General features: G+C 34.2%; 1 protein-coding gene across 1 annotated transcript; it reads left to right on the forward strand.

Moving 5' to 3' along the window:
* Nucleotides 1-6,209: 6,209 nt before the first annotated feature.
* On the forward strand, nucleotides 6,210-29,022 carry NDUFAF4 (NADH:ubiquinone oxidoreductase complex assembly factor 4). Its single transcript, XM_003769303.4, has 3 exons — nucleotides 6,210-6,448; nucleotides 8,324-8,427; nucleotides 26,201-29,022. Exons 1-3 carry the CDS (start codon nucleotides 6,313-6,315, stop codon nucleotides 26,486-26,488), a joined length of 528 nt encoding a protein of 175 aa, XP_003769351.1. The 5' UTR covers nucleotides 6,210-6,312; the 3' UTR covers nucleotides 26,489-29,022.
* The last annotated feature ends 43,067 nt before the right edge of the window (nucleotides 29,023-72,089 follow it).

Consider the following 72,089-nt stretch of genomic DNA (forward strand, 5'->3'; position numbering starts at 1 on the left):
TGACATCAGGGAGGTGATGCCATGACAGGCGAGTGAATTGGATTTAAGTGAGGGAGGCAAGGTTACCTGCCTCACTTTTCCCTCTAGAGTCATTTGGGTTCAGTGGTCAGATACAAATCAAGACAATTGGAGCTGGCTCTGGATAAAATGGGAGACCTTGGCCTTTTTAAGTTGATTCTGAGACCATCAACAGATCTCAAGGAAGGACTGAATTCAAACGCTGATACTGACAAAGGTTCTGCCCAAGTTGCTTAACTTCTCAGTGCTTTAGCTCACTCTTTAAAGACAGTGAATTTCTAGGATAATATTGACCTGCTTGGTTAGAAAGATTTTCTTTATTCAGGAAGTTCTCTAGATCACTAAAATGATTGATTTCAACCTTTTTGTAATCCATGTATCAGAGGTCTCTTGATAAGAAGGTCCCAATCCACTAACAATTTCATACTGAAGACTCTGTTGGGAAACCAGGGACAGTCTCTCTTCTGGACACCTTAATCAGACGTCACCCCCTCCCTAGCTTACAAATAAACTGTGTATAGCAAGAGTCAATAAAACTAGCATCTGAAAATAGTCCACCACAGATAAAATCACAGAAGTCCAAAGTTCAATGATGTTCTGGAGTGAACAATCCCAAATGACACTTACAGCTCCTTTGGAAAGGTTTAATTCAAACATCGAGATACTACAGTCCTCTCAGTCCTAAACTACAATAGCTGTTCTAGTAAAACAAAAGCCAGATGCACTATCCTCTATTGGATATGATAACGCTGGGATGAGGGTATTTAACCTGGGATTCATGGCTTTCAGGGGAGTTCATACTTGGAGAGGGAAAAAATACATCTTTATTTTCACTAACCTTTGGTTTCTTTTGTAATACCATGTGCTTTATGTTGTGCATTTAAATTATATATATATATATATATTTTTTTTTTTTGAGAGAGGATCCATAGACTTCACTACACTGCCAAAAAGATTGATGTCACAGAAAAGGTTGAGAATTCTTGCTTAAACTGGAAGTTGAGTGGATGCCTATCAGTTGGAAAATGACTGAATAAGTTATGGTATATGAATGTTATGGAATATTATTGTTCCATAAGAAACAATAAGCAAGATGATTTCAGACAGGCCTGGAGAGAGACTTGCATGAACTCATGATGCTGAGTGAAGTGAGTATAACCAAGAGAATATTGGACAGAGCAACAGCAATATTATATTATGATCAATTCTGACAGATGTGGCTTGTTTCAGTGAGGTGATTCAGATCAGTTCCAGTGATCTTGTGATGAAGAGAGTCATCTAGATCCAGAGAGAAGACTGTGGGAACTGAATGTGGATTACAACATAGCATTTTTACTCTTTTTGTTATTGTTTGTTTATATTTTGTTTTCTTTCTCATTTTTTTTCCTTTTGGATCTAATTTTTTTTTGTACAGAAGGATAATTGTATAACTTTGTATACATATATTGGATTTAAGATATATTTTTAACATGTTTAACATATATTGGATTGCTTACCATCTAGGGGAGGGGAGAGGAGAAAGAAATTTAGAACACAAGATTTTGCAAGGTCAATGTTGAAAAATTATTAGTGCATATGTTTTGAAAATAAAAAGCTTTAACAATTAATACCAAAAAGAATTCTTGCCTAGGGGGTCCATAGTGAGGGAGACATTGGAGAAGAGTAATTAACTAGTTTGGTCCTTTCAATGTAGTCCCTTGAACTCTGTGTTGTGATCATCTATTTTAGTCTAACAATAAACATTTATTAATACAGCATAGAAACACTGTGATAAGTGCTGAAGATTCAAAGATAAAAAAATCAGTGAGTCCTCTTCTATCAAGTTCTTTATTGGATTATAATACTTCCTAACCTGACAAAGCAACCCACAACACAACCTGGATATTTACTTGAGAATACTGAGTCCTTCTGATCTGACCACTGATAATATCTTTTTTTTTTTTTTTTTTTTATAATGTGGTGCCAGATGAGGAATTCTCTTCTTGCAGCTAACCAGCCTGCTTGTGATTCAACCTTCTCTGTATACATAAAGGATTACTTAGGATCAAGTGAATTTTTTCTTCTCAAGAAATTAACAATGCTCTTCCCAAATTCACTTCTTCCCTTCCCTTCTTTGGACTATACTTTTGCCTTGGATTGCACAGGAATCATTGCTGATGACATCTAATTCAGAGTGACTGAAACACTCCCCACCCATCCGATAGGGTTTCCTTTTCCCAAGGGACTTTCTCACTTTTTTGATTCTGGCACAACATCTAACATGGTGTGGTACATATAAGCAATGTGGCAAGGTTCTATCTGATGAATTCCTCACACTGAGGAACTGATGAGAAATATAGTATAAATACATACCAATTTCTCAGGAAGTGACAAATGATGACTTGGATAAAACAACTAATATAAAAACATCAGTGAAGCCACATAGGACAAGAAAAAAGGAATGAACCAAAATGAGAAATAGCAGGATAGCCCGAGTACTGCCATAGGATCCATAAAACACTGAAAGAATCAATGCCATTGGTTAGATCCTCTTTGGAGGATTTATAGGAGGATACGGACAAAAACTGATTAAGCAAGAAGGTAAAAATGGGCCATGATCTCTATAGATAGAACTGCCTACATTTTTGTGATCATATGATTTCATAATATTTATCAAGTGCTTACCTTGAATCAAAAACTGTCGTGGGTCCCAGTGATCCAAAACTCTCACAAAATGAAACAGCATCAGTTATCAAGAAACTTAGTGCCTACAACTAATTAATTTTGGCAGAACAGAGAAATGTGTTTTAAAGAATTAGCTCTTTGTTTTCATAACATTCTCTGAGAATGGAGTCAGCTAGTTAAATTTTGCTGTTGGAGTGCCTCTACTTTTCCACTTTTATATTCTACCTATATATAAATATATGTATATAAATATATATATAAAACCTATATATAAAAATAAGAGGAAAGTATAAAATATATCTGTGATGATTCTTTGAGGGCCTCTCGAGATCCATGCATACAATTGCCTTTCAACTCTATTTCTACCATTATTTTTATCCTTCCACTCCTACTTCTATTCCTAACTTCGTAGAATTAGAAATTAAAAAACCCAAAAAACACAGGATAAGAATTGCTACTAGAGACATAAATAGGGACAGTCTCCATAGGAAAGATGCATTTAGTAAGTATCTACTATCTGATGACACTACATACTCAAAGGAAACTTTTGTCAACTAAGATTTCATGAAGTACTCACTGCTTACTTGATTATCACTTGATAATCACTGCTCTTCATTAAAAGTCAAAATGATAGAAACCTTGGATCAGTCTGCCACCTTCAGGATATTTTCCCAAATAACTCAAACAGAATGATTCTGGATCCTATAGTTAGTAAAGACTGATGTGAAACAAAGACAATATATGGATTATGGAAATTCATATTTTGGTAGCACTTTTGTTATTATATGAATTCACAATTATTAAACAGTATAACTGAACACTTTTAATTCAAAGTTCTCAAAGGAGGAAGCAAATTAAAACTATTAGTAAAAATCAAAACAAAAATAAATATCATAATTTCTGCTCTAAATATAGCTGATTGAATCCCACATCCTGGAGCTAATCAAATATAGATTTTGTTTCTAGTGGAAAAGCCATCTACAATTTTTAAAAATGCTGCTTCTTCCTTACTATTTTTCTTTTTTTCATTTCACGTTGAGGTGTTTGGGTTTTTTCATGCTTTTTAAGTTTAAAAATCTCTTAATTATTTCATTCAAAGAAGAGAGTATTGTAATGAGATATTAGGTAATTCATCAAATATCATTAAGTTCCTACTGTGGGCACAATGAAAAGCACTGTGTTAGGTTAGAAAAGTTTAAAAAAAAAGGCTTCAACCTTCAAGGAACATAGTCTAGTGGGGAATGAGACACTAACAGTTGTAACATGTAGTATTACACAATATGTATATTAGAGAGATAAAAGAAAATTATAGCAAAATAATATAAATGAGTAAATATTTCCCTAATCCTATATCTACATCCTATTCAAATGAGATATTTGTAAAAAGGGCTTAGCACTTAACATTCTCTATAAGCAGTTATTTCCTTCTGCCTTTTTTTTTTTCAGTATGAGAACTGAAAGTGCAAGGAGAAGGAAAAAAAAAGAGCCTGAGAAAGAGTGAGGAAAGCATAAATAAATAAATAAATAAAGATCTGGAGTTTATATTTTTGAACCTGGTACTGCAAATGTGTAAAAACAAAGCAGGAAAAAAATCAAATTTAAGGTCCTGGAAAAACTCCTTAGGAAGAAAATAGGTACAATTAGGACAAAGGGGTTCAAAAATTACAATCAACCAGATGTATATCTGGAAAGGAAACTGGGAAAGGAGTAAACTAAAGAAATAAAAGAGTGAAGGAGTAGGAGTATTAAATAGAAAATAAATTTTAAAAATTTTATTTTTAATAACAAAAATTGATTTTTTTTCCCAACCCCAAAGAAAAAAAGGATAATACTTAGTATGTTTCAGGTACTGTGCTAAGTGCCTTACCATAATGATCTTACTTGATCGTCATAACATCCTTGGTGCTGTTATTATCTCTATTTTGCAGATGAGGAAACTGAGGGAAACAGAAATGAAGTGGCTTGCCCAGGTTTAAATAATCTGTCTGAGGCTGGATTTGAACTCACAAAAATGAATTTTCTTGACTCGAAGTCCATCATTCTGTCTTCTGCTTCAACTGAAAAGAAAAAGAAAAGCCTTTGTAAAATTTACAAATGTGTCAATTTTTTAAGAGGTCAATTTGGGAATTTATTTTGTCTGAACATATAGAAAGTATATATATATATGTATGTATATATATGTATATGTATATATAATATCCATTAATATCCATATATATAAACTCAGGTCCCTATGAGTTTATACATATGGGTATATGTGTATACATGGCCATTACATATATGCATACACATGGACCCCGCATATGTGTGTATGGTATATATACTAGAAAGCTATATTTATGTATATAGGCTATCTATACCATATAGCATATATTGTGTGTGCTACATATAAACACATAGATATTGAATATATATGTACATATCATATATACATATATGTGTGGTCAAGCAAAACAAATTCTCAAACTTTTCTCTAAAAATGTCCATTAGAATGAAAAATTATGCATCATCAATCAATCAACAAATATTTGTTAAATGTCATTTATTAAATACTATATGTCAGGTTCTGCAATGGGAACTGGAATTACACAGAAAAAGAATTCAACAATTCTTACTCAGGAGGAATTCACAGTGAGCTGAGGGAAAAGAAGAAATCTAGATCTTTCATGGATTTAAAATTCTGCTTTGCCACTCATTCACTACTCTTCTGACCTCAAGAAAATCACTTTCTCAGGGCTTTAGAGACCTTGTACTTTAATGCTTCTTTTCTTAACAGCTGTGGGTAAAAATATAAAAAGTTCTGCACACCAAGCAAGAGTAATTTCTTTCTTTTTTTCATTTTATTTTTAATTATCGAATAAAACAAGCATTTCCATAACATAATACAATAAAAAGTGATGATATACAAAACTGCAAATCTACTATGCACAATTTGCTAGTCTTTTCAAATCTACAAGGCAATTCTCATGTAAATTTCTTTTTTTCTCCTCCATTCCCCCTGCCCCTTCCTTAGAGATGGCTACAATTAGGTAAAAATAAATGTATATTATTCTGTAGCCCCTTCTATTGGTCAGCTCTTTCTCTGGATGCAGACAGTATTTTTCTTCATGCGTCCTTTCAGTTAATTTAAGTATGATGAAAACAAATTTATTTGCTAAAAGTAGCTCTTAAAACACTATTGATGGTTCAGTATACTACGTTCTCTTGGTTCTGATCATTTCTGCCCTTTAAGGTGTTTATATACCATATATATATATATATATATATATATATGGTATATAAATATATACCATAAATATATGGTGTATATATATATGGTATATAAATATATACCATAATATATGGTATATTTATATATATATATATATAAGAAGTTATAACATCTCAGCGTGAGGAAGGAAATCTGACAGTAGGAAGAAAAGGGTTGTCTGCGAGAGGAGGCAATCTGCTTCCCAGTCGCCAGGTGGCGCTGTCAGAAATCCGTTTTTCCCTTTCCGGTCCGCGCAGCCCAGCTTGTCCAAGACCGGCGCATGCGCACTCGGCGCCGTCCGGCCGATTAGAACGTAGTCCACCGGGGGTGTTCCATGTGCCGCCGGCTTCCACAGCGGGACATCATGTTGTGAGAGAGAGATGGGGGCCCGGGTGAGCCGCGTTTTTCGGAACTTCAACCTGGAAAATCGCGCTGAGAGGGAGATCAGCAAGGCGAAGCCGTTTGCTGCCCCCATGCACCCCACCACCAAGTCCCTGATCCTGGAAGAAATCAACCGTGAGTAGTCCCCGAGGGCCTCTGCCCCCTGGAGGACTGGAGGAGGCCTCGGGTCGGCCGGTGCTTGTCCTGTTAGCGCGCTCAGCTTGAGTTCCGTTCCGTTCCGTTCGATAAGTGTTAATTAAGCGCCTACTGTGTGCTAGGCATAAGAGGCAAAAGAGAGCCCCTGCTTTCGGGAAGCTTGCAATGCAGTTGTGGAGGGAGCTTGTAAATAAATATATATTTGCTATGTGCAAAAAAAAAAAAAATAAGAAATAGGCAGAAGAGGATAAGTATTGAGAAGGTTTCCTATAATAGATTGGGTTGAGAGACGTTGTAGTGGACAAGATTTAGAGGCAGAAGTGCCTCAAGGCTATAGTGCCCACCCCTAACTCCTCCTTCAGAGGCCTGAAGAGGTTAAAATAACCAAGGTCACACGGTTAGGAAAAAGTGTCAGAGGAGGGATTCAAACCTTAATTCTGTAGCTTAAAACGGTTCCACGCTGTGGAATCAGCCGGTTTCGATGAACAGGTTTTATTTTTCAGGTCCAAAGACCTGTATTTGTTCCTTTATCATCCTATATTATATAATTTGTTCCTTTATATGTAGCACACACAAATAGTATAATGTTTTTTATGTTTGCATTTTAAAAAGCATTCCAAGAATCAGGCCATCGGCGTGCTAAGAAGAACTTGACGCTAAAAATTAAATTTAAAGTCCTTGTGATCTTGTAAGCGACCTTGAACCGGCTTTTATTTCCTGCTGGTGGAAAAGAATAGGGGATTTGGCTTGTGGAAAGGCCAGATTCTTCTATGAAACTCGGAAATCTTAGATGAAGGAAGTTTAAAACACCAAGGAGAAAGAATTGCGAAAATATCTCATGCCCTAGAGTACTTAGGAAGGTGTAGCCATAATGACATTGAAACTCTGCCCCTTCCCCGCTCCTTTAGTGTTACAAATCCTCCACTAGCAGAATTCCTTGATCTTTAGACATGTGCTGTTTGTCCATTCCCAGTGATGTAAGGTGGTGCATGCTGGGAGATGTAGTTCCCAGATCATGAGCCTGGGGTTTAATAGTGATGCTTTTAATTCCTGTTTCATTGCATAGAATCATGGAATAATAGCTAGGCTTAGGTCATCTTATCGAGGCCCCTTGTTTTGCAGATGAGAAACTGAGGGCTACTAAATTGATCCCACATTCCAGGCCAGCACTTTTGTAGTTATTTAAGTTTCAAGCAGTCAAGCTTGAAAGAGCTTATTGAGAGCTTTATGTACTGCACTAAGTGCTGAGATACAATTATCTAGGACATTTAAATGTGGATAATATGTGAGAAGCCATTCTTAATATGTTATAGTATAGTATGTCATATTATTTGCTACATATTTCTGTAGGATTTAATAGTGATGCTTTTAATTCCTATTTCATTTCATAGAATCATGGAATAATAGCTAGGCTTAGGTCATCTTATCAAGGCCCCTTGTTTTACAGATGAGAAACTGAGGGCTACTAAATTGATCCCACATTCCAAGCCAGCACTTTTGTAGTTATTTAGGTTTTGATAATATAATTATCTAGGACATTTAAATGATTCAAATGTGGATAATATGTGAGAAACCATTCTTAATATGTTATATTATGTCATATTATTTGGTACATATTTCTGTAGGATTTTACAAGTACTGAATACTGAGTCTAAAACACTATTTTGGATTTCAGATTTACTTAAGAATTTTCGTTTTTATTTTACAGTGGAGTGTTTTTTGTTTTTGGTTTTTTTTTTTTTTAATTTGGATAGAGTGGTAATTAAGATGACTTGTACAGTGTTTGAATGAATATATGGCCTACTTTATTTTGGTTTTATTTGAAATTGACGACTCTTTTCCTCTCCTGTTTAGGCCACCCAGAATTAGAGGAAATAGTCAAAAGAAAAGATGACAAACTGCTCACATTGTTAAAAGAAGTTTACGTTGACTCCAAAGATCCTGTTCCACATGTTCGGGTAACTGGCATTTTCTATACATATTGGCACTTTGTTTGCTCCACATTGTTACATTTAGTACCAATTAGATGTAATTCACAGAATTCAACTTTGTCAGATTCTTTTGTACTTGTGGGAAAGTTAGCAAATACTCTCTGGTGGAAGAGAAAGAAAAGCACTTTTCTCTCTTGCTTTTCTTCTCTTTCAGTTTCTTACTGTGTTCAGCAAAAGGAAAAGGTTATGCTTTTATCCCAGAAGTTCTCTTTTCCCCTTTCCTCTCCCCTTTGCCCCAATCAGATTTATGAAAATCAGGTGTTCAGAATTATTTGGAAGGTCACAGTGTATTAAGGAAAGTATATATAAAAATATGTAATATTCATATTTATGAGCATTCATATGTATATGGATACAGATGGTATACATATATCTAACCTTGTTTTCTTCTATGATAATATTCTATTTTTAGCTTTAGTAATGAAGAGAGAACAATAGTGTTACCTCTTAACTAGTCACAATACTTAGAGCAGGGCTTCTTTAAAAATTTTCCACTCACGACCCCTTTTTGCTTGAGAAATTTTTACGTGACTCTTGGTATATAGCTATATAAAGTAGTCATACAAATCAAACATTTACTGATAATAAAATTTTATGGCCCCCACATTCAGTTATAAGACCCCATATGTGAGCACAAATCACAGTTTAAGAAGCTGGGATTTAGAGTATAATTCCTTTTGATTTTTTTTTTTTTTTCAAATGGGAGAAAAAGTAGCACACTGTAATAGACAGAGCAAAGGTTTTGACTTACCCTCGTGGGAGAAGTTTCCTGTACCAATAGGATCACAGATCCAATCCTTATAGGATCCCTAGAAAGATAGGCTTAGAAGTGTGCTCTTTTCTTGTATCCCATTCTGTACCTGCTTTTGCTGCAATTATACCTACCCTTAGGGCTGGTATGTTAAGGCCAGGTATTAATTCATCTCTGTTATTATGTCTTTTTATTATACATGACTTCATTGCATCAATGTATCTCTTTTGTTTTTCAGTGACCTTTCATAACCTTTATGTCTTTTGATCCTCACAGTAGCCTTGTGTATGGCATGGGTGTGTATGGTAGATGGGTAAGCAGGTAGGTAGAACAAATGCTATTAGTTCCATTTTGCAAATGAAGACCTTGAGGGAGTGGCCTGGCCAGGGTTGTAGAGTTGGCATGTAGCAATCCTGAGACTTGTTCCAACATTGTATTCTTGGTCTATTATACTTTCCACTATACTATACAGTGATGGATCTGGAGGCATTGAAAATTAAGAGGTAAGAATGGTACATCCAAGGTCATTTAGACATTATTCCTGATTGATTAGAATGAAGCATGCATGGAAAATTCATATAATTCAGAGAAGTCTTTTTAAGAGAGACAATGTTGTAGAGAAAGCACATTGAACTAGGGGTTAGAAAATCTCAGTTCTAGTCCTATTTCTATAGTTAACTAGTTATATAATCTTAGAAATTTTAGTTTATGTGAGAGCCTCAGTTTCTTTCTCTGAAAAATGGGAGAAAAATACCTATTACCTTCTTCACAAGACTATTATGAAGATCAAATGAGTAAGAAAAATACTTTACAAATCATAAAATATTGCTTTATATTATCATATATGTTATTTTACTTAGAAATTTAGATGGGTCTCTTAATTTTCCTTCTTCTGATGTAGATAGAAATCCCTCTTTGTTTTCCCGTACTGTGTGATTTTTTTTTTTAACCTATGTACTCCCTTTCAGTTCTCCATAAAAAAATCCACTCATATTTTTTAATATTTCTAAGGTACTGATAAAGAATCACACTCTTGTTCTCATTCTTCCTACATGACCAGCCAGCCTTGTTTTCTATCATCTACGTGGTCATTGATGTCTTTTGTGCTTATTCTCATAATATATTACCACTGTTAATGCTGTGTTTGTGCTCTTTGGGTCATCCATAATTTTGATTTTTCTAAGATTTTTATGCTTCAGCCTTTTGAAATACTGCGAAACTATCTATGAAATACCTGGATTTTTGTAGTGGTCAGAAGTTTTATGCTATTGAAAATGCCTTGTATGTCCCTAAATATGATGAAATCCATCTCTTCTAATTAATTAACACTGGGCCCAGACCATTATCTTTTTATAACAGTATATGTTGATTAATGGACTCTCTCCATTTTGGGTTCCTTGCCACTACAAAAAGGGCTGCTACAAACATTTTTGCACATGTGGTTTTTTTTTTTTTTTTTTTAACCTTTTTTATGATCTCTTTGGGATACAAACCCAATAGAGACACTGCTGGATCAAATGGTATTCCCCTTGGGCATAGTTCCATATTGCTCTCCAGAATAGTTGGATCCGTTCACATTTGCACCAGCAGTGTATTAGTGTCCCAGTTTTCCCTCCAACATTCATCATTATCTTTTCCTGCTTGACAGACTTTTAAAGAAAGTATTCTCTGTGCACTATATTTGATTTTTCATCATCAAGAACCCTTTAATTCTGAATTCCTGCTTCATAGTTCTTCCAAATTAGTCTTCTCCAAAGACAGAATTATTTCATGATTGCTAAATCTAATGGCCTTTCCATTATTTGGCTTCATTGTGGCACATCTATCTTGATGCCCTCTTTTCCTTTGATTCTATCACGTATTCTCATGGTTCCCTTCTTATTCATCTGAAACTCTGACTCCACTGCTTACTCAGCTTCTTAAAGTATAGGTATCCCCAAAGACTCTGACCCAGGCCTTCTCTGCTCCTTGGTAACCTCATCCACTCTAATGGATTCAGTTATTAGCTCTGTGTAGAAGATGGCACAGGACAGGTCCCTTTTCTATATTGCCATTTTTCTTAAATCCTTAGGCTCTTATTTCCAAATTCTGGGTTTTTTTTCAAATCACCATAATCTTGATCTTCACATGCCTGAAAAAATCCATCATATTTTCTCCTAACTCTCTACTTTAGATTCTTTTTTTTTTTAACTGACACTAGAGGCAGGATGGCATAGTGACAAGAGAGCTAACCTTGAAACCAGGAAGATCTGAATGAGAAAATCCACATACGACAGCTACTAAGCATCTGACCTGGGCAATTCACTTTAGTGCTCTAGGCAGTTCTCTTAGACATTTTAAATTAGTGAGACTATGCCATCTTGCAATGGCAAAGGAAGTTTCTTTCCTGGAACTCTCTATGCCAGGGAATTCCCAGATCCTGCCTCTATCTCTTACTGATGCCAACATTCAATTGGTAACCTTACTCATGGCTATTTGATTCTTCTTTCTTATTTTTTATAGCCAAAGTCATTTTCTGTTTATACTTGTGAAGTTCTCTCACCTGTCTTTCTATCCAACTGCTAAAACCTTATTTAGGTCCTCATCCTTTATCACTTAGCCGATTATAATTGCCCCCTAATTGGTCTTTGTTCCTTTTATCTTCTCTATGATCCATACTATTACCTTTACTCTTTTTTTTTTTTTTTTTTTTTTTTTTTTTGGTGTGTATGTGTAATGCTAGTTATCTTACTTCTCTACCCAAAAAACTTCAGTGACTTTTCTTGCCTACCAAATAAAGTGGAATCATAGAAAACATTCGATTTGAAGGGACATTAGAAGTCATTTAGTCTAATGGCCTAAAGAGATTAAATAACTAGTCTGAAGTTATTCAGGTGATAGTAAGTAGAGAGCCAATCTAAAATGACCAGATCTTTTGATTAAATGCAACATTCTTTCCATTACAGTGCTTCCAGTCTTGGCTGAATATTCAAGATTCAATCCAGCTCTAACTTATTTGTTTGTCAAACTTTATTATATACTGCTCTCCTTCCTATATTCTGTGTTACATTCACACTGAATTCTACTTTGTTTTCTGTTGTCATTTTTTTCTCATTTCTTTCCCTTTTTTTTTTTTTTTCACAGTCCTCCGAAACCTTGTATCTAATAATTGATATAGATTCTTCTAGTCTTTCTTACTTTGTTGAATTCTCTCTCATCTTTTGAATTCTAATTTAGATGGTACTTCTTCCATGAATCTTTCATTGTTTTTTCCTAGATAAAATGACCTTTCCTTCCTCAAAATTTTCTTATTACTTTGTAGTTATTTTATTCTCTTTTGTGAAATGATTATTTGGATTCTCGCTATCATTTGTTCCATTCAGTAAACATTGATGCCTACTATGACAAATACTGTGCTAGCTGGTTAATATACAAAGTCAAAAATGAAAGTCCCTTCTTTCTTTCCCCCTTTTTTATTCCCACTCCTTATCCTGTCACCCTCAATTTATATAAACAGTATGAACACAGATAAGTAAAATACACAGTAATTTCCATGGATGAAGTGAGAGTACTAATAACTGATAGGATTTAGGATGGGTCTCATGCAAGACATGGCACTGAGCTGAGCACCGAAAGAAGTTGGGAGTGGTCTGAGGTCAAGTGGAGGAGGAGGGTCACCCCCAAAATGGGGAATATCCATTGCAAGAACAAACACCAAGATAGGAGATGGAATGTCAATTAGGAGGAAGAACAGCTGGGTTGTTGTGGGAAAGAGAGTAGTGTCCAGGATGCTTAGAAAGATGGACTGGAGCCCAGTGCCAAAGAGACAAAGTTTACTTATCCTACAAGTTGTTGGAAGTCCCTGAAACTTCTTAAACAAAAAATTGGTCTGGTCAGTATGTTGGTTTGGTAGCCACGTAGAGTATAGATTAGAGAGGGAAGAGAATGGATACACAAAGACCAATTAGGAGGCTTTTGTGGCTATTTAGGCAATAGGTGATGAGGACCAACCTGTGGTTGGTGCCTTTGTGAATGAAAAAATTGGTATGTATCTGGGAGATGTTATGGAAGTAGATTTGACAGGATTTGGAAGCTGATTGGATAATAGAGTGAGAGAGAAGGAAGAGTCCAAGCTGGAACGTGTTGTAGCAGTACCTTTATCAGAAATCAGGATGTTAGGAAAAGGAGAAGATTTTGGAGGGAAAGATAATAAGTACTGTTTTGAGCTCAAAATTATGTCCAAGTAGAGAGGTCCACAGTCCATTACTGATGTAGAACTAGGGATGGCTATATTGTAAACTGCATAAGAACAGACATCCGTGTATTGCCAGTGTTTAACATGATATATTAACATGATATTTTTGGCATGATGTTATAAGAGCAGGCATTTATCTCCATTTTTCCCAGTGCTTAACCTAGTATTTATTAGGCATTTAATATTGACTTATATGAATTGAACTGTTGAATGGAAATTCAGTGGATTATCAATTTCCCTATATGTCAGTCTGGGAAATATGTTTTGCATTCTCTTAATTTTTTTCAAATAATTATCAATTTCATTGAAAGGGCTGCTAGTATTCTAGAGTTTAAGACAAGTACTTTGTGATTTGGGCATAGGAGCTTTTGAAGAACATCAATACTAATAGTAAATTCTCCTATTTGAAATTTTAATAAGATCCTGCACTGATCCAACTGTGCCTCAACCTGGTGTTGAAACCCTTCTAGTTTAGCTTGGCTGGACACTGGAGAGTAGATATGAAGTGCATCACTGGACCCACACTTGAACTCTCTCCAGCTTGGAAGATAGACCTGGAGGTCCACAGGCATAGCCTTCAAGAATGGAAGAATCAGAATAGTAATATTTTGGTGAAGGATAATATAATGGAATCTTTCACTGAAACCCTGTTCTGATGCTTCATTATGATAAGAGGTGATGTTGCTTGTGCAGTACAAATGGTAGGTTTTGCCAAATTAGCAAGGGTTTGAATAAGGGCTAATGATGGACTACATATTAGATTTTGAAGCCTTAGTCTCTCTAAGTCCAAAGGTGCCCATTATTCAATTGACTGAAAGGAGCTAGGTTTTTTGTTTTGTTTTGTTTTATATAGCAACTGTTTTATATAAATTTGTTTTATATAGCAACTGTTGAAAAAAAAACGGCCTAATGAAGTATATGATTATATATATATTTATATATGTGTATATATATATATATATATATATATATATATATATATATATGGTTATGATCTTTATCATAGAGGGTAGCATATCAGCATAATTATGGGATGTTAAAAGTATTAATATAACATAATATTATATGCAAGGTACTGTGGTATGGTGAATAGAAAGCCATTCCTCAGAATCAGTCCTGGATTCAATTTTCACCTCTGATACATGTATCAGATAGGTGTGACCCTGGACAAATCAGCCTCTCTAAGAATGTAAACTACAGAACAGGTATTGATCTGCATTAGTAGAGGAAGATTTCTTACTGAGAATTCCCTACACCAATGAAATTACACATTTGGACCAAAAGAACTTATAAGATTATATACAACATAATAAAGGAAGAGACAAGGTGGAATGTGCTAGGTAAATCAAATCTTTTCTACCACCTCCTCTCAGACTTTGATGGAGATAGTCTAGAACTCTGAGCCCAAGAGAATTAGCAGTAGCAGAGCTCTCCCTCCCCCCCCCTTTCCCCCTCCCCCCCCACTCCCTACCACCTCCTCTCTCTTCAGCCAGGTCCCCTGAGCCACCATCCGGGTATTGAACCCTTATGGAATTGTGACCTGGCAATAATATCTGCAGCTGCTGAGAAGCCAGAAAAAAGTTCTCACTGCTTTAGTGCTTAGTACTATTAAGTGTTTCAACGTCATAAATGGATTTGGTTTCACTGATGAAAACAATACTAATCATTATTACCTTATACACTTTGCCTCAGTCTGAGAATCACTGGGCTTTTATTCTGACTTAAGCCTGAAACCTACAAATGTTGTCTACCCCTATTAGTTAGTGAGTCAGTAAGTCAGCAAACTTTTACAATGCTCCTATTATTTGCCAGGCATCATGCCAAGTATTGGGGATACAAAGAATTCAAAAGACAGTTCCTTCCCTTTAAGGAGCTCCCAGTCTAAAAGGGAAGATAATATAAAAAGTAGTTGAAAATGGATGGAAAGAGGGCACTGAGTGAGGGCATCGTGATGTCTGTAGGAGTGTAGCTAGCTGGAAAGTAATGATGTGATGCCCTTGGTGCTCTCCTTAAATGAGAGGCTGGAGAAACTTGCTGGTGCCCACCCTCTAGGCAGAGGGGCAGGGGCTACTGAGGAGATGGGAGTTTCAGGTTGTGATCTTGCTGGTTGATGAATTACCTTGGATCTTGATGAATTCCCAGAATTCAACCACTGGCGAATGGTGAATATGAAATATAGATAGCAGGAACTGTCACTTTTTAAAAAAAAATAATTATAACTTTTTATTGACAGAACCCATGCCAGGGTAATTTTTTACAACATTATCCCTTGTACTCACTTCTGTTCTGACTTTTCCCCTCCCTCCCTCCACCCCCTTCCCCAGATGGCAAACAGTCCTATACATGTTAAATATGTCACAGTATATCCTGGATACAATAAATGTGTGCAGAACCAAACAGTTCTCTTATACAGGAAGAGTTGGATTCAGAAGGTAAAAATAACCTGGGAAGAAAAATAAAAATGCAAACAGTTTAACATTCATTTCCCAGTGTTCTTTCTTTGGGTGTAGCTGCTTCTGTACATCATTGATCAATTGAAACTGAGTTAGATCTTCTCTTTGTCGAAGAAATCCACTTCTATCAGAAGTGAAAAATAAACTTCATAAGCATAGAAATTTTAATAAATTAATAAAATAAATTTATGTAAAATGAACCAGAAGATTTGATTGGCTAACAAGCAAAGAATTCAAAATATGAAGAAGCAGTCAAAAAAAGTTAACATGATATTACGCTATAAATATAGTAGAGAAAGAGGAAGGTGATAGCCTTGCTTTTTCCTGGTCAAATGACATCTGGAAATTTCTTGCCACTTTTCAGATAGGACTGTGTTTGTTTGTGTTTGTTAGAATGCGAGAGTATGACATCTGAGGATTATTTGGGGGTGAAAGGGAGAGATCCCAAACATCCTGGTTTCATAGGTCCACCTTTTTACTACCAGTGTTCCCATACTTAAACAGTTCACATTTATATCTCATCTTGAGGTATAAGAAGCAGTTGCCTAAAAACTCTGTGAAGTAGGTACTAGTTTGTTAATCTCTGCTGAACTGAAAGAGTCTTGAGGGAGTTCAAATCCTGGCTTTGCTACTTCTACCTCTGACCTAGGACAAGATGTTTTGCCTCTCTGGGCCTAAGTTTCCTCATCTGTAAAATGAAAGTTTTGGACTAGATGGTCTCCAAGGTTCCTTCTAGTCTCTAAGCCCTCTCCAACTATATCTGTCTTCTCTGGGCTTTCATATCCTTAGCTGAAAAGTAAGGGATTCTGATTTGCTGCTCTCTAAGGTTATTTTCAGTTGTAACAAAACTAGTTTTAAGTGAGGTCATAGATGTATCTTGCTGATAATGATAGAAGAGAATCAATAAATTAGGGATTTGTTGAGTCATTTTAGTCATATCCCACTCTTTACTGACCCCATTTTGGGGTTTTTTTGGCAAAGATACTTGAATACTTTTCCATTTTCTTCTATAGCTCATTTTAAAGATGAGGAAACTGAGGCAAATAGGGTTAAGTGATTTGTTCAGGATCACACAGCTGGGATATGAGGTTGGATTTCAATTTATGAAGATAAATTTTTGTAATTCCAAGTCCAGTATTCTATCCATTACGTCATCTAACTGCCCCAAGTTGGAACTATTTTAATGTTATATTTAATCAGGCCTGTGTTTTGTTTATAACATTATAAAAGGTATATGCTATAGACAATTGAATGTTTTTCAGGCTTCTGTTATCTTAAAGTTCTCTAATTAATACATTTCATCATGCTTTGAAATCATTTTCAAAGAATAACTCCCCTGTAGTGTTAATAATAATACATCCATTTAAAGCAATTTCATTGAAATAGAAATAATATGTATACTAAGTTCATACATATTTGGATTCTAATACTAGAAATTTCAGAACATTTATGATTTTGTAATTTACCATAATGAAAATTTAAACATTGAATTAAATATGAATGTTTTTGTAGATAATTGGATTTGATTAAGTAATTTACTCTTAGGCCTTTTTTGTTTCTTCATTCACTTACCTTTTCAGTTGCATTTATGATAATATGCAACAGCAATTGCGATGATTAAAGATTCAAAGAATTTTTAAAGATTTTAGAAAGGACTTCAGAGATCATCAAGCCTAGCACCATCAAGGAAACTTATTTCATCCAGCAAGATTGAATCTGCCTGATAGTCACATCTCATTAATACCATCTGGCACTTTGATTAAACCCTCTGACTAGATGTGCAGGGCCATGGATTTCAGGACCTCTATTTAAGGACTGTGCTCTTGCAGGGTTGTTCCCCCCCTGCCCCATTTCTTACCAGCTTACTTTTGGACTTTGTTAAGTTTAAGATGCTTATATCTCAGAGGAGAAATATCCAGTAATTAGCTAGTATTGTGGAACTATAGCTCTGGGGAGAATCTAGGGTTGAATAGATCGATATGGGAGTTATCTTCCATAGAGGGGATAATAGAATCCATGGCAACTGATGAGCTCTGAGAGAGATTATATTACTAGAGAAGAGGACACAAGATTGAACTTTTTAAACCTATAGTTAGGGGGATGATAGTTTAGCAAAGGGGGAAAATTGAGAAACCATGATATCACATAAACCGAGAGAGGAAGGAAGGGGGGAAGGGAATAAGCATTTATTATGTGCCTATTTATGTCAGACACTGTGCCAATTATTTTACAAATATCTCATTGAGATCATTTTTGGTTTAAATGCCACTTGGCCATCCTTTTGATAGATTGCTCTAATCTTCTTGCTAGTAAAATTTTAGATTTTTGCATCAATGTTCATTAGGGAAATTGGTTTGTAATTTTCTTTCTTTGTTTTTGCTCTTCTTGATTTAAGTATCAGACCGTATTTGTGTTGTAAAAGGAATTTGGTAGGACTCCTTCTTTGCATATATTCCCAAATAGTTTATATATATAGTAGTGGGGTTAATTTTTCTTTAAATGTTGGTAGAATTCACTTGTGAATCCATCTGGCCCTGAGATTGTTTATTGATGACTTGCTCAATTTTTTTTTCCTAAGATAGAGTTAATTTAAGTATTCCATTTCCTTTTTAAAAATTATTCTGGGCAATTTATATAATTTTGTGAATATTCATTTTGCTTATATTGTCAGATTTATTGGTATATCAAAGGGAGCAACATATCTCTTAATAATTACTTTAATTTCCTCTTCATTGGTGGTGAATTTGCCCCTTTCATTTTTGATACTGGTAATTTAGTTTTAAAACTTTCCTTTTGATATCAAACTAACCAATGATTTATCTATTAGGTTTTTCATAAAATCTGCTTCTAGTTTTATTTATTAATTCTTTTTTTCTTTTGTGTGTGTGTGGCAGTGGGAGTTAAGTGACTTGCCCAGGATCACACAGTTAGAAAAGTGTTAAGTGTCAGAGGTGGGATTTGAATTCAAGTCCTCCTAACTCTAGGGTTAGTACTTTATCTACTGGGCCAGTGGTTTTCAAAGTGTGGTGCAGTGAATCCTGGAGGGTCTCTGAAATCCTTTCAGAGCGTCTACAAATTCAAACTTAGTTTTTTTTTTTCTATTTATGATAATTATCTATTATATAAACCATATAAATAAAAACTGTTTGGACATGTTCTTAATAGTTGTTAATATCGTAAAGATACTGAGAAAAAGAGTTTGAGAACCACTGCACTGGGCCATCTATTCATTATCCCTTTTATTTTTAATTTAATAGTTTTCTTATTTACAATTTTATTAGTCTTGCATTTAAATTTCAGGATTTCCATTTTGGGATTAAGTTGGGGGGGTTAAGTTCTTTTTTCTTGCTTTTTTACTTGCATAACCAATTTATTGACCCGTTCTTTCTCTATTTTCTTCTTGTATCTGTTTAGAAACATAAAATTTCCCATATGTACTGCTTTGGCTGCATCTCATAAATTTTGGCAAGTTGTCTCATTGTTGTGGTTTTGTTTAAAGAAATTTTTGTTTCTATGATTTGTCTTTGACCTGCTCATTCTTTAGGATTAGATTATTAAATTTATAATTTTTATTCTATCTTTCCCTGATCCTCTATTGAATATAATTTTTTTGCCTTATGATTTTTTTGCATTTTTTTTTTCTGCATTTGGTTGTGAGGTTTTTTCCTCAGTACATGGTCAGTTTTTTTGTGGAGGTGCCATGTATCACTGACAAGAAGTTATATTTTATATTCCTTTCTATTCCCATTCATTTTTTTCCTTGAAGACTATCATATTTAGCTTTTCCAAAACTTTTTTTACCTCCTTAACTTCCTTTTTGTTTATTTATTTGGTAATAGTTATCTAGTTCTGAGAGGGGAAAGTTAAGGTCCCCCGTAAGTAATTCTTTTGTCTTTTTCCTCCTATAACTCATTTAACTTCTATAAGAATTTGAATGCTATGCCATTTGATACATATATGTTTAGTATTGATATTACTTTAGCAAGATATACTTTCCTTCATTGTCTCTTAATTAGATTTGTTTTGGCTTTTGCTTTTTCTGAGATGATGCTACCTCTACTTTTTTTTTTTTCTTTACATCAGCATATTAAATTCTGCTCCAATTCCTTATCTTTACTTTGTGTCTATCTTTGCTTCACATGTGTTTCTTATAAATAGGATATTGTAAGATTCTGGTTTTTAATCCACTCTGCTCTCTGCTTCTGTTTTAGGGATGGGTATATCCCAATCTTATTTACTGTTATAATAACTAACTGGAATCCCTTTATTCTATTTTCCTGTTTTATCTTTCCTTTTCTCTTTCTCTCCCTTCTATTAGTCAAATCATACTTCTCTTATCCCCATCTTTTCCTACTTCCCTATAAGGTAGTTCTCTATAAGATCTGCACCCAACTGAGTGTATACTCCTTCTTTGAGCCAATGATGAGTAAATTTCAAGCATGCCACCCTCTGTCTTCTCCATTAAAATAGTTCTGCACCCCTTTTATGTGAGATTATCTCATTCTACCTCTCCCTTCCCTCTTCCCCCAGTGCAATCCTCTTTCATACACTTTAATTTTTTTTATATCATCCCATTGTAGTCCACTCACATGTGCATTTTCTGTCTATGTATACTTGTAATTGCTCTAATAGTGGTAGAGTTCTTAAGAGTTAGAAGTATCTTCCCCTATAGGAATATAAACAGTTAAAATCTTATTTGAATCTCTTTATGTTTTCTCTCTACCTTTTTTTATGTTTGAAAATCAGATTTTCTGTTCAGCTCTGATCTTTGATTAAGCATGTTTGAAATTCATTGAATATCTTTTTCTTTTTACCTCTGGATTATACTCAGTTTCTCTGGACAGATGATTCTTGGTTGTAATCCTAGCTCCTTTACCTTTTAGAATATCATATTCCAAATCCTTCAATGCATTAATATAGAAGCTATTAAATCCTGGGTAATCCTCATTGGCTGTTATATTCTGGTTGCTTGCAATGTTTTTTCCTTGTCCTGGGAATTCTGGGATTTGGCTTTAGTGTTTTTAGGAGTTTTCATTTTGAGCTTTCTTTCTGAAAGGAGGTGATTAGTGTATTCTTTCAATTTCTGTTTTATTCTCTAGGTTCTAGAGTCAGAGTAGTTTTCCTTGATAATTTCTTGAATAAGTTTTCTAGGCTCTTTTTTGATCATGGCTTTCAGATAGTCCAATAATTTCCAAATTATCTCTTCTGGATCTGTTTTCCCAGTTAGAAATTTCACATTTTCTTCTTTTTTTCATTTTTTTATTTTGTTTTATTGTTTCTTGATTTCTTACCCAATTCTATTTTTAAAGCATTATTTTCTTCAGTGTACTTTTATACCTTCTTTTCCATTTGGCCAACTTTACTTTTAAGTAGTTTTATTTAGTGAATTTTTGTATGTCTTTTTTCTCTCTTATGTGCTTTCTTTACCATGATTTCTCATGATTCTCTTGCTAATGAAATTTTCCCAGTTTTTCTTCTATCTTTCTTGATTTTTAAAAAATCCTTTTTAAGCTCTTCCAAGTGTTCTTTTTAGACCTGGTCTAACACCAATTCATATTTTTCTTGAAGGCCTCAAATGTAGTTGTTTTGATATTATTGTCCTCTCTTAAGTTTACATCATGATCCTCCTCCCTATCACCATAGTAACTTTCCATAGTCAGGTTCTTTTTGGGTTTTGCTCATTTTCCTGCCTATTTTGTGACTTTTTAATTTATGTTAAAGTTGGACTCTGCTCCTGGAGTAGAGATCATTGTCCCAACGTCTTTGGACTAGCTTTGAAAGCTGCTGACTTGCACCAGCCCTTGAGGCCTAGCTGGTGGCTTGTCCTGGGGATGGGGGGTGGACAAAGTCTCACTGCTGACTTGCATTGGTTACAGGGCCTTGCTTGCACTTGGGAACAGGGCCCTCACTGCTGCTCCAGGGTACATCTTACACTGGGTACCACCTGTGTCTACCTTCCTTCTGCCATTTATTAGAAGTAGTATAGAATGTTATAATTTTATTAGTCAGGAAGATTTGGGTTCCAATCCTACCAGTTTTGGGACCCTGGGAAAATACTTTGGATTTCACTTTCCTCACCTATAAAATGAGGAAGTTAGATTTAATGTTCTTAAAAATCTCTGCCAGCTCAAAATAAATGTTGTTATGAAGATTAAGTGAAAAATGATTTATTAAGTGCTTTCTGTGTGCAAAGTGCTGTGCTAAGGATAGGAACACAAACAGAAACAAGACAGGAGGAGCTCATCTCTTAATGGAAGGAACACAATATATAAAGGAGATTTGGGTTCCCGTGGTCCTTAGGACAGTGTTCTTTGTAATGATGAAAACAGGAACACTTTTTCATGTTGAGTCATTTGAAGGTGCCAAGAACTTTGGTGGGAAAAATTTTCTCTTCCTGGCTTTTAGTAGCTACACACGTATCAAATTACTCCCATTCTTGTCAAAATAGCCTAATAGTTCTTCCTCTTACTTGAAGTCTCATTTCCTACCTCCATGCTTTTGAAAGGGCTGTCTTCTATGCTTGGAATGCTTGCTCCTACTTCTTAGAAGCTTTCACTTCCTTTAGTTTAACATTGACCATACATTCTCAGAGAAGCCTTCCATTTCCTTTCATCCCATCCCAATCTGTTAGTGCTTCCTTTTTTGTCAGAGTATCTTTTCATCTAACTCATCTCAGTACAAAAGAATACCTTTTTGGGAGCAGTGTCTTTTTCATTTTTGTTTGTTCCCCCATTATGAAGCCAGGCACAGTGTCTGACACATAGTAAGCTCTTGGCAAACATTTGTTAAATTGAATTGCATTCCTAAAAGAATATTGTGGTTAAAAATATGTGCTTGTGCAGCAGAGAGAAATTTGATTGAAAAAAACTGTAAAATTTTCCAAATGAAAGCCACCCCACTTCCTCTTCCTATTTATGTCTCAGTCCAACTTATCATCCATCTGCAGTGTCTATCAAAGATGTATATGCTCATAGACAAACTCAGTGAATTTAACTTCAAGTCATAATCTAGGTCAAATGTATTCTTTACCTATAGGGCATTTTCCATGTGGATTGATAAACCTATCATCTGTGAGAGACTAAGCAGTCTCCACATATTTTAGGGATGATATCAGTAGAAAAGTTTAAAAATCACAGTTTTTCAACCTGGCTCATGGAAAAAAAGAGTATTTTTTTCCCCTAAATGTATTTGTTTTATTCTGAACTGAATCACCAAACAAAATTACCATTACCATATACAATATAATAATAGCTAAAATGCACATAGCTCTTTATAGTTAATAAAGAACTTTACATATATTTCAATTGGTCCTTATAACAACTCTATAAAATAGATGTTATTATTTATCTTTTTTATAGATCAAGAAACTAATGCTGAGAAATTAAGTAATTTTTCTAGGGATCTTATAATTAGTAAGTATCTGAGGCTGGATTTGAACTAAGGTTTTCTGGACACCAAGTCCAACATTAATCATTCTGCTGTCCAGCTGCCAGAGAACAAAAAAAGGGAGATTTATGTGATAGTAACTGTCAATCTGTTATGTTCATAATGTTTTTCCTTTTAATTATTAGTGCATGATTCTACATGTTTTTATAATAAAACTCACTTAACTTTGGAACTCTAAGTATCAGTTACATAATAAAGTGAACATTGAACTTTGACAGCTATCCCACACATCTATATTTGCTTCTGGCCTTCTTTCTGAACTCTACTGTGAATTTTTAGAAGATGCTTCCAATGTTTTATGATAGCAGGACTTTTTTTTTAATGAGAGTCTTAAAGATGACATTCATCAGCAGATGAGGGACCTTTGTACAACAAGTAACATCAGTATTTGCCAAGTAGAGAGGGAAGAAGCTAGGTAAATATCAGGGGAGTAAAAAGCAGATTATGATGATTATGATTATCTATAAATATTTCTTTAACTGTTGATGTGAGATAGCTGTCCCAGCTAATGAAAACTGAAGGCATTTGAACCATCTGGCTCGATATTCATGTTCTTCTAGTAAAATAAATTGGAAAACCTAAATAAGTATAAGAATGATTCATGAGGACTGCTTAATAAATGGCTATTGACTGATTCACTGACTGACTTGGGGGGGGGGGCAGATAAGGGATTGGCAGTATTCATTAATTTCATTATATATTGAATTTATGTGTATAAATAAGACCTGAAAGTATTTTGGGCAGTTTTAAAGTTTTCTGCTTAATACACATATATTTTCTCTCTTCCTTCCTCTTCCCTATCTCTCATGGACAACAAAAGAAAACTCTCAACAAATAGGCATAGTCAAGGCAAATTCCCTCATTGGCCATCTCCAAAATGTATGAATTTGTTTTTCCTTATAATGCTGTCCTTATATTTGTTATTCTGGTTTTGCTGACTTTACTCTGTATTACTTCATGTTGTTTTTTCTTAATTTTTCTCTGAAATTGTCCATTTTGTTATTTCTCATGGTGTGGTAATATTCTATTACATTTATAAATTATAACAAGCTCCATTAAGTATAATATCTCTTAAAATATCTCAGTTTTTTGCTACCATAAAGAGAGCTGCTATACCTATTTTTGTACATATCAATTTTTGTTTTTATTTATTACTTTGTTACTTTTATTTATTTAGATCTTATAGTGAATGGTATTACTAGGTCAGAAGTATGCACTGTTTATTTAATTTCTGGTGCCTAGTTTCAAGTTATTTTCCAGAAGGACTGGGCCAACACACAGAATATTAAAGTGCCTATTTTCTTTCAAACTGCAGCATTTGTCATTTTTTGTTATCTTTGCCTAATTGATAGATGTTTGGTAGAACCTCAGAATTGCTTTAATTTGTATTTCTCTAAATAAGACTTTTTTTAAAAATATAATTGTTAATTGCTTTGATTTTTTTTCCTTTGCAAACTGCCTCTTTAAGTCTTTGACCATTCATCAACTGGTCGTTTATTAATATTGATTTTGCTTATTCTTATATATTTGAATCTTATTGTGTAAACTTTTACCCCAGTTACCTATCTCCATTCTAATTTTGATTTTGGTTTTATTTGTTTAAAAAAAAAAACGTTTTTAATTTTATGATCACAATTGACAATTTTTACTTTGTGTTCTTTCACTTGTTTAGTTATAAGTGCTTTTCTAGTCATATATCTGAAAGGTAGTTTATTCCTCTTTTTTCTAATTTGATTATAAGTCATCTTTTATATCTAAGTTATGTATCTTTTAGAAGTTTAATATGATATATAGTATCTAATGTCTGCTTTTTAGTTTTCCCAGAAGTTTTTGTCATATTGTGAATATTGACCCCAGTAAGTGGGATCTTTTCAAACACTCCATTTTTGTTTTTGTTTACTTCTATTTGTTGTATGCATCATCTGTTTCCCTGATCAACCTTTCTATTTTTTTCTACTTGTGTGAAATCATTTTATGATTGCTATTTAATAGTGTGGTTTGGTATCTAACACTGCTAGTCATATATTTCCTGGATATCTTAATAAATAGATTCCAAAATATTTTATATGTTCTATTACTAATTTAAATGAAATTTTTATTTCTAGTATCTCCTGCTTGGTTTTGTTGTGGTAATTTATTTTGATTTAGTTTACATTTTGCAACTTTGCTGAATTTGTTTTGATATGCAGTTTTCTTGTTTGTTTTTTGAATGTAGAACATTCATTGTTTATTGCTGATTCATAATAAAGTTCATTATAAAAAAAAAGGAAGATTTTTAATTCCTGGAAAGAGAGAAGGAGGCACATGGAAAGAAATGATCCTGCTGCAGTAGTGGAACTAGTCAGAATAAATGGTGCTAAGTTAGTTGAAATAATAAAACTACAGACTAATAAAAGCAACATTGGCCCAGGATTTAATATCTTGTAATGAGAATCACGATTTTTGGAATGGGAGAGAAGAAAAAAGAAAGGCATCTGAAGATCAGGAAATAGTTCAGTTCATGGAGCAACTTATTAAATATCTACTATGTGCCAAGTACTGTGCTAGTGCTAACAACACCAAGTTAAAAACAAGCAGTCCCAGTCTTTAAGGAGTTATATTCTGTAGATAAGAACGAAAATAATTGTACATACAAAATATTTTTTACAATATTTCAAGGGATAAAGATATTTTGGGGGGGATAGGAGATAAGGCCTGAAGAAACTGAGATAAAAGACTATTTCAGGCATAGGGGGAACAACTTATATAAAGGCACATAAGTGAGAGATAAAAGACTAGGTATGAGGAGCAGCAAAAAATACAAAAATAGATGATTCTCTTCTTTCCCTAATAAATCTTTCTGTTCTCTCGCCCTAGGTGAAAGATGCCAATATACCTCATCCACCGGAGCTTAGACTTCTAAAAGGCAATCACTTTAACCTCATGACTTCCCAGAACATTCCCAAAGGCAAAATTTCTGTGATAGAGGCTCTCACTCTACTTAACAATCATAAACTTTCTCCTGAAACATGGACTGCAGAAAAAATCGCCCAGGAATATTATCTAGAACTGAAAGATGTTAAATCCCTTCTCATGTTTTTTGTTGCTTTTGATGTAAAGATCTTCCCTGACAATAACAAAAAGAAAGCTATATCTTCGAAATGAAAGAAGCCATCAGAAGCATTTTCTACCATGCCCCCCTACATGTGCCCTTGTCCTATTCGCCTCCTGAATGCATTAAATTATGCTGTCATTTGGTTAAATGATCACAGTTCCCTCTTTGTGACCGAAAACTTTTACCTAATGAGCAGCTAATTGTGTCAGGCTGATGGCTGAGCAGGAAATGTTTTGCTGGTATTTTGTTCTGCTATATTCTATCATGTATATGTCCAAATTAGTGATGAGCTCAACTTTGTGTGTTCCTTAGAAGTGGGAAGGGCAAGCCGTTATTTTTAGACATATCATATGACCACTTCTGAAACGGTCACAGTCCTCTGGGATATAATTGAAAATATCTATTTAAAAATTAAAGGAAAAAAAATGTTTTCCAATTCAGGTGGAAAATACATTCTTTCCTGGGTTGAGGCATTTGACCTTAGAGGAATGATACTTGGAAGAATAATAAGATAGCATTTCCCAGGCCAAGAAAGTAAAAAACCAAGATAAAAATCAAGAAAAAAAGAATATTATGCTTACAAAATTACCTTTTAGGATTGTTCTAGAGGATGGAAGAGAGAAAGAGAGGTTTGAGAATTCTGTTGATTGCATGTTTAACATGAAATGTTTGATTTCTAAATTTGTTAGTGGGGAATCTAAAACCTTTGATAAGTATTAAATCTGGAGTTTGACTAAGGAAAAGATTTTGGTGTGGCATGTATGGGAGAGTACCTGAAAAGTAACCACATCTGGATGTAATGTATAGCAAGGAAACTATTTTTTTTCCTTTGGAAGATGACCTGGATCCTAGATGCCAAACAAATAACTGTGTGATCCTGGGAAGATCATTTAATGGTCTCTGGCCGTTGGTGCCCACCTTTCTACAATAAGAAGATTGGACTGAATAATCATCCCAATAACTAGCAAGTGTAGAACACTTTAAAGTTTATAGAACACTGTCCATGTGTCATGAATAATCTCTAAGGATTGTTCTAATTTCATAGTTTTGACTGAAACTGGTCAGGTAGAAGAAAAAAATGAGAACCAGAAAGATGTGCTTGGAAAATTTGTTATTGTGGAAAGAAAGTTAGAGCAGTCAAGAGAGAATCCCCCTTCTAACACTTATCTATGTGGAGAGAACACTCTTCAATTGTAAAATGGAAGTTGTAATATTTGTGAAGGTCAAATGAGATATAAAGTACTTGGCAAAGCTCATGGTATTATGTATAAATGTCAGTTATTTACGTTCTGCCTTAGTTTGAAGCACTGAATTATGTTTAATGGTCAACTTTAATATTATTAGCTAATAGATATCTAGCGATTTAAGATCTGCAAACATTTTATACATTTTCTCATTTGCTAATCTCATCTATGATTTGATGCTGTTATCTGTTTTATTGATGAGAAACTGGAGGCTAGGACTGTGTCTTTCTCAGGGTGAACAGCTAGTAAATAAGGCAGTTTCATATTTAAATTTTAGCATTCTAAAATACAGTCACAGCGACTTCTAGAGGATGCATAGTGAGAGGAATACTAACATTTTTCACTCAGGGATCCCTTCTAGTTTAAGATCTAACTAGAAATAGTTCTCTGATTTCAGTTTACAGAATAATATCTGGACTGAGGCTCAGTGACTTTATAGTCCAGGATCACATTTGTAGGTCTCATGAACCCCAAGTCAGTTCCCATTAGATGAAGAAGCAAAATAGAAGGACAAGGGTGCTATAGAGGCCAGTAAGCAAGTCAGTCAGGAAATTGCTTGAATCTTTTGCCAACATTCTTTAAACTTCTGTTCTTATTTCATGGGAGTGATTCTCAACATGAGTCCACAGAAATTCTCCACACACACAGTATAGGGGAGAAACCGTGGAGTAAATTATTTTTTGCAGGCAGAAGAGCAAGCTAGGGAAAGGGAACCTGGATGCAAATTGGGAATTTTTGATTGAAACTATTTCCAAGTGCACTTTTCAAATACTCCTTATTGCTACATTGTGTTTGGCCAAAAACGTACTTGTTTTCAAAAATGATATAGGTATAGCTATAAATATTGCTTTTAAAAACTCATGTCATGGATTTACACCAACTCTGTTCTCTTATTTTCATTGCCCATTCTGTTCTGTTTGAGCCAACCTGCAAATCTATAAATATAGCATTGGTTTAACATATTGTGATGATTTCTTTCTAGGCAGCTATAAATACAACTGTTGCTGCTATATGTTATATAACATGATGTAATAAAAGTAGTTGCTTTATTTAAAACATTCATGGAGGGAATGGCATGAACTTTGGTTGCTTTATATTGTCTTATCAGTATAAGATATCTAGCAGTGCAGTAACTTAACTGCATCCTCAAATTGTCTTTTTCTGATTCTTTTCCATTTAGCCTCAGATTCAGAACTGTAATGTCAGTATATTTTTTTCAGGCAGGTATGAATGTGATTAAAACTTATCATGCACTGGTAATAAATACTGTGAAAGAAAGAAATAAAAAATGGCCACATTTAAGTGACCTAAAGGGATTAAAAGTCACTTTTTCTCTCTTAGCTTTTGAGAATTATTTTTGATCAGAGCACAACAAATCTTGAGTTCCAAGGTACTGGAGTGATTGGTGTCATGTATTTTTGATGCAATTACACCAGGAACCACAAAAAAGGATATTTAGTCTTCTTGCTTACCTACTTTTAAGTCCCAGTATAATGCCAGATTTAATGAAGAAGTGATGGTAATTTACCTGGAGATAGACTCTTTGGGATTTTCAATTACCACTAACTACCCTGACTTCTGTTATATACCTATTTCTTTTGGGGATAAGATGGGAAGGAAAAGAAGGGAGTGTGTTACATAGAGCAGGGAAGAGCTCCTAGACTTCACCCCCATTCTCTATGTGACTTAAGGGGCAACTTCAGCAAGCTGAGAATTTTCAAGATTCTAACTTCAGGCCAGCACACCCCAAAACATGGAGGTTATTACTCCACTCCTCATAGTCCACAATTTCCTCTGCTAGTTCAATGTTGATGTCCTAAGGAAATGAATCATGCCCTTGGGTAGAGTGATAACATCAACTCCACCTCTTCCACTTTAAGTAAATAATATGCTATAGAATTTCATATTTGGAAGGGATCTTAGAGGTTGTCAATAACCCAATAAATTGTATTGTCAACTAAAATTGATAAGATAAACTAGTCCTTCCTGATAAAAATTATCCATCTTTGTTTAATGGGAAACTGGATACTCTGAGGATACCCCATCCCATTTAAAGCAAGTCTGCCTCTGTCCAGTAATTATATAAGCATTTTAATTAGTTAAAAAATTTTGAATTGTAGAATCTTATAATTTTGTAGCTGGAAAGGGTAGTCGGAATCAACTATTCCAATTGCCTCTTCTTACAGATGAGATGACTGAGATCCAGAGGAATACATTTACTTCTTAAAGTTACAAGGTAGTTAAGAGAGCCTGTATTAGAACTGGTCTCCTGACTTGTAGCTCAGTGCCCCTTGCTGAAGTCCCCATTTCTCATATCTTTTCCAATTATGCAGCATTCCCTGTTATCCAATTTTTAAAAAAAGAATTAAGAATTCTTTGTTATGAGGGGTGGCTTTCTGGGAGAGGACAGAGCGAGGAATATTTGCAAGTGGTATAAAAAAAATAAAAATCTAAGTTTAAAAAAAAGAACTATGGTTTGTCTGAATTTTTAAAAAATTAGTCAACTCATAAATGGTGGCTTCTCTTGAAAACTTTTCCTTTTGAAGTATTCCCAAACCAAACATGCATTTACTCATTTTAGAACTTTGCTGAGGTTTAACATCAAGCTTACTGATCTGTGATTTACATAATTTGGCAAACGAAATTAGTCAAAATAGGGAAATTTTTGTTTTAGGATTTTAGAAAACAATGCAGTTAATTAAAAACAATTCTTTTATTGAACTAAAATCAATTAAAGTTTTAAAAATTACATTTTAAGAATAGAAAATCTTTGAGATTAGTCTACTTCCCATGTTTTAAAGATAAGAAAATAGAACCTTTGAGAGGTAAAAGAATTTGCCCAAAGTTGTACAAATAGCCTACAGCAGAGCCAAGATTTGAAACATGTTTAATATTCATCTCGTGACAACGTAGCTATCTCTACTCATTCATTTTTTTCATAAATTTTTTGAGGTATTAGAGACATTTGTCATCAAGCCATGATGGAATATATGAACTCCAAATTAGGAATTGATCTTAATTAAATGACTTGCTTTCCTTTTTCCTCTTTGATAGATAATTGATGTCAAATTTTTCTCCCTAAAACCTGTAGGCCTCTCTGCCTAAATTATCTGCCAGACCTGTTTCTATGAATCCATAATTAAAATCCCAAAAAGCAGTGGTAAAGAAAGGAGAGAAGTCATTCAAAGGGAAAAAGAGCAAGGTTAATGCTAGTAAGGATGAAATTAATCCTGCCAAAATTGTATAAACCAAAACAGACAAGGCATAGAAAGCTGTTGGTTCTCAAGATGGTCAAAAAATAAATTTGTAAACTGTTGGCATCTTGCACTTTTTGTGACAGTAAACACTAGTTTTATTAGGTTTCATAAAAAGGAAGATTTTTCTGGTCCTGTGGGATGGACTAGATGATTGGTGGGTTCTGGTCCAATTAGACTCCATTCTCTTAACCTGTGATCTGGGGGAACCTTTCATTTTATAGATAATAGATGGCACAATGGATATAGATTGCTGGGTCTAGACTGAGGAAGACTCGTCTTCCTGTTCAAATCTGGCTTCTTATTATCTGTGTGACTCTGGGTATATAACCTTGTTTACTTCAGTTTCCTCATCTATAAAATAGAGATGGAAATGGCAAACTATTATCTTTGTCAAGAATACCCCCAAATGGGATCACATATTGTTGGATGCAACTGAATAACAATTACCATCATTATTCTGAGTAGAGCTGTTGTCTGTAACTACCTTACATAGTCCTTCGCCTAATAGAAATCAGAACGAGAATTTGGCTGGCCTCTAGAAACTAATTAATACATATTTCTGTGGAATAGGAGAAAGATTCATCTGGAATCAGAGGTTCATCTGAGCTCAGATTTTGACTCTGATATTAACTATGTGTATTATCAGGAAAAGTTTGAGGAAGCCTCTGTAGGCCTTATTTTCTTCATGAGTAAAATGAGATGGTTATGCAAGATAATTTCAAAGGACTCTTCTAACTGTATCTTCTAACTGTACTAGGTGTGCATATCTAAATATTATCAATAAGCCCTCTAATGAGATATAAGGAGTGTGAGTCTTTTCTGTTCCTTAAAAATCTAAGGCCGGTCTAATTCAATAATTGCTAAATTTTCTTCTGGCTTGAAAAACTCATGAACCTCTTAATTCAGACATAGATGCAATAATATTGAAAAGTAATTTTAATAAATATAGGAATGCCTGTTTTATTGCCTCTAAAAACTCGTTGCTTCAGGATGGCCGCTATGAAGCAACTCCAGCATCGTGGAGAGGAATAATGTTAATTATAAAAAGCACTTAACATACATGAAGTGCTTTCTAAAAGCAGAGAGTATCAGTGAGTTAGATGGAGAGTTTTATACTTATCACATTTAGTGACTAATTATATAAATGTCTGGTCCTCCGCCATTGCCTGGGGCATTCTATTTCAGGATTCTAAAAATGAGGAAATTATGTCCTGAAAGCATAAATGAGTAAAATTGATCTCAGTGGAGAAATTCTGGAGGCAGCTAAAGACCAAGATCCTGAATAAGATTGAAGGGTGATGCTATTTTTTAAACTATGGGGAAAATATAAACTACATTATTTCCAACTACTTAAACTATATAGTGAGGGACTAGCATTTTGAAGAAAGTAAACAGAGGTCTTTGTGGAGTCAGTTACCTGTGCAATAAATACCCAACTGAAATCATCCACCATTCACATGTTCTAACTTTTCTTATTATATCACTTAACAGATAACTCCCTTTTCCAAGCTAATCAATTCTGCCATAACTGATAACTAGTATGGGGTCCATTGGTGGGCGTTATGACTGACAGTATTAAAAATCAACCCTAGTCTTTTAAAGTTGTTCCTGGAACCTTAACCAAAGAAGTAGTTAGCCTCCCTTTCGGGACCCAACCTATCAGTCTAAGTGAGAATCAAGAAGGAGCCTCTGGGATTTGCTACAATAAAATTATACATCTTGAGCTGGAAGGAATTTTAAATACCATCTAATCCAATCATCACTTATGGTTGAGAAAACCGAGGCCCAATAAAAGTTAAATGATTTGCTCAATTATACAAGTAATGAATAGCAAAACAAAATTTGAATCTTGGTCCTGTGACTACATATTTAGTATTCTTTACTGTATTGTAGTTCAAATTTAATACATACTGGCTATATGTTTGTGGGAAGAATCTGTCTTTTCTGAGTGATCTCAAGTAATTATCGAAGACTAAAAATTGACTTTACATGTATAATCAATATTATATTGCTTATCTTCTCAAGGGGTAGAAGAAGGAAAGGAGAGAGAGCTTTTGGAATAAAATTTTTAAAAATGAATGTTAAAAATTTTTACATGTAATTTATTTATTTAATGAAATTTAAAAATATATAATTAAAAGACTAAAAGTTATAAGGCAGTTGCTTATTTGCATTGATAGAGGGAGCTTGTGCACTAGTAGTTCTTTAGTTTATACCAAAGAAATTAGTGGTTTGGACCAAAATAAAGTTCTAGTTCAACTCTCATTTTACAGATATAAGTTAACTAAGGGCTAGAGAGGAAATGACTTATTGAAAGTGATACATTGCAATATTGGAATTTTTATATTAATCTTACTTGACAAATGTTTTCGCCAAATAGCTTTCTTTAGCTTTTATCAGTGCATTTCAAGATTGGCCTAACACCAATGACTCTAGAACAAAATGTAATATGAATCATATTATTCTGGGATATGTATTTTGGAGCAATTTTTAAAATAATGATCTTTAATTCCTACCAAACATTTTTGCTGGTGCTTTTCTCTGTGAAAATAGAGAATGCTCATCTACCTCATGATCATTTATTCATGCCATGGATTTTTTTTTTTCATTTTTATTGTTGAAATTAAGAAAAATGTCCATTTCTTTCATTCTCTTTCCTTTTTCTTTACCTTGTTTTCTTTTCTCTCTTCTTCCTTCTTCTATTCTTCCTTCTTTCCTATTCCTATTCCTTCCCTTCCTTCCTTCATTCCTTTTTTCCTTCTTTCTTTTTTTCCTCCTTTCTTTTCTTCCTTCCTTCCTTCTTTCCTTCCTTCCTTCCTTGTTTCTTTCCTTCCCCATTTGGTTTCTAGTATTTTATTCAATGAAGTAGAAACTAATACATCTACTGAGATAATTAGATGGAAATCAAATAAAGATGGGATCCTTTTATTAATTAGCATATTAATGGTACATAACCATTCCCCCATATACATGTAGATAACTCCCCTACATACAGACATACACACACACACACACACACACACACACACACACACATGCATGAGCCATTCCATTCTCAAAGAGTCATTAGCCAAGTGAGGCTGTCTAATGAACAGCTCTCTTTTATTTGTCATCCTTGATCTAGTCACTAGACATATCTATGCTAGGCTGAAACTATTACTGACATTGAAGTAGCAGCAAGAAGAGGGTTGCTCCACTATTTGGTGTTAAAATGTTCAAATATACAGTCAACTCATAATGATAACTCACATAGATGTTGAGGGTTATGGAACACTTCCCTTCCAACTAGCATGTAAGGGAGGTAGTTCCCTTTTTTCAGAGAGATTGTCAGGAGCAGTACTCTAGCCCATCATTCTGCCCACTCATAACATCCTTCCCAACACATACACATACACCGCCTCTCACTAAAACAGGTGGGACAATTCAATCTTTTTTTCTGCTTTCTTACATTCCTCTACCTCTCCCACTACCAATCACACAAGCTCTTTTGTCATCTTTCTCCTTCAAAGCAGCGCTTGATGTTACCAGGAGAACACAGGGAGAGAAGAGAAAAGGGAAAGATGAATAAAATTCAAGAAACACCTGCTTCTTTACAACCTCACAACTGGAGTACATAATAAAATTATCAAACATATAGATGCACTGATGGCTGTTTTTCAAAAGACTGCCCTGTCCCTTGAGATCAGTGGGATGATCTGGAACATCTCTGCTTGTTACATTGGCAGTTATCAAGAATAAAATTGGAAGCTCCTTAGAGACTATCACTTCATCTAGGGATGAGGATTGCAGTTTACTACAGTATAGTTTCTCACCCATGCTAGGCTAGGTTTGACTAGGGTTAAACATCTGAACATCTACTTTACAACTTGGTCTAGGTCCAGCTCTGCTTTAGTATTCCTGGGATTTAGTGAAAATTTTCATTTGTACACTATTCATGATCTTCTAATTTTTTTATTATTTTTTTTTTGAGGCAGTAATGTGGCTAGGGTGGATATAACTTGAATCAAGAAGACCTGAGTTCAAATTCAGCCTCAAATATTTGCTAAATTATTTAACCTCTATCTGCCCGTTTCTTCAACTATAAAAGAGAATAAGTAATAATAGTACCTATATTCTCAGGGTTATTTTAAGAAAAAAAATTAAATAATACTTGTAAAGCACTATGTGAATGCTATTATTATTATTATCATTGATGTCTCTCAGTCAGCATCTTTCCAATCTAAAATTTTGTGATGCTTACCCTAACAACCTTTTAAGGAAAACTGTACCACTTATAACTAACCTTCAAACTTCTTCAGATGGCTAAGAAGGCAACTAAAATATTGCATATTTAATTTGTTCATTTAATTTCAAGTAAGTCAAATGCATAACACAGGATAGTTGTGATGTGGTGCAGTCACTGTCAAGAATTATGTGAATTGTAATGCCTTATTACACACACAAAGGGATATCAAATTCCTGACATTGCTATCTTGTCAGCATGACCAAGGTTTGCTCAACACAAAGGATCCTATAGATAAAGGACTTTTCTACCCCTGAACAGATGCATTGGAAATATCCTTACCTTACAAATAATCTTTGTGACCAAAGCATCTTCATTATCCTATATTAGCATGCCCCACTTCCTGGTATCCCATCATGTAGTCTTGCTGATGTAGACACAATGTGCATGAGAGTGTGTTCTTGACTAGGATACTCCCTAATTCCTCCCTAATTTTCTAGACCCTGTCCTTAATTGTTGCCTCTGTCCTTTAAATACTCCTCCTTCCCTCACAACTCATTGCCTAATCATTTTAATTAGCCTATGTACCTTTTTAGGACAATAAAGTGCTCCTCGTGGTTATGATAACACCTTTTGTGAGTTTTTCACTTTCTAAATTGCTTTCTTAGAACTTCATCAATTATATTTTGTAGGTGATCCTATAATACTCTATTTTCCATTTTATAACACATTGGGACTAATTGAGATATGTTGTATATTTTTTCCATGTTATAGAATTTTTTTTCTTGATTTAAGGAATTTAAAAATTTTATGGTTTAATAGATTATGAAATTTGTTGGAATCTTTACAAACTGTTAAGCCATTGGAGTTGACAGAGAAAATAACTGTCTAATTTGTCATGGTTCAATATGATTGATTTGATCTTAGAAGGAGATATTTTGGGCCAGAACTTGAAACAAGGTACTAAGTACAACTGATGGAAACAATGCTTGTGTTCACACCTTTAGAAAGCTCATAAGTATCACACGTTTGGGAGATTTCAGGCTTAGTATGAGATATCCGAATTCACACCTCCCTTAGGGCCAGAGAGCACTCTGGGAGATAACCCAGAATCCCTCTCTCTCCAGAAGGAGGAGTTAACCCTTGAAGGATCATATATATACAGGAAGCTCTTAGAGCTTGAGGGAGTTTTCCTGAGAGAGTTTTTCTTGGGATCTAGAGAGAGTTTACTTGGGAACATTCCCAGAGGTTGGAGAGTCGGAGAAGAGCACTCTGGAAGAAAGCCTACAAGCCCTATCTTTGAGGCCAGAGAGATTTCATTGCTTCTTCTACCTTGGTGCTGGCTGGAGTTGGAAGGACAAACCTTTGGATTTGGAGACATTTCGGACGGAGCTCTTGGAATCAGGCAGAGAAAGGCCTCTGAGCTAACCGGGCTATATTGAAGGACACACAATAAAAGATCTGAACTCTTTTATCACCTGGCTGTGTTTTGGAAAAAGAACATCACAGAAATTGAATGACAATTTGTACTGGTATCTCTAATGCAGATGAGAAAACGGGCCTTGGAAGGAAAAGTGAGATGGTCAAACTTGTTTTTAAATGAGTCCCTTCAGCTTCACAGAACACAATATGGATAATGTACTTTTCTGTTTCCTTTTGAGGCCTTTTCCTGGGGGGAGGGGGGGGGTGTAACACATAAAATGGACCATTTCTCCAAGAAAAGCAACAGTTAATTATTAAACTCTTATTATGTGTGATACTGTTGTAAGATCTGGTGATACAAATATAGGCAAAAAGAAAGACAGGAGTTTCCTGATAATTTTATATTATTTTATTTTAATATACTATAATAGCAAAGGCTGATGGTTGTCCTTTGTTCTCAAAGAGGACAGAATGACATTACTATGTTAGAGGTGAGTTATAATGAGTATGACTGTGGCTGATCAGACAAACACAAGCTCAGAATGCTCTGCCACAGGTCAAACACAAATAGTCCACATGAACAAATGGGGTGGATTCTCTAATTTTGTATATTTCATGTTGCTTCTGAGTTACATCAATTCTACTCTTCTCATAGAGCATCTCTGATAAGGGCACACCATATTGGGCAGTTCGGTGCCAGTGTCTCCCAGGTCATACAACCAATTCTAAAGTTCTTGAGAGAGACCTTGAAAGTTTCCTTGTGTTGCTTTTTCTAACTACCATGTGAGTTCCTGCTTTTTCTTTTTGGCAAAGATACAATTGGCATTAGAACAATGTGCCCAGTCCAATGGAATTCCACTCTCTGCAACAGAATTTGAATACTTGGAAGTTTAGTTTGAGAAAAAAACTTCACTACATCCTCTGAAGCTAAAAATGCAACAAAATATGGATCAATTCTCTGCTGTTTGTGCTAATTTTGATCTAACAATGAACACAAAGAAAACAAAGGTATTCCATCGGCTAGCATCACACCATCCATATGTGGAGCCATCAATTACTGCAAATGGAAAAGTTTCCAATGCTATGAATAAGTGCACTAACCTTGGCAGTATTATTTTCATGGATGTCCATGTTGATAATGAGCAATTCCAGAGTTATTAATAGTGTTTGAGAGGTTTCCAAGGAAAGTCTGGGAGGGGAGAGATATTAGACTAACTACCAAATTGAAGGTCTACAGAACCATTGTGCTGATCTCACTGTTGTATACCCAGGAAACCTAGCAGTGTACCTGTACCATACCAAGAAACTGAACTGCTTCCTTTTGAATTGTCTTAGGAAAATTATGAAGATCACCTGGCAGGATAATATACCAGACATTGAAGTATTTTCTGAAGAGGAAGAGAAATGAGGGTCCCTGCATATTTGGGGCATAGTGTTGAAGTCTTGGAAGTGGGAAGCACAAAAGGGAGGGAAATTAAATTTGGCTAGCCTGGACCTCTCTCTAAAATGAGAGTACTGAGGAGAATTTTCCAGTGGGAGAAAAGGGTGGGCATATTGGAGGGATGTTCCAAGGTGAGCAGACCACAGGTGGGAATGGATATTCCAGTTTGAGGAGGCTCCAGTATCTGAGAATGTTTCAGGAAAGAGACTGCAGCTGGGATATGATGCTGAAGCCTGGAAATCAGAAGCACAGCTTCCACTCTGCAATTGCTTCCGTTTAGAAAAATAGTAGTTAGCCTTCTTATTTAGATACATTCATTTCTTTAGAGGAAATTGAAGTTGCTTGTGAAAAAAAAAAGTTTCTTCTTAAATATGTTAAACTACATTGGCTCATTTTGATTTCCTGCAAAAAGTGAAGGCTGTTATGCAGCTTGAGATAATTGTTATCATTTTATATAGTATATTTGTGTACAATAGGTAATAGACAAATTCACTGAACAGTCACAGTCCCAAGAAAATTGGACTATTTATCAAGTGTGTGAATGGAATAGCAATGATTCAAATTAACTAAGAAAAATTACTTCATTTTTCTTCTTGTTTGACAGAAAGTAGAATCTTGTCTTTGTTTTTCTGTGAAATAGAACCATATTTATTTTAAATACTATGTCTTTTTTTTTAGTCTTGTGGATGACTGATGCCAGGCAACTTATGGACAGATGGGTGATTAATGGAACTGATAGTAGAACCAACTGATGTTTACTGTTCTGAAAAGGAACAATGAGTTTTTATTTCTACTAGATCTTACCTTGAAGGGTCACTACCATCCCCAAAGCCAATATGTCAGAATCTACCTGCAACTCATTTCTTCTCTGTGTGCTCTCTCTCACCCAAATCAGCAATAGCAGCTTTGTTTACACTTAACTGTAGGGTCCAGTCACCCACACACAAAGATATCTTGCCAGAAAATAGGTAAGGAATACATGTATCAGACAAGCCTTATCTCACAATAATTGATAATTATTGGGCTTTTGATTTCACTCACTTGATATCTTGGATTCCTATCCTTTGATAACTGTTTATCCCTTGTTCTTTGTCTTGAGCCCCTATATAGTTGATCTTACTCTCCTTGACTCCTAGTATCCACTCATTCCTTAAATACCTGGACCCCTTGATTAGAGCCAGAATTAGGGTTATAAAAGAGAGTTACCTGAACCCTATACCTAGCTATGTGGAACAGAATGAGGAGCACATTTGTTGTATTCTAAATCCTATCAAGTTTAAAATTATGTGTTTATGTAAGCAGCCATTATTTGCATTCCTACTACTTTTACCTTAAATTGAAACACATTTTTAATAAGTAAAATTGTACTCATACTTTCATAAAGGCGGGGAAGAGAAAAAGTGGGTGGGAGAGACAGGAATTTTTGGACTTAATCTGAGATACAAATGCCTTGACCATAAAAAATAGTTCACAATCCTTGTCTGACATATTTACCTTTAATACTCAGCCAAGGAATATAAGATCAAAGCAAAGACATTTAATGTAATAGTGTGGTCATAAAAATAGCAACAAAATATTTTCAGATAAATCTGGGCATACTCTCCTGTAAATGTAGCATCAGCAGGAAGAATAGCAACATGTATTAATGTTCATGTGTAGTCAGGACTCATGCATGGAGGGGTGTAAATGCTGGAATGGTTTCAGAGTATCTGCAGGATGCCATTCAACCAGATTGTAGTCTTTCTTGTCAGTTTCTGCTCTGCCAAACTCATTGTCTTGCTTCTGTCTAGGCTGAAATCTTGCACTCTCAATCAGGCAATGCCATGATTTTTTAAAAGTTTAAAACCTCTAGATTTTTCCATTTTCTTTTAGAAATGGCAGAAGCCCTTCCATACAGGGTTTTCTTGTTCCTTCAGAATCTTAGCTACCAGGACTTCTCAGCTCCCCCACAGAATAAAAATTTCAATCCCAGCTCCTAATCCTTTAAAAACCAAATTCTCCCTGGTACTTAATGATATTGGGTCTAAGCTTTTATTCCTCTTTTTCCCCTCAATCCAAGGGTTGAATCTTTCTGTCACAGCCCTCATCCTCATTTATGGCAAGCATTCCATACTTCCTAATAGTCAATCTCTGAAGGCTAAATTGGAATAGAAGCCAAGTAATGGTTATTAAGTCTATTTTCTTCTCCTGTGTTGATGAGAGAGGGATGGGGAGCCCCGAGACCAGCTAAGTCTAGGAGGCACGGTTACTGAGTCTGCTACCAGTCTAACCACATTTCTAGCCTTGTCATATGCAACTGATGCCAGTAAAGGTCTGAAAAGGACCTTACCCTAAAATTAATACCATTATCTTTGGCTTCAATCCTCTTCCTGACCATACCTGTGCTCTTGATAATTCTCTTTGTTTCTGTCTCTGTCTGGTCTCTGTTTCTGTTTGGTCTTTATGTATCTGATTATCTGTCTTGATCTCTTTGTTCTTGTTAATTCTCTGGCTCTGTATTTCGGTCTCCCTCTCTTTCCCTTTCTCTTCCTCTCCCTCACTTTCTCTCTCTCTCCTCTCTCACTTTTTCCCTCTCCCTTTCCCTCCTGCCAAGCTCTTCAAATGACAGCTATACTCCAAAGTTCAGGTCAAAACCCACATACTCAAAGAAATCTTTTTAGCACACACACTTCAGCTCTTGATATCATCCTTCCTTAAATCAATCAATAGCAAACATTTATTAAGTGCTACAGATAGAGTGACCAGTTTCTATCCTCAAGGAGCTTATATTTTATCAAAGAGAGATATTATGACCATATATAAATATAAATATGGGTGTATGGATATATATGTATATATTCATATATAGACATAGAGAAAATAGGAACAAAATAGTTTTTGTAGGATAGTCATTATCATCTGGAAGAATGTAGGAATACTTTCAAGAACCTGGCACTTAAGCTGAGCCTTGAAAGAAGTTAAGAATTCTAAAAGTTAGAGGTGAGGAGGGAGTACATTCCAGACACTGGAGATATCTATTGCAAAGGTACAGAGATGAGAGATTGCAGTATGAATGGTAATTTTTGTTTTAATGTAGACTGAGTTTCTGTTTAAGGGGGTATAGAGGCCATACTCAAGATCATTATTAGTTTAATTTCTTTGCTGCCTGATTCATAAAAAGGCCAGTTGAAGGCAGGAATTGTCTTTTGCCTCTTTTTGTATCCTTAGCACTTAACATAATGCCTGATGCATAATAGATGCTTAATAAATATTGATTAATTCATTAAATTGGGTTGGAGGTTTTGTCAAACTCCTTTTGGGCAATACCTTCTTGATCTAGTGCGGTTGGTTATCAAAGTGAGTTAGACTATCTAATATATTAAATTATATTATTAGGTATTATATATTAATTAAATATATTTAATTTTTTTACCATTTGTAATCAGTAAAGCTATTTTTATTGCGTTTTCATTGACCATGAGTATCTCATCATATTCTGAGTCTAAATCTGAATCTCTAGATTGGTCTAAGGTAAAACTGGCCCAGAATAGAAATGGAATTCCATATGTAAGGACAGTTTAACTGGACTGCAATATTCATGAAAATAAATAATATATAATAAGACTATGAAGATCAAATGGGAATAAGTTACAGAAAGCTTTATATGACAAACAGAAGAGTTTCTATATATGACCCTGTAGGTTATAGAAGCCACTGGAGACTATTGAATAGATGGCTCATATATTTTTCCATAATATATAAAATCTTGTATTGTTAGTTAACATTTTCTTTTCAACTAAATTTTAAGCTTCTATGTCTTAAACTCTTGTCTACTCCAAAGCACAATAAACAGATATAAAATGACTTACACATATGTAGCATTTAAAAGTATGTGGAATAATTCAAACATACTTAGTATTGTCATATTTTAGCCAAACCATGTTATATTTTAAATTTTATTTGATTCTTTGCTTTGTCCTGCCATTGATATGGGCAAAACATCTTTTTCTAATAATGGATTTTTTGTAGGCAGTTATAAACTAAAACACATTTGATGATAAACTATGTTTTTTCTTTATAAAAGCATCTCTTGTAACACCCTTATATCCATAAATTAAGATCCAAAATGATAATTTAGTTAATAATTATTCAGATATAGTGCTCAAATTTCATTCCTTCAATAGTCAGTAGTCATTTATTAAGCACTTCATATATACAAAGCACTGAACCAAGATATTAGATATTAGCTTTTATTATCCCCTTTTCAAAGCTTAGGAAACTGAGACAAATAATGGATAAATAACTTGCCCAAGTCCACACAGTTATTAATTGTCTGAGACTGGACTGGAACTCACATTCTTCTGATTCCAGTTTCAATGATCTATATGCTGTTCCACCTAGCTGCCTAATGATGAACTTAATAACTATTAACAGACAAGATCATTTCCTGTAAAGTCTAAGCTAGCTCCCTGGAGGCCTCAGGATCAGCCAGAGTCAGGATGAGCAGGATGAGAGTCTTTAGGGGGAGAAGTGAAGGAGATGGACAAAACTGCCAGGAGTTTTGCCAAGAATCCCTCCTTGATTCTAGACTCTAGAATCTCCACACTTTTCTCCTCCTCATCCTGAGGCCAAGTACAGTTCTCTTGCCTCTCTCACCCCACCCCCAATCCTTACCTATCATTCTCTTAACCCCAACCATTGAGCCAGAATTAACTATGAGAAGAGCAATTCCAAACCTGCTAATAGAATCATTGTCCAATAAGTAATTAGCCTTAAGTGCTCAGTTGTCTGATTCAAGTGCACCTATTCAAAGTTTCAGCCCTTTACAATTTCCATATATGAAAATAGAAAAATCAAATTCATATGAAACTCAATATATGGTTTTATTTTGTGTGTGTGTGTGTATGTGTGTGGTAGTCAGTGTTAAATGAGTACCCAGGATAATGCAACTAGTAAGTATCTGAGGCTGGATTTGAACTCAGATTCTCCTGATTCCAGGTTTGGTCCTCTGTCCACTGAGTTAATAGTTGCCCCTGCAGATTGATTTTTAAAGTACATAATATTAACAATAATAAATAATAATAATAGCTAATATTTATGTTGCACTTACTATGTGCTAGGCATGGTGCTGTTTTAATAATTTTAATTTTATAATTTTAGTACTTTACAATTATTATCTCATTTGATCTTCACAACAACTCTAGGAAGTAGGTGCTTATTACTACTATTCCTGCTCTATAGATGAGAGGCAAACAGAGGCTAGTATGATGCTAGGTTTGAACTGAGGTTTTTCTAATTCCAGGCTTTATGCTTTAATGTGCTGCCTAATTATTAATACAAGTAATAATAATAATTATGTTTTCTTGCTTGTCCATATCTTTCTGAACTTCTTTTTACTTTCTATATATTTTAAAAATATTTTATTAATGTCATTTTTCCTTTATTTGTATTCCTAGTGCTTAACACTTTACTTGGCACATAGTAAATACTTAATAATTTCTTGTTAATTAGGTAGAGTCATGTAGAATCATGTGATAACACACTGCAGCTGGGTGGTGCAATGGATAGAACACCAAATCTGGTGTCAGGAAAATCTAAGTCAACTTTGGCCACAGACACTAGCTTTGTGATCCTGGGCAAGTCACAAACTCTGTTTATCTGAATTCTTCATCTATAAAATTGGTACACATTAAAAGGAAATGGAAAACTACTCCAGAAAATCCTATGGACTTTGTTCATGGAATCAGATAAAGTCAGACACGACTGAATGACTGATGTTTACTTGAATTGGACACAAATGGCAGAATTAGAAGAAGTGGATGTGAATAGTGAATTGTAGAAAGACAGGGCTAAATAAGCTTCAAGGAAAGAAAGACAGCCTCATGATAGAATAATTCAAAAGCAGAGTAGGTTGTCTGGGTGAGGTGGTAATCTTCCACTCATTTAAGGTTTTCAATAGAAAACTGGATAATCATTTGTTTTGATTCTTGTTTTATACTGGTCAGAGTAAGTGGCCTTGAGGTCTTTTTCAGCTTTGAGATTCTGAAGTGCCAGGTGGCAAAGAGCCTAGAATATCAGTCTAAGGAATTAGAACTTTATTCAGTGGGGAGTCATTGAAATATTCTGGGCAGAATAGGGCAAAAGTATCAGCCAGTGGTTCTTTCATATTGGCTTTATACATTTCAAAACACACCAAAGTAATTTTTTGGCATGCATAAAATTTAAATCAATTTTTAACCCTTTCCAAAGACTCCAGGCAGTTGCATAAACTTCAGACGTGCAAATTATATTAATTCTCTTTCAATTTTTATTCTCAGGGACAGCTTTAATACATGTCTTCCTATATAAGCATTAGTGCTTTTGAGTTTTTGCAGTTGACATAAGAATATTAAAAATGTGGATGTTGTGAAATTTACTTCCCTGCGGAAAAATTAACACTATTACCCTAAAAAGATAAGGCTGTCATTTAGGGGGGAAAAACACAAGTTAAATGTCATTAAGTCAGTTAAGGAATCAGATTTTTCAGAGAGCCTTGGGTTTTCCCCTAATATAGCATTTATTTGACCCAAGCAGAAGCTGGGCTACTATGGAGTAGCAGAGTGTTCTGTTAGAGATGATGGGTAGAGACAGCTAGTGGGTAGATACCATAGTGCAGCTGGGTGGTACAATGGATAGAACACCAGACCTGGTGTCAGCAAGATCTAAATTAAAATTTGGCCTCAGACACTTGCTAGTCATGTGATCTTGGGCCAGTCACAAGCCCCATTTGCCTCCATTCCTCATCTCCTCATCTGTAAAATGGGAACACATTAGAGAAGGAAATGGCAAACTATTTCAGTATCTTTGCCAAGAAAACCTTATGGATTTTGTTCACGGCATCAGATAAAGTCAGACACAACTGAATGATTGAATTAACAATAACAATCACTGATATAAATGAAAGATGTAACAAAGGGGAGCCTAGAAAACTTAGGTTAAAGTGTAAGGTTTTTGTTCAACGTCTGAAGAGATTTCCCTATAACAAGGTATGGCCATACTACATTTAAGACTTTGCTTTTGTATTCTTTGATGGAACATGAGTGAATGAGCCTTATGTGCTTGTCGGCCTACCAATAGCATATTTATGCCTAGTGAATTGTATTCTGGGATATTATTTTAGCCTAAATTTATCCTTGTTAGACTAGGTTTGTAGCTACACACTGGAAGGATAACCATTGTATTTGTCCTTCACTCTTGAAAAGGATCACGACATCATGAAGGTGATACGATGACATGCAAGTAAGTTGGATTTAAGTGAGGGTAAGCTGTGTGAAGTCACCAGCCTTACTGTCTCCTCTACAGCATCTGGACTCAGTGGCAAAATCTCAGGTTGGAAGTATAACCAGAGATGAGAGGAAGATAGAAGAGAGATTTGAGTCTCTAGGGTATGTGTTTGTAGGAAAGAAACTGATTATCTGAACAGCCCTCCTTCAGGAAACCTATTGGACCCCAAGGTAGCAGTGGAGGAGAGGCAATGGTAAAGTAGCAGATTCTAGAGGAATGATATGAACCTAAGACAAAAAGGCAGCAATAGCCAGAGAAAAAGAATCACTTGGAGGCAGCAGTGGAGTGGCAGGAACTCCTATGCTAAGTCTTTTGGAGAGAAAAAGGAAGTTCCTGATTAATTCCAAATTATCAAGCCAAACAGAACTATAATACTAAACAGAAACTGTGGTATAATAGAAATGGAGCCATGATGGAGGAGATGAAACCTTGACCTTGCCTTACACTAAAATTGTGAGTTATATAGACTGTTTGGATCTCAGGAAAAAGGTTGACTCTAGCAGTCTCCTTTTCTTGGGACTTTTAACTATATTAGTGCTTTAAGTATGAAGGACTGGTTAAGTTCTTTGGGAATGTTTGATTCACAGGGGAAGGAAGAGTGTTATCTCGAGTATTTATGGGTTAGGTGAGAATTCTTTGGATTTTTTTTTCAATGACTCTTTATAGTCAAGAAGATAGAGATGAATGTATATGTGTACAAACTCTAGTGGGTCCTACCAACCCAAAAAGCTTTATTAGTATTAGAAGCAATTATCACATCACTAAAAAAGATGAAAACAAAACAAAAAGAACAAAAAACCATACAAAGACATAGTAAATCTCATTGAAGTATCACAACAACAATGTACATATGTTTTATTTTTCAGAGAATAGAATGGATAGAGTACTCGTCTGGAATCAGAAAGACTCATCTTCTGAATTCTAATCAGACTTCAAATACTTACTAGCTATATGAGTTTAGGCAAGTCATTTAACCCTGTTTGCCTCAATTTCCTCATTTGTAAAATGAGTTAGAGAAGGAAATGGAAAACCACTCTGGTATCTCAGCCAAGAAAACACAAATCTAGTCATAAAGAGTTGGACATGATTGACTGGACAAAAAAGTGGTATAGTGAATAGAGGTAGGTGTTGAACTCTGGGTTTTTAATTCTGACATACTAGCTGGTAGCTATAAGAAAGTCATTTAGCCTTTTAGTATTCCATGCAAATCTCAAAAACAAAGAAGGTACCAAATTGCATTAGTAGAGGTACTTTTTTTACTGATTAATTTTATTATATATTAAATATCAATTATTTATTAATTAATATTATTAATAAAACTATATATTAATAAATATTAATAAAACTATAGTACTAGTTTTGATTCCTAATAACTCTTTGAGGTATATATCACATGCCTTATTATTTCCATTTTATGGTTTAAAAAAATTCTTGTTCAAAGAGGTTCAACAATTAACCTTTTATCACAAAGCTATTAAGGTTCAATGTCTGGTTTTGAACCTGGGTCTACACCATACTTCCATAGTGATAAAATGTGTCTGTCATTTGAAAAATAACCAATTTAAATTTAGAGATTATCACCATAAGATTGGTCACAATAATTCATACAACAATCTACAGAGGCATGAAAGAATTTTGTTCTTGAATCCATTTAGAGAGCAGATCTTTTGAAATATTGGACTGAATCATCCGGTGTTTTTTTTTTTTTAACTTTTTAATAAGAATGTTGGATCATAGCATTTTAAAGATGGGAAGGACCATGGAGATCATCTAGTCTATATCCTATATTTTACATAAAACCAGTTTCAAAGGCCATTTACATTGGACTTGTCTCATTGATGGAAATTAATTATTCCATACTCCATGTTTATGTGAGGGATGGAGTTGGCATGAGCTTACAAAAAGAGATTCCATTCTTCTGGCTACTAGCCAGAGAGACATATGGTTCTAGATTTTCTTCAGATTCCTGAAGAGAAAGACCTGTGGAAGAAGCTGATATGTAAAGGATCATGTACCTATTCCTAGAGACTTTAGAGCATTCCCTTTGAGTGAAATATGGAACTCTTCTGTCTCAGTTAATCTGGTATCTTGCTACCAGAAGAAGAGCTCATTCACTCTTTGGATTGTCTGATATATTCTCTTCTGTGTTCATCTCTCATATCTACTTTGCTACTGACTTGGATATTTTTTCTTTTGATATTCACTGGATATATACATTGAGTAATTGGTGTTTGATAGGAAGCTGAATTTTGGACATATGGATTGAAGTTCTCCTTTCTCATTAAAGTATAGTAATCAAGAGTTTATCTTGAACCTAAAAAATAATTTCCAAAAAACTAATATTATTTTGGATAGTGGATAATTAAAATACAAGCCTGGTATCCTTTCTTTGAAGATATATGATGGCTAGCCCCAAATTTCTTTTTTTCCCCTTTTTTTAATTATAGCTTTTTATTTACAAGATATATGCATGGGTAATTTTTCAGCATTGACATTTGCAAAACCTTTTGTTCCAATTTTCCTCCTCCTTTCCCCTCCCCCCTTCCCCCATATGGCAGGTTGACCAATACATGTTAAATATGTTAAAGTGTATGTTAAATACAATATATGTATACATATCCATACAGCTGTTTTGCTGCACAAAAAGAATCGGACTTTGAAATAGTGTAAAATTACCCTGTGAAGGAAATCAAAAATGCAAGTGGACAAAAATAGAGGGATTGGGAATTCTATGTAGTGGTTCATATTCATTTCCCATAGTTCTTTCACTGTAGCCCCAAATTTCTATTTCACCTTATGACAGGATCAAATTTTTCTTGGAGGAGGGTAGGTAGAAAAACTGTAATGGTATCTGTGCAAACTTCCTTTCCAGCCACATCTGAAAAGACATAATAATCTACATAATAAAGACACATAATCTCCATAAATACTATTCTTTCTACATAGAAAGTATGAACTAGAAAGAAATATATTAAGCTTAGAAACATACCAGGTGTTTCCTCAGTAAGATGTGTCTAGCAATTAAGAAACAGAATAATATTTGTTTGCCTATTTATTTGAGCAAAGCTGTAGAAAATGTATGCATTGCTATGATCCATGTGGGATAGAAGTCAGGAGATGTGGGTTCAAGTCATTTGGAAGATGTATTCATATTTTAATTATGACAATTCTAGTGTTATATTATAAAACACACTAAATAATACCTGTACACACATGTATGTAGGGATATGTAGAACAAAAATATTTATATCTTAATAAAATATTGATGCATTAATTGTTATAAGGCTCAACTATTCTCACTTGTGGGGATGGTTACTTTTCAATCTATTCTTTCTTATCATTGAAATTCCTAGAATATATTTCATTATTTCCTTATTAATTTCTAGAGTTACAGCCTTTATCTGTACTAAATAAATTAGTTCTGATCTCTCATTTCAGTTTCTTAAATATTATTAATTTAATAGGTTATATTAATTCTTTTCCCCATAAGCCCTTACTTTTCTATATCAAAACCCCAATCTCTTAGGCCTAAAGAAATATTAAAATTACTAGATATGCAATTTATTAACTATGTAATGAATAATATCATAAAAGCATAATTACGATGTTTTAATTGTGAGAACGATCATAGCCAAAGCCACCTCTACTCTTCATTGTTACACTTCTCACTTCTGGAACACAGTTTTACCTTTCAGTGCTCAAAATTACAAAGTATCATGTATCCTCTTATTTATTCTCAGCACAAATGCTAAACTAAATTCATTCAAGGAATAATATTTTCCCCTTTTTCTTTCACAGTTTCTCTCTTATCATAATAGGTAATCCTCCAGATTACAGTTAAAACTCTCTATTCCTTTCACAGAATCTTCAAGGAATTCTCTTTATACTATTTCTCCATAAAAAAGAATGAGAGCAATTCTCCCAAGAGTGAAATTTCTTCTCTTTGTATTCTTAAAGTTTCTCTGTACCATCTCCAGACTGTCAGTTTTAAAATATCATTCTTTCCACAGAATTACTTATAGAATGGTTCTTAAAATATAATTCTTCAAATTTATATCACCTTATTTTAAAAAATAAAATTTTATTGTTATCTTTTGATTTTCCATCATCTAGATTTCATATCAGCATCATATTTTCATATTGGCTTTCTCTCTTCCCCTCAAAAGAACCATTCTTTATAATAAACAAGAAAAAAATAGGAAAGTTTAAATACTACATAAAATCACCCAATATATTTTTAAAAGTCTAACATTATATGCAGCATTTTACTCTCATAGATTTCCAGCCCTTCAAAAGAATGGGGGAAAATTTCTTCTTATCTATCTTCATTGAAGCCAAGAACAATAATAAAATAATTGTAACATGAGTACTTTGAAATTATAATGAATATATTAATTATATAATGATAATATATCTATGATGAATTATGTCTTAAAGATAGAATAGTGATAATTCTATAACAGATATATAATATGCATATAGATGTGCACATATGCACAAATGTGTATATACTCATACATGTGTGTATTATATACACATATGTATACATATACATGCATGTGTGTGTCCACTCAGATCTCACTGATCTAGAAATTTGTATTTTGACCTGGATTGGACGAATGAAGCTTCTAGTAAAGAAAGTGATTTGTAAGCAAATGAACAGAGTAAACTTATTGTATTATGTTTATCCTACATTTAAAAATGACCTTGACAAATATTTTTCATCTTTTCAGATTACACTTTGAATTCCCTCTACTTTGAGTAGTTATTCAAATAGTTCACTTATATAATTGCAAGTTATACAGCTATATTTATTTTATTTTGTAATTTAGATTTTCAGTGATTCAAATATTCCTCAATCTAATTGGCGTGAATTGATATGGTTTCATTCCATCTCTATGGGAGGCAATTACCTAAAAGAGCAACTTTTTTTTTTGTTTTGTTTTGCAAGGCAATTGGGGTTAAGTGACTTATCTAGGCTCACACAGTTAGTAAGTGTTAAGAATCTGAATCTGTATTTGAACTCAGATCCTCCTGACTTCAGGACTAGTGCTCCATCCACTAAATCATCTAGCTGTCATTTCAATAGTCAATTTCAGGTAAGTATTAGACTACCTGGACCATAATTTCTTCATTTCTGAAACAAATCTTTAAATCCATAAAACCATAAGACAATCTTTAAAGTCTGTTCCAGTTCTAAAAATGTAAAACTTAATCCTATTTGCCTCAGTTTCCTCATTTGTAAAATAAACTGGAGAAGGAAATAGCAAACCACTCTAGTGACTCTGAAAACCCCAAACTATGGCAGTTAGGTAGTGTAATGGATAGAGGATTGGCCCTAGAATCAGGAGGATCTATATTGAAATCTAGCCTCAGACACTTAGTAGTTGTATGACCCTGAACAAGTCACTTAACCCTAATTACCTCAAAAAAAGAAAAGAAAAGAAAATCCAAAGTAGGGTCAAGAAGAATAGGACACAACTGAAAACTGACTGAACAACTAAAAGGTCATGAATGAACTAAGGATGAAAGGATTTACAATACAGTTTCCTAAGTAAACAAGTTTTTTTGGAGAACATTACATTCAGGTTTGCATTTTATCCATTATATTCACAACTAAATTTTAATTCTATTATCCATGCTACCTTTTAGCAATGGTCTTTGAATGAGAATGTGCAATCAGCTTTACTTTTTTTCCCTTCCATAATTTCTTGTGGACAACATGATAAGAAGATATTTTAGTCTGTGACTCTACCTTCCAAGAAGCCTAGTTATTTCACTGACATTATTAGTTGACTGGGTTGCAGAGTTGAGATCAGTAGATTGAGAGCTAGAAGAGAATTTAGAGACCATCTAGTCTATCCCCTCATCTTGCAGATAAAGTAACAGGTTCAGAGAGGTAAATTGAGAGAGAATTACTCAGGTTCACACAGCCAAGAAATGTCTGAATTGGGATTCAAAGCTAAATTTTCCTGAATCCAAGTTCAGTACTCTATCCATTCTACCATACTACCTTTCTGAAACCTGACTGATTTTGAATTTTATCTGCTACTTCTTACTTATGTGATTAGATAAATCACTTAACTTCTCTGTGCCTCAATTTGCTCATTCAGAAAATGAGTTCAATAGTCTCAATACAGGCCTAAAAAGGATATTGTAGAAAAAAGAACTTCATTATGAAATACTATACAAATGTATCAAGTGATTTTAATCACTTATGCCTCACTAAAACTTTGATATGTCCCCAAACTATTTGTAGTTTTTGTTGCTGTTGTTGTTTAGGATAGGAGCCAATTTAACACATCACTTCATTTATCATTTCATATACTGGTGATGACTTCTTAAGAGAAGCACATCTTGTTCCCAGAAGGATTCCTAAGGAAACTGAAGTCACACAGACTTAATGCCCTATACCTTGGTACAACACAATAATGTTATCTACGTATTTCTATTTTTATACCATAATGAGGACACTCAATCTAAAATTACAGATAGCCCTGAGCAGTTACATTTCAGTGTTCAGTTTAAACTTAATAAGGGATTTAGATTTTTCTGAAATCAGACTGGTACAGCACCTATTTCAAAGCGGTGTAGAGCTTGTTACTGTGAGAACAGAATGTTTATTTCTCTTTAAAACAGTAATAATAAAAAACAGCCTTCAGGCTGCCAAAACTGATGGCAATTTTTCACTAGATTGGAACAAATACTTCAAATTGGAATGATTTGTTGAATTTGATGAAGAAAACAGAATTAGGGATAAGGAAATTGTCATTTGGACTGATCCCACTTCCAAGTTCCTAAAAAAAAAATAAGTAGAGAAATTATGTTGTAAGGATGGAGATGTGTTCTATTTTCTCAAGAAGTAGATTAGTTGAGCCAAATTATTGGGTGCTAGAAAGTAATATTCAAGATTGATGCTTGGATGAGCCAGAACAGGAAATGCTTAAGTCCTTGTTTGGGTGTGTTCCAGAAGCCAGCTATTCATCTGGATCTTTGCCATTTTCTAAAGTGGAGAGGAGAAACTTATAAGAAAGAGAAAGTAAAAAACTCAAGTTCATGCCTTAGAATGCTAACTTTGTCATCTAATCCATTGCATACCCCCACCTCTTCCACTCTAAGAATAAAATCTCATGAGGGCCAGAACCAACACCTAGTTCTGTGTGAATAGAGAGAAAAGAATCAGATGGGAGAGAGAATCAGAGAGAAAAAGTCAGACAAGAGAGATGTAGACATTTAAATGTCAACTGATTAGATATGTAGGGTAAGGGAAAGTGAAAAAAAATAATATAAGATCAAAGATATAAACTTGGAAAAATAGTGTTGTCTGACAGAAATGATAGTTTGGAAGAAGAGAGATAATGAGCTCTGTTTTAGATATGTTACTTTGAGGTGTTTGTAGGACATCATACTTGAAATGTTCAATAGGACTTTATGTCAAGGGAAGTACTAGGGTTGGATACATACATGAGGGAGTTACATTTACATTTACATAATTAAACTCATTGTAGCTAAAGAAGATACCAACAATAAATGTATAGATCAGGGCTTTTGAAACTTCTATTCACAACTCCTTTTCCCCTGAGAAATTATGTCACCTCCAGCATATAAAATATTTATAGAAATCAAACATTTATTAATAATAAATCATAATTTCACAGCCCTCACATTCAGACCCACAGTTTATGAAGCTTTGGTATAGAGAAATCCAAAAGGAGGGTCCAGGACAAAGCTTTGGGGAACATACTTATTTAGAGATGAAAAATAATTTCCCTTCTGCTGGTCTGGTCTCCAGTGAGTGGATTAGAGTATCATAGAAAGAAAACCTGCCTTCAGGGTAGATTTTGGTTATAATATTTTAACTTGGCCAGAGACAAAATTGCTCTATATTGTGCATGCATGTTATGACATGTTACTCTCAGTTGGATTTGACTCTGAGGCCTTAAAATATATGCTAATCCACAGTTTTTCTTTCATGTGCAACATGATTTCCAGTAACCCTCTTGGGAAACAAAAATTGGACTTCAGACATTCACAACTCACTTAAATTGTTCAGAGGTGTCTGAGTTGAAAGCTGTCTCGTTTGCCTACAGCATCAACAAAGCAACACTATTCCATCTTATTTATCTTTTGCCAGGCTAATGTTTCAAAAACTAAATTAATCCTCATTTGAGTTTGGACTGATTTGAACTGAGATAGTAGCATGATCATGGTGATCATGGTAAGGATGTGGGTAATCAAAAATCAGAAAATAAAAATAATCCATTTAGACACATACTGGCCAGGACATTCATGTGACAAATTTTCTCTAATGAGTCTGATCTAAAATTACCAAAAGTACAATTTGATTTCTAACCCCAAATGAGATGCCTTTCTCTGAGTAGGAAAGAATTTTTATTCTACTTGTGAATTGCCTAATAGGTTTGTATACATATGTGTGTATGTGCATATATTTAAAGGAATAAAGTGAACATCTACTCATATGGGCCAGAGTTCAGTCATTTTCTATAGCCACAACACAAGAAAAGCAACTTTAACTCTGACTATGGTGTTAAGAAACATATTTCTTAATGTGAAATTGAGTGGTTTATTTATCCTCAGTTGACTAAAGGATTTCTATAGAGGTCAAAACCTTGGACAAATAGGGTCATTTCAAGAGAGGGCTAAAAGAGTTTCTGGAGAAATTGAGCTCTATTGATAGGTGCAAAACCCATTCTGGGTATGATGTTATCATTCAAGAGCAAAATAGTAGCAGTTACCATAGTTTCCATGCAGGGTAGCTTTCATGCCTCTCAAAAACAAAACAATTAAGCTTCATTTTATATGCACAATTTAAATTACCAATGTAACACATATGGAAATACTGTCCTGAATGATTGCTTAAATGAATTTTTTACTTCCACAGGTTGAAAACCTTTGGGAAGATTTTGCTTCTAAAAGATTTTTTAAAAATGCTGTCATAAAGACTTTTGGTATAGAGAGTGGTATGGATCAAATCTTTTGAAAAATGTAGATTATATCTCAGTAGGGAAGCTGATGGCTTGTTCTTCTCACAACTAATGTGAGATAGCATTTTCTAATCTCCAGGAGGTTTTGATTGAAATGAAGAATGGGGGGGGGGAAGGTCTAAAATTTCAATAAGCATTATGTGGCCATACTAGGAATTTTTGATAGAAAACAAAAATGCTGAATCTTGTGTTCTTATTTATCTAGTTGACAAAATTAATTATATATATATATATATATATATATATATATATATATATATCAGCAGATACAAACATTTCTATATTTTGAGATCAGAAAATGAGGATTGTATGTGATCCCATCAATATTACATATAGTTTTTTAAAAATGTGTTAAGTTTAACGTATTTCTAACATTGTTCTGCTCTTTTCTTTTCTTATTGATGTTATTTTCCTTCTTGGAACTTCTTTCCTTCAGATCTAAGAGTGACACCTAGATAACCTGCAAGACTTGTAGGATGGTAATATCCTTGACAATAATAAGAAAGTTAGAAAGAAAAGAGAATTTAAGATGAGGAGTAATGGATATGTTAAGTTTAAAATATTTGAGGGACATCTGCTTTGAGGTGTTTAAAAAGTTATTGAGAGATATAAGGGTGAAGGTCAAGAGGTGAGAGACGAGAGTCATTTGTATGGAGATAACTGAAACTATGGAAGCTGATGAGAGCAAATGAAATAGTATTGAGGGAGAAGAAAAGAGAGCCTCGGGGAGCAACTGTTAGATGTAATACAGATGAAGGTCCAGCAAAAGAAACAGAGAAAAGAGAATCAGGCAGGAGAAAAAGCAGGAGAGTAGTGTCACAAAAAAAGAGGATATCAAGAGAATAGGGTGATTGACAGTGCTACATTACAGAGAGGTTAAGAAAGATTAAGATCGAGAAAAGGGCATTTAGTTTGTCAGTTAAGGGATCCTTAGTAACTTTAAAGAGAGCAGTGTCATTTGAATGATTTATTAGTTTAGAAATCAGATTACAGAGTTAAGAGGAAAAGAGGGAAAGGAAAAAAAAAACTGAGGCCTCTCTTGTAAATAGCCATCTCAAGGATTTTGATTATAAAAGGGAATGACATGTAATAAGAATGGACCAGGCAAGTGAGAAGTTTTGGAAGATGGGAGAGACATGATCAGCCTTGTAGGAAATAGATAAACAATCAATAGACAAAGTGATATTGAGGGTAATTGAAACAATGGGAATGGTAGAGGAGAATAATCTGCTGGAGATGGGATAGAATGGGATCACTTGTGCATGTACAAGGGTTTGCCTTATCAATGATACAGGTGACAGAGGAGAGTGAAATGAGTTGAAGAGAAGAAAAAATGGGTCTCAGTGAATGGCCTCAATAGTTCAGCATAGAAGGTCCCCTCACTCCCAATGCTGAAGTCCTTCCTCACTTTATCTTTAACATTTCAAGGATATCAGTGGAGTATTCTGAATGTCCACCTGTACCTTAGCTCTTGCCACAGCACTAGTTCATCTTTTCTTTCTATTATTCATTTACTTTTTTATGTCCTTTAATTCTGTTCTTCAGAATTCCTTTTTGGGTATATGCCTCAACATTTTCTCATTCACTGTTCACCTCTGTGAGATATAACTCATCTTTTTTTAAGGTGTTAGTGTTATATATCTTGATGCTATATAGCCACCCTAGCAAAATATCTGTTGAAAAGATGACTTTTACTTTCATGAGATGCAAGGAATGAGTAAGAAAACTTTGTAATTTCCTGATAGCAATTCAGTCCATTCTCCTCCTCCATTTCAACTCTAGGCCAGATTATTGTGTCTGTCCCAGATTGATATATTATTTGTTAGATGTCTATTCAAATGCATGTTGAAACCAAATCAATTCTTTGAGAATCAAAAGGGGAACAGTTAACTGGGAAAAATATCATTGCACCAAATTCTCTGATGAAGACATCCTATTCAAGCTATGAGTTATCATATAATTCCTGTGTGTGTCTTATTAGGTGAACTCCCAGATGTTTTCTGCATTCTGTAGATTATTTTGAAAGGAATTTCCATCCCCCTCCCTTTCTTCTTTTTCTATTTCTTATTGATTAAATGTTTTCCTCTTTACCTCTCTCTGCTTCTTAACTTGCTTGGCTTCCTTCAAATCCCACCTTCTGCAGGAAACTTCCTCTCCCAACTCTTCTTAATGCCTTTCTTTTGAGATTGTTATCAAGTTACAATCTGTATATCTAACTTTATGTACAGGTTTTTTATTCATTTGTTTTTTTCCTGTTGCCTTCCCCATTCAAATGCTAACTTGTTGAGGTCTGAAACCATACTTTTCCATAGCTCTTTGTATTCCCCAGCCCTTCACAAAATACCTGGCACATAGTAAGCACTTTATTATATGCTTGCTTAGTGATTTCTGATCTTTGCTGGGATATGGATGGAAGAGGTAGGTTTCTCTGTTACTTCACAATATCATATTAAGTAGAAATTTATCCTGTTTAGATTCTGCTGAAACAAAGTTTGGTTATGTCTTCATGATTATTTCCATGTCTGTGTGTGTGTGTGTGTGTGTGTGTGTGTGTGTGTTTATTTGGGATGGGGAAGGCTGTAGGAAAGGAAAAAATCATCTGAGTCTTAGTAAATCATCAACACATTGCTCCCTTTCCCACTGTGGGATCATGAAATCCACAGAAAGGACATTTTCAGACAGTTCCCTCACTAGATAGTAAGACTATAGGAAGTTAAGAAGAGTCCTTTTTTTCTGTTGATTTTTTTATTATAGCTTTTTATTGACCCTTCAACATTGACCCTTGCAAAAACTTCTGTTTCAACTTTTCCCCTCCTTCCCTCCACCTCCTCCCCTAGATGGCAAGTAATCCCATACATGTTAAATATGTTAAAGTATATGTTAAATACTATATATATATATATATACATATATATATTTATGCAGTTATCTTGTTGTACAAGAAAGATTGGATTTAGAAAGAAGATAAAAATAACCTGAGAAGAAAAAAACAAAAATGCAAACAAACAGTAACAGAAAGAGTGGAAATGTTATGTTGTAGTCCATACTCATTTCCCAGTGTTCTTTCTTTGGGTATAGCTGGTTCTGTTCACTGCAGATCAGTTGGAACTGAGTTGGATCCTCTCATTGTTGAAAAGAGCCACATCCATCAGAATTTATCATCATGTAGTATTGTTGCTGAAGTGTAAAATGATCTCCTGGTTCTTCTCATTTCACTCAGAATCAGTTCATGTAAATCTCTCCAAGCCTCTCTGTATTCATCCTGCTGGTCATTTCTTACAGAACAATAATATTCCATAGTATTCATATACCACAATTTATTTAGCCATTCTCCAATTGTTGGGCATCCCTTCAATTTCCAGTTTCTGGCCATTATGAAAAGGGCTGCCACAAACATTTTTGCACATATGGGTCCCTTTTCCTTCTTTAAGATCTCTTTGGGATATAATCTCAGTAGTAACACTGCTGGATTAAAGGGTATATACAGTTTGATAAGCATATGCTTTTTGAGCATAGTTCCAAATTGTTCTCCAGAATGGTTGGATCCGTTCACAACTCCACCAACAATGCATCATGTCCCAGTTTTCCCATATCCCCTCCAACATTCATCATTATCTTTTCCTGTCATTTTGGCCAATCTGGCAGGTGTGTAGTGGTATCTCAGAGTTATCTTAATTTGCATTTCTCTGATCAACAATTATTTGGAACACTTTTTCACATGACTAGGAATAGTTTCAATTTCTTCATTCAAAAATTGTCTGTTTATATCCTTTGACCATTTATCAATTGGAGAATGGCTTGATTGAAGAGGGTCCTTCTAAGCAAACTCCTGGGGTCTATTCCTTCTAGGATCTTGGTAGCGGAGGATGTGGAAGAGCCCCTGAGGCTGACTGACAGAATCACCTTGTTAAGATGAAGGGGAAGTTTTTTGTTTTTTTTAATTCAGGAGGGGTTTCTTGTTGAAAAAGCAATTAGTTTTCACAGGATGACAATATTTTCTTTTAATGTAATAATATTTGAGCCTTTATTAGACCTTGAGATCCCAGACCTACTTATGGTTGACATAATAAAATTGTCACATTCTGGTAGAGCATAGTCTAGAAATCCATATTATCTTAATCCCCACTATTATTTTTTGGGAGGAGAAAAAGGGGAAAATTGGAAATGAAGTGATATGAACTTTAGAGTAATTCCTCAAATCCTTTCATTTAATATACTATGTATAGAAGTTTCTTTCTTATAGAGACTTTTATATAGGATGAATGAATATGAATATGAAGTTCCCTTATGAAATCTTGGTCACTGAGAAGGAGAGTATTTGGAGATGGTATTGATTTCTGGGAGAAAAAAAATGTGAAAAACCTGAAATGAAAGCCTTTTTAAATGCCATATATTTACCACACATGTCTATGTGTCTTGTACAGAATTGATCTCATATATACAAGACACCCCATATATGAAACACAATGAAAGATCTGAAGAAATTATAATATGTCTATTGTACCTGTATGATACTGAAAGTTATGTTGACTTAGTACCCCATTATTCCCAGTGCTGCTTATCAACCAGTGTGGGAAGAAGTTCTGGTGGAAAGGAAACACCAAGCCTGTAGCTTTTTTGTATTACCTGCTCTTTGTCACAGACCCATACCTGAAAATTGTCACTTTTTTGCTACCTTAGGGAAGTACTGAGATTCAAGGATCTAACCCTCTTTTGCTGAGGTGGACCTATCTATATTGTCTTAAAGTTGCCTATAAAAACTGTCCCCACTCTAATGCCCTTGCTGATCTTCAGTGATCACCTCATCAGCATTGCTGCCTTGGTATATTTATAATAAAATCCTTTTAATTCTCTTTGTCCAGATGTTTGCCTCATTTATTAGGGTAAAAGCCAAACTGAATGATTTTCCTTTCAATAATGGCATATTTTAAAGATTGGAAACTGTCCTGAAGGAGTTAAGAACTACATCGTGAATTTAAGTCATGACAATTAGACAATAGCATTTTTTCTTGATCTTAATATTTTAAAAATATTATTACTATTTGCTACTTTATAAACCTGAAGCTCTAAGTCTATTTGTCCATATTCACAAGGATTTATAGTTGCAATAAATAATGGCATTCCATGCAGGAGGGGGTCCCCTAACTTTCAAGATGTATAGATAAGGAAATCTTACAAGTCACAGACCCAGAGTTTATGCAAACAAAATACTATGCATTTAAATTTGTCTCAGCTCTATATGTTATATGTCTCCAGCTCTATATGTTAGTTCCTGTAATGGGAAACAGTTAAGAAAGTCATAGCCCACATTTAATAAGAAGGCCAAAAGAGCTATATAAAGAAAGGCCAGAAACCTCTATATTTGAGTTTCTGTCTTTGTAGACCTTAGTTTTAGTTGCTGCCATTTATACAAGTGATATCAGCAATGATCCAAGCCTGGGAGTGCAGGTCTATTGTAACTTGTCCCCAGATAGAAGTTCCTGGAGATCCAGTCATTAGTATTACCTTGCTGTGTTCTTCCTTGATAGGAAATTCTAACCTAATGGCCACACCTCAAAATTCATTTCAATAAATTTGACTTTTTAGAGTTTTGGGTCAGAGATGTCTTTTTTTCTTCTAATATAGACACTGACACTAAAAAATAAGTCCCTAACTAGAAAATATTTATTGATAAATGGTTGGGAAATGGACAAATCAAACTGATTTTTTTCCTCCTTCTGAAAAGTCCCTCCATCCCCTAATACAGAGGCCAAACGAACTCTCATCAAAGATATAAGTATTATACCAGAACTAACCATTGCAAAGTTCCATTATTAATCAGAATGACTAAAATTTGCATAATAGCTGTATTTTTAGAGAATTCACATTTCTTTTGGAAGGAAAATATTATTTTATTATATTTTAGAATAGAAATGTTAAAATAGTAAAAGACATCTTTATTTGATATGAAGAAGGTATATTGAGAGTATAATTGTCAAAAAGGTTGGGAAGATAATGAGGCTGTGGAAAAAGACTAAAAGTCAAGCATAAGAGATTTGAACAATGCAGACAATAGGGAGATAAAAAGCCATTGAAAAGTTTTTTTTTAGTCCAATGATATGTGATGTTAAAGGAAGAATAGTCTGATATTCGTAACTAGGATATAGATTTAAAAGGGAAGAGATATAAGGTTGAAGACCCGTTAGAAATATTGTAATAATCTGGAAGTATGATTAAGAAGGCTTAAAAAATGTGATGAAAGGAGAGCTGGAAAGAAAGGAATAGAAATGGAAGACATTCTATCACTTTGAAGAAAACTTGATATAAAGGAGATATAAGGGATAGATAATGAACAATGGAATGGATTACCTAAATAGTATATGAAAGCAAATAAACACAGTAGAATATTGTTCAAAAACTTTAGATACCAGGGTAAATCCTTACTATTTGATAAAACTGCTAAGAACTAGAAAGTAATTCAGCAAAAATTGGGTATAGAATATCTTCTAGCACATATCAAAATAAAATCTTCATGTGTATATAATAGATATAGAAAGTAAAATTATTAGCAAATTAGAGAAGCAAAGGAGAAATTACCATTTTAACTAGAAGTGAAAAATGTGGATTATATAAAATTTAAAAGGTTTAGAATAAATCTAATACAATTAAACAATTAACTTCAGAAGGGAAATAGTTAACTGTGAAAAACTCTTGTTCACTCCTCTCCTCAAAGTCTCATATCTGATAAATTTAAGGAAATGACTGAAATTCATTAGAGTAAGAACTATTCCTCAATAGATAAATTATCAAACAATATGGATAGGGAGTTTTCAAATGAAGTTATCTAAGCTATTAGAAGTCATATTTTAATATGCCCCAAATCACCAATAATTAGATAACTGCAAATAAAAGCAATTCTGAGATTCTATCTTAGACTTATCAGGTTGGCAACTATGACAAAAGAAGCAAATGACAAATATTAGGGGGCTAATAATGAAGTGAAGTGGTCTAGCCATTTTTGAAAGCAACATAGAACAAAATTCTAAAAGTTACTAAACTTTTCATACTTTGATTTGTTGGCCTATATCCAAGAAGGAAAAAAAAAGGAAAAGAGAGGAAAAGGATCCATATGTATAAAAATATTTGGGCAACAGAAACAATTCTTTTTGTAGTAAAAAAAATTATGAAAAATATTTTTCCCAAATTGGAAATTAAGGGGTGCCTAATAATTGTAAAATGATTAAAGAAATTGTGGTATATAAATGGGATGGAATAAAGCAACCAGTTTCAGAAGAAACTGGAAAGGTCTCCAAGAATTGATGCAAGTGAATTGAACATATCTAAGAGAATAATTTATAAAATGACAGCATAAAGAAAAACAACTTCAAAATACTTAAAGGATTTTTTCTTGTTATTGTTTTTTTGCTGAGGTAATTGGGGTTAAGTACTTGCCCAAGGTCACACAGCTAGGAAGTGTTAAGTGTCAGAGGTCAGATTTGAACTCAGCTCATCCAGACTTCAGGGCTAGTGCTCTACCCACTGCACTACCTAGCTGGCCAGACAAGGTTTTTTAAGAAGTGGAAGTAACAACTGAACTCGATGTAAAGATTTCTTGTATTCTTAATTATGGTTGCCTAAAATAAGATAAATTAAATGGAATTTATTCTATATCTCTTTTTATGTCACTGGTGATGGGAACTGAGTCATATAGTAAAAGTTAAATCAAGAAGTATTTATTAAGTATTAAGTTCCAGGCATTGTACTAAGCACTGGTATTATAATGGCTCTAATTAAACACAGATTTTTGTGTTTTATCTAAATCAGACAATCTAGATTTACCATTCCCCAAAGAAATGTCTCTTCTTAGTGGCATAAACAACTGCTTGAGACTTTAATTATTCTAAATTTTGCACTATGTATTTATGCATTTCTGTGGCACCTATCATTATAGTGTTTCTAGGAGCTCAGAGAAAGAATGTAACTAGAATACAAATGATGACATTACTTTCTACACCTCATTCTTTCCCTTAATATAGAGTATATGTGAAGGCCAAAAAACTAATTCCGCAATTTTATCTTTTATTTTGGTCTGTTTTTTTTTTTTTTTTTTTTTTGCTTTTTTCATACCTAATCTGTAACTACCATATTACATGTGTATTTTATATCTATCTATGAATTGCAAACATTTTAAAAGTGTTTTAAAGTTTGGAAAGCACTTTACATGTTACCTCATTCTATTCATTTCTTATAAGAATCCTATAAATATGTGTTTTTATACTCATTTTACACATGAGGAAACTAAGACTCTGACAATTTAAATGATTTGCCTAGTATCATACAACCCCTGCTTGAGGCAGGATTGTTACTACTGATAATTAGAATTTTTATAGAGCTTTAAAGTCTACAAAGCACTTTGCAAACATTATCTCATTTGATCTTCCTAATAACTCAGGGAGGTAGGTGCTGTTATTATCTCAATTTTATAGATGAGATAACTGAGCAAAAAGAGATTAAGTTATTTGTCAAGCATCATATAGCTATACAGATTAAAACTCAGGTCTTTCTGACTCCAAGTTTAGTGTATTATGTGATCTAGCTTCTCTCCCTACCTACTTACTACCTACTTACTTATGAAATTGCTGCTATATCTATTTAACTATCTATCTATTTACTATCTATCTATCATCTATCTTCTATCTATCTATCTATCTATCTGTTTATCTTCTATCTATCTATCTATCATCTATCTGTCTGTTTATCCATCTATCTTCTATCTTTCTATCTATCTATCTATCTATCTGCTTGACTACCTACCTATCTACATATCTATCTATCATGTCTGTATATCTGTCTATATTTATATGTATTTCAATAAGAAAAAACTGGTAAAATACCTACTTATTTTTATATTTCCACAGAAATTTCTTCATATTGTAGAAGAGAGGATTATTAAAGAGATGAGTTTTTCATGTAGTTTTGTGTTTCTGGGACAGTTTGCATGACTCTCTGCCTATTTACAACTTTGGCTTAGGAGACAAAATCTGTGCTTCTTTCCTATTCCTTTTTTGCTTTATAAAGAAAGAAATTTGAAATTGGATATATCTCCTCTTCTTTTTTAGGAAGTGGCAGGTGGAATTGGTAGCTTCACAGCTGTGGAGTTTATGCATGACTCAGTGATCCAAAGGTCAAGTATACTTTGCAGAATCAAGGGAGAATAGGGAACAAATGGCATTTAAGGTTATAGCCTCACTGAATAGCACAATCTCTCAGTCCCTTTCATTGCACCTGCTTCCTTAAATATTTCAATATTCCCCAAATTTTTTTTATCTTCCCAATAACCCTTCATATCATTCTAATAGAACTGTAGCATTATCAGAAAAATTGAAGAGGCTGGGATCATATAAGATAATGCTAGGAAGTATTTTTAAAAGCTTAAAATGTCTTGTTTGTATATATTAGTTTATTATTATCATTATCGTGTCAGGTTCTCTACCTTCAGGAAAGTGAACATCTAAACCATTCAGAGAAACTTTGTGTTTTTGTTTTGAAGACTTCTTGTAATGGAAACATTCCAAATCTCTCTGAATCCCATTGCAACATTCAATCAAATACTGTTCCAAATATTGGCCTACCACGTAGATTTGAGCAGTAGTCTAATTTTGTTTAAACCAGTTCAATGGCAAACATACTACTCATCTAATTTTACAACAGAGAATAAATCAATCTTTGTATGGTGGGAAGTAAATTATAGTGGGAAGGGAATAATTATTCTAATAGTATTACATATGTACTTAGTGGAGAAGTTTGTTCTCTAATTCCTGGACACACAAAGATAGAATCCTACTTTTCAGAGACTCATATGATCCTAGGTTATTAGAGTTGAAGGGGACTTTAGAGATCATTTGATCTAAATCTCTCAGTTTACAGATGAAGAAGCTGGGTCCTCTCATCATAAGGGGCAGAACTGAGACTGGAACCCACATCTCCTGAGTCTCAAACATCTCTCACTTGATGAGAACTACTCTCACTTGAAAAAAAAAAACTTGAATAACTAATTAATATAAATGTGTAACTTTGGAATATAGCAACTAAACTGTTATTTCAATCGTCTAATATCAATACATTAAACATTTTAACACAATGGAAACTTGGTAGATAAGTTTTTGTAAGTTTTCTGAAGCTCAGAGAAGTAAGATGATTTGCCCATAGTCAAACAACTAGCCAGAATCAGATCCAGAGTGGAAACCTTGCTGGATTCAAACCCCAGCTCTGTCACTAAGTATTGTATTGTGTGTCCTTAGGCACCACTAAATAGTTTCGAACCTAGGCTTCCTCACCTATAAAATAGGGAAGATGGTAGCTGGACAAATTCAGTTTTAAGGTTCATTCCAGCTCTAAGTTTATGATCCTATGATCCTGGAGACATAAATGACATTTTCATAGAATGGACAGTCACATATGGGAAATCAACCCAAAAGACAAATGAAGGAACAACAGTTCCTTCACTTAGATCACTTTTGCTAAGTGATCTAAAGGGCAATCAGGTACTAATGTAGCAAAGGGAGTGGAATTTGGGCTTCCTTCCTCTAACTCCACATCTGTTGTTATTTCTATTAACCCTATGTCTTCCCTGAAGTTTTATACAAAAACATTATAGTAAGCCTAGAAATAATTCTCAAAAATATATATTCAATATGGACCTAAACATAGTATTTTCACCTTTTGTTGTTGGTTGTTCACTTGTCTTTTTTTTTTCTTTCTTTCTCATGTTTTTTCCCTTCTGAGCTGATTGTTCTTGCACAGCATGATGGATATGGAAATCTGTTTAGAAGAAATGCACATGTTTAACCTGTATCAGACTACTTGCTATCTTGGGGAGGGAAGAAGAAAGAAGAAGGGAGAAAAAAATTGAAACACAAGGTTTTTCAAAGATGAATGTTGGAAATGTTTGTATGTATTTGGAAAAAATAGGCCATTAAAAACAAATCTATCTATCTATCTATCAATCTATTCAAATACTAGTCAGGGATTTCTAACAAGTGATGCTGTCTCTCAATGAAATGGGCTTCCTTCTGAGATATTGAGCTTCTTATTATAGGAGATATCCAACCAGTGCTTAATTGTACTTTAATTCTATAGGGAAAATTATGTAAATGATCTATTGAGAATATTTCACATATATCTAACCTGGAATGTTGAAAGATTTTCCTTTCTGTAAAAAGCCTGTAAAAGCCTGGTACTCAGAGGCTGTGCTGGATAATTTCTATGATCCTGTCCAACCTCAAGATATTATGTTTGATAAATATTATAAGAACTGATAATTATTTTCAACAAGTGGTATAATGAAATATTTTTAATGGCTTGCTGTTTTATAGTCATCCATTTTAGTTGAAAATCTGATCAAATAAGTACCTCCCTCTGTGAATCCCCAAATATTCCCTAGATAATTTTATATGACATTTCTGTTGATCACTGCTCAGGAGAATTTTGTTGGGCCTGTGTGTCCTTAAAATTGCCAATTAACAGGTTTGGCACAGATGGAGCTTGTTATTCAGTCATACTGGCAGAATACTATTTAAAAACAAACAATCTGTGTCCTTTCAGGTTGATCTGTAAATGGGAAGGTTATGGTAGCAATTAGAAAGAGTAAGTTTCTGTGAAAATCTCGAGATCATTCTAAAACTCAGAATTACAGTAAGTGGCATTTTCTTCTGACCTTTCTCCTATGAGTATAAGTACCCTGGAGGCTGGAGATGTTGTTTTGCTTTTCATAGTGCAGATTGCTTTGAGACTCTCAGACAGGCTGGCAAGATTGACTCAATTTATCTTTGGCATGTTATACAATTCTAAATATTAAATGGTACTTGATATTACATGCAGCAAGGATATACAGAAACTGATAGTTGTTTGTAATTTAATATAATAATAGTTAACATTTATGTATAACTCTATATCAGGCACTGTGCTAAGAATTTTACAATTATTTCATTTGAATCATTTCATTTGATCCTCACAACTCTAGGGGGTAGATACTATTACTATCCCCATTTTACAGATGAGGAAACTAAGAAAAATGGGGTTAAATGGCTAGAGTTACACAGCTATTAAATGTTTGAGGTAAAATTTGAACTTGGGTTTTCTTGACTCCAGACCTAACTCCAGATATTACACCATTTAGAGCTTAATTTGGGCTCTTATTTCTGTGCGGGTATGGATATATATATATATATATATATATATATATATATATATATATATATGCATATACATATTTTATATATATAAATGTTATATATATAAATATAAATATATGAAGAGAGATACACAGACATACAGAGGCAGTTAGCAAAAGAGAGAGAGAGACAGAGCAAGAGAGAGAGACAGAGAGAGAGAGAGAGAGAGAGAGAGAGAGAGAGAGAGAGAGAGAGAGAGAAAGAAGATATATTATCATCTATAAACTTTTTGTGGAATTTTGAATCATTTTCTGCCTTTGACACAAATTGATATGTTGACAATGTCTAAATTTAGTTCAAATCCTCTATGATGTGTGTGGATTTTCTATTTCTTAATCCCAGGTTCCTCCTCTCCCCAAGAAATGTAATGTATGACTAGACTGAAGCTAGGTTCCAAATATAACTTGGAAAGGCTTTTCTTGTCACAAATATTTTTGCACATATGGGTCCCTTTCCCTCTTTTAAGATCTCTTTGAGATACAAGCCCAGTAGAAATACTGATTGATATGCTCAGTTTGATAGCCCTTTGGGCATAGTTCCAAATTGCTCTCCAGAATGGTTGGATCAGTTCACAACTCCATCAACAATGTATTAATGTCCCAGTTTTCCCACATCCCCTCCAACATTCATAATTATCTTTTCCTATCTTCTTACCTATTCTGAGAGGTGTAGTGGTACCTCAGAGTAGTCTTAATTTGCATTTTTCAAATGACTAGAAATGGTTTTAATTTCTTCATCTGAAAAGTGTCTGTTCATATACTTTGACCATTTATTAAGGAGAATTAGCCTTAGCTTTCTTGATGAAATCTCCCTTAAACCTGGTTTAAGCCTGGTTGGAGGTTCAGAATTTAAATTCAAATTGCTGGAAACACTATTGACTCTGTTCTGGTTCTTATTTAGGCTTAAACCCAGGTATTGAAATGTAGCACAATAATTAGAAACCATGGAGTATTTATATATTAACTTAAGGAAAATATGTGTAATGATTTACGTGGAAAGCAAAAATGAATTCTGGTCATCCTGAAAATTTGAACAATATATGTTTGGGAGCTTACACAGAGGGACATTGATCATTAATGGAAGTAAATTATTAAAATGAATCTGGGTTCCAAATATAACTTGGAAAAGCTTCTGCATAGGTATGCTTGAACTAGCTTGAATGAGCTCAGTAGAGCTGATTGTGAAATTTTCTGTGTGAGCATTTATACTTGGAAATCAGCAAATATTACGAATTAGGATTTAATTTATTGTTTTACTGACTGTCTAGATTAAGAAAGTGATAGATAAAATGTTGGATTAAACTTTTGAAGGGCCAGTTGTTAAGCATTTACCAGAATACCCCCTACCTGTACCCAAATGTCAGTAGATCTTGGCTGCTTGTCTTCCTTAATTTTCATATTCAGATCCTATTTTGCTCCTTAAGATTAGGTAGTGTAGTCAATAGCATATAACAGTGGAGGCAGAAAACTAGCTTTGTTTAGAGGACTTAAGCCCAAATCTCTGTTTCAAAGTGAGGAAAACAGGTTTGCAAACCAAAGTCCTAGAGAAGGAGGACTTTTGACTTGTGGCAGGGATAGGATTTTTAAGCATGAAAACCATAAAAAAAGCAGGACCCAATACAGTCATTCTTAGGTCTTGAGTAAACAATTACTACAGCAGACCAATGCATGCAGACATTTTGGGGACAATTCAGGCATTCCTGGATCCTGTGGGAATAGTTCATAAACTGATTGTCTCAAGTCTTAAGGCTTGTTGATCTTTATGATCATTCAGCGGGGTACAGAACCAGAGTTAGCATGACAGGAATAGGAGTGCAGGAGTTGTTTCAGTACACTTAGCAGTTAGGACAGGAATTGTTCATAGTGTCAGAAGACATGATTGATTGCTTTGTGCTATAGTGTATTGGCTATAACTCCAGCTCTCAGGCCAGAATCTCCTGGGAAATAAGAGAGCTCCAACAAATCTAATAATTATTGATTAAAATGAAAATCATGAATCTGTCAGTGAACACCTGATACTGATCAAAGCAATACATTTTGCCTCAGTGAGACCTTCTAGAGGGTTAGCACAAAGAACTATTGTTACACCAAGCCCAGGTCACGGCTATTTCTCTGGATCTTGACTTTGGAAAACAGGGAATCTCCTAACATCCTGACAGGGTTTTAGCTCACTAGTGTCATCTATCTTCAGTCTCTCCTCTCATCATTATATTTATGTGGGAATCGAGAAGAAAACAGCTTCATTGTCTTCTAGGGCTCTTTCTCTAGTATATAGATTTGTTTATATGCATGTTATGAATGAATTTAATATCCATGTTGCCTAGCACAATGGTATCAAACTCAAACAGAAATGGAAGTCATTAATCTGTACTTAAAGATCCTGTGGTCTGCATATTACTTAGTTTTAAAACATAATGTTATCAATGTTTTATTGTATTTTTATTTTATTGTTAAATGACTCCCAATTACATTTATTTATTTATTTTTTAATTATAACTTTTTATATACAAAGCATATGAATGGGTAATTTTTCAACATTGACCCTTGCAAAAACTTCTGTTTCAACTTTTCCCCCTTCCCTCTACCTCTTCCCCTAGATGGCAGGAAGTCCCATTCATTGGGAAATATTATGTTGTGGTCCATACTCATTTCCCAGTGTCATTTCTCTGGGTATAACTAGTTCTGTTCATTACAGATCAATTGGAACTGATTAGGATCCTCTCATTGTTGAGGAGAACCACGTCCATCAGAATTGATCATCATATAGTATTATTGTTGAGACATAATGATCTCCTGGTTCTGCTCATTTCACTCAGCATCAGTTCATGTATATCTCTCCAAGGCTTTCTGTATTCATCCCACTCCCAATTACATTTTAATCTTGACATTATTGTGGGCCATATCAAAGCTGCTTGACACCTGTGAGTGTATTATTAATATTAATTTTTACATTTCATTAATTCAGGGACCTGTAAGTTCATTGGTTGGATGCTCCCTCTACTGATGAAAATCAAAAGTCCTAGATCTCATAGTAAAATATCCATTATTCAATTACTGGTACTTAGCCTTTGCAAACAATCCTTTCCAAGACAATAGATGGGCATTCTACACTTTCATACCAAGATGAGGTATCAGAATAGGATTTTAATAAAAGCTTTTAGTTTTAAATTATATCATTATGAAACTATGTTAAATGGTATTTTCTTTCCATTGATATTGTTGTAGTAATTCTACATATTTTTCTTCACTATACAATGTTGACATGTAAATCATTTTGTGATTTCAAAACAGCGTTTCATTACATTCATGTACCACAATTTTTAGCCATTTCCCAACTGAGCATATATTTTATTTCTAGATTTACTACCTCAAAAGTGCATACACATCCAAATTATCCTCTTCAAAATATATATTTTGGAGGACCATACATTTAACTCAAAGATGTTGCCATTCTTTATTCATAACATTTTTGAAATTCTTTTTCCATATTGCTTTCAATGTTTGGGGCACAATCTTTTGATTATTCTTAGTAGTATCATTCTTTGAAGACAGATTTGATTTTGGAAATTATCAAAAATCATTTGAGATGAAGTTTAGTTAAGGTTGGAGATGATTAAATTTGACCCTGAAAGTCTTTTGGCAATTTCCAAAATAAATATGTCTGTAAAGAATGAAGATTTTGTACCATTAAAAACATTTATAAGAATGTTCTGTTCTCAAAATAATTCCAAAAGAGATGTTCCAAAATGATAGTAATGTTGGAGTAAGTGTAACATCTCCCAAGGTGAACACTTTGAAGGGGATAGCTTTGAGAATGAATGAGTTTTGGTGTATTTGTTTAAAAAAATAATTTTATTATTTTTGATAATAACTCACATATACTTTTTATAATTAAAATAATTTAGGGAGTTGTAATGACCTAATTTTATCACAATTAAGAGACAGTCATTACTTCATTGATCTAGCCTTGTCAGGAAGGAGGCACTCCACTTGAGATTTCAAGATAAATAAAGCTTAATGTCTTTAAATGCTGACACTTTAAAAAGGTTTTGACAGGAATCTTTGTAAACCTACACTACAGCATCCTAGCCTTTTTATGGATAATCATGAACCTAGATTAGCCTTTTCTTTATGACTTAGTTTAGTATTCTGAACATTACATACTTTGCAGTAATCCAGATCTACCTCTTTTTTTTTTCAACATATATAGGACTGCTTGACATCTAGGGGAGGGGGTGGAGGGAGAGAGGGGAAAAATCAGAACAGAAGTGAGTGCAAGGGATAATGTTGTAAAAAATTATCCTGGCATGGGTTCTGTAAATAAAAAATAAAAAAGTTATAATAAAATAATAATACATAAATAAAAAATAATAAAAATATATAATTAAATAAAAAAATAAAAATAAAAAAGGAACACAAATTTAGTGCTAAAGCTTGGTGATAAGCTATTTAGATTCCTTTTTTGTTTGTAATTTGGGATTGTTTTCTGAAGAGTTGAGATTGTCAGGAAACTGACCACTTGGATAATGATCATCATCAATACTACTGTTGATAAAATCTATTCCTATCAACCTCTACTCTGAAACAGTCAATTCTGTATTTTCATAGCATTTTTCATTGGTGTTATTCATTGGGCACTCTATACAACATGAAGATTTGGGGATGGGTGGACCCCTGATACCACTATAAGGTTGTTGTATTAGGGTCTACCTATTAGGGACTCATGTTGCATTTCTAAGCTTGAGCCAATCCACTATGTCTTAATGCAAGCAAAAACCCTAGTTAGCACTGTTCACTGTGGCTGATCTCCATAGCTAGATCAATCATAGGTATTGATTATTATACATACCAGTTTTCTCAAGATTCACTGAATCCTTTCTATTGTGTGCCACAATAAAGTGGCAAAAATAATTCAAAGAGACTTAAGTTTCCAAGTATTAAGAATCAATTTATTAATTAGGCTAGTCAATAATCAATAAACTTATGGTCAGAGGTCTCTCTTAGTAACCAAAGTAAAAGATGTAGGGGGGGTTGGATCATCTTAAAGCTCCCTGTAACTCTAGTGACAGGGCCTTTCCCTAAGAAGAGGATGGCAACACTGATTGGTGGATATTTAATGAAAGGATAGGCTAAAAGCCCTCAACTCCTATTCATTATTTCATCATTAATGGAGGGAGTTCAGCTGAGAAATGAGGTTTAACCATGGGTTTTGATTGCCTCCATCAATCCAGGCAAAGATACCCTCCATCTTCAGATTTTTCTGACTTTCTCTTTTATAAACTTGGTTGCCCAAAACTTTAATGAAGAGATCAAGGTCACATGAGTGGCTTTTGGTACCTCCTGGTAGTGAGAACCAATTTAGTTTAGCTTCTGTTTATGGGATAAGCAGAGAGACTTGTGAGGGAATTAGATTTAAGTGAGGGAGAGCTACGTGTCAATCTCATTTTCTTTTTCACTTCTCTAAGTCCAGCAGTAGGGGAATAATCAATATGACTGGCAATAGCCTACATCTTTGATGTCTGACCAAGCTTTAACAATTCCACAGCA

The sequence above is a fragment of the Sarcophilus harrisii genome, chromosome 4 (assembly GCF_902635505.1).
Source record: "Sarcophilus harrisii chromosome 4, mSarHar1.11, whole genome shotgun sequence".
NCBI classification, from domain to species: Eukaryota; Metazoa; Chordata; class Mammalia; order Dasyuromorphia; family Dasyuridae; genus Sarcophilus; species Sarcophilus harrisii.

Bases quoted from the DNA above. Each gene is read 5' to 3' on its own strand.
- NDUFAF4 (XM_003769303.4), top strand. From the start codon at position 6,313: ATGGGGGCCCGGGTGAGCCGCGTTTTTCGGAACTTCAACCTGGAAAAT. The intron at 6,449-8,323 runs GTGAGTAGTCCC...TCTCCTGTTTAG, and splicing joins GATCCTGGAAGAAATCAACC to GCCACCCAGAATTAGAGGAA. The intron at 8,428-26,200 runs GTAACTGGCATT...CTCTCGCCCTAG, and splicing joins ATCCTGTTCCACATGTTCGG to GTGAAAGATGCCAATATACC.